Genomic DNA, 72,089 nt, shown 5'->3' on the forward strand with positions numbered 1-72,089 from the left:
TTGCATTGTCATCCAATACACATTCAGGTAACGAGTAATTATTAAGTAATACTATTTTCTAAGGCTCTTAACACATTACCTGATGTTATTTCCCGCCGTGGAAGGCACCAAGTTAATTTATTCATATCTTCTACAATCATCATTATATATTGATATCCCTCTAAGATGTTCCACATTGACTACTACCTCTTATTTAGTAAGCTGTCATAATATTTTTCTTAACTGTACTGCCACAGTCAGGTTTAGTACAAATACCCCTAAATTTAAATTCAAACAACAGTTCTTCTTTTCTAAGTAGGTCCACTTTCAGCGACATCGTTCACTAATCAAAGTTCAGTACTGTTCACAAAAGTCACTTTATATTAAAGTTTATTCCTCACAGAAAGATTTTTTATTAAAACAATTTATTAATTAATTTATCAATTAATTTAATGTCTTCCTTTAAAAGTTCACACAAATACCAATCACTGTTCAAAACTTCTTCACATCAATCGCTCAATTAAACATAGCAGAGTTGCGCAATTATGTAACGTGTCTATAGTAAGGTTATCTTCTATAAACAAATCACAACTATTTTTGTTTTAGTATAAGAGCGATTAATTGTGTTCTGAACTAATAACCCTTTATTTTAAGAATGCACAAGTTCCAATGGAATTCAATAATTAAACTCAGTATAAAATAATAGTAATTTTAATAAAATTTAAAATCAATAATACAGCAACGCCAAGCTATCTTTTTTACTTAGAATTTATTCTCAATTATTTCATGTTTTTAACCCATCAAAAGTTCACAAGTCCAGTCTTAAAAACTAACAATCAATCAATCATTCAATAATTGTGTCCTTCAAGTTCTCAGTGCTAATGTTTCAACACAAACTCAAAATAAAAATCTTCATTAAACTTCAAAATAAAATAATCTTCTTATAATATAAAATACAACAAATAATAAAATACGACTTCTTCTCAAAATAAAAATCAAACAAATTAAGATAATATTAATATTTAATTTATGAACAAAGACAATGTCCAACCAGTTAAAGTCAAAATTGTATCAATTTCAAACTACTTATTTTCTGTAAATTTCCAATTTACAAATTATTGAATTATCTAGAATTATCCGCTTGGCTTTGAATGTTAAATTTAGGAACTTGTTAAAATATATATAGAATCTCAGAAGATTAAATAAATTTTCTTTTGCAGTAGATTATTCCTGATTAAACCAAATTGAACAGGAAAAGATCATCAAGTAATTTTCTATTTCAATATTAAATTCTAACTTTCACAGTACCTCGCACATCTGCTGAAGACTTCTCCAAGTAACTAAAATGACTATTATAGATTAATTAATTCAAACTTGAGACTTTAAATTTTGAAAATAAATTTTAATCTTACAACTCAACAAACTCAACCTTCTTCCCGAAAAATCAAAACGGCAAGAGTAGGCTAAACCTTAATACGTCTACACTCTCTGAGCACACAGCAAAGAATCTCCTGAAAACGTGGTTGAAGCCACCGGAAGGATCTAGAAGTCCCTCCCACCATCTAATCAAGCTAACATTGGCCAATCAAAATTGAGCAACACAATGTCTGAGTTGAATGGTACCTATCCAACCCAGACATGTAACCTGTGCTCAATACCTACATACAAAAGGAAGCTTCTAGCATTCCTTGAACCCGAATTGACAAGAAATTCAGCACTGCTGGAAGGTTCACAATCTTACAATTCAATTACTATATAAGTTTACAATTCTCTTAATTAAAAATAAAAATATTCCTATAAATAATTCAATAATATAGGAAGCATCCTATAAAAACACAAATACAGTTTGATACTATCGGGCAGCGTAAAAACCAGCTTTGGGATAAAAAAGATCAAATCGGCTGACTGCCTCCAAATTTGGTGTTGTGGCTAAGCGGCTCAACTGCACACCACGTCACAGTCTCGTTAAGATTACTTTATACCCCAAACGTATAAATATAGAAGCTGTGACATTTAGAGGAGGAAATTAAGAAACAGTTGTAAAGATTTACTACAACACAAGGAAAAAGATAAAACAATATGGTCTCCTCTGGTTGCAAGCCCCGACGGTCTAGTAGATGATGGAATAATTTAAATAATATCTCTACCGTCCGTCAAAGACAACTTCCTCCTTCAGAGCAAATGCGAAATTGTGCTAGGAAGAAACTGAATATTGCAAATGGAACGCAGCGAATGGAACCCTACAAATTATTGTAGAGTTCAGGGCCAATTGAGTATAAGTGGTAAAAACTGGTGATTTTGTTGTTTTCACGAAAGCAGGTGAACTTTTTATACAAAAAATTGAAAAAGACAAAACTTTGGAAGAGTGCACTTCCAAAGCTAATACAGTTTAATATGAAATGTATGATGCATTAGTGAAATTGTTGACATTGGAGTTGTGCGTTGGTATCTGGTTTCTTCCAAGCACATTTAAGCGTTTTCTGATATCACTAAGGAGGAAGTTAACAATGAAGGATCGTGAAGGTTTTATTTAAATTATTTCATCAGCCACTAAACCATCGGAGCTTGCACCCAGCATGGGATGTTTCTTATCGACGAAGAGACCATATTGTTTTATCTTTTTCCTTGCGTTGCAGTAAACCTTTACAATTGTTTCTTCATTTCTTCTTCTACATGTCACAGCTTCTGTGTTTATACGTTTTTGGTATAAAGTAATGTGAATGGCGTGCAGTTGAGACGCTTAGCCACAAATCCAAATTTAGAGGCATTCAGCCGATTTGATCTTTTTTTTATTCCAAAGCTGGTTTTTACGCTACCCGGTAGTTAAAAACTATATTTGTGTTTTGAAACTGAATATAACGAGTATCTTGAAACAATCCCAAAAGAATAAAAGGTAGAAGTATCTACTATGTTTCGCGGCAGGCTTCGCTGAGTTTTAATTCAAAATCTTGAAGACTATACTTACTTCATTATTGACTGATAGAACGACAGACAATCTTCAGACGATACATTTGTATACCCTCGAAAGACAAAAGACTAATTGCGTCAACCTACTGAGTGATTCGTTTCAAGGACGTTCAGCCAAATTCTATGATTGGCCATGACCCCCCCCCCCTTAGAACTAATTCTTGTCTTGGAGAAATGAATGTTGATGAAGATTTGAAAGGCAACAGATAAAATCTGTCTCCATATATCTTGACACCTGACAGATTAACATTTGTTTAGTTCTTTACGTTAGGTTTTGAAGCGGTTTTTAAATAATCAAAGTCTACACACAAAACCACTAGAAGATAATATATGTGTGTATGTGGGATAGATATCACATGTTCAAATCGGATACTATTCTGCTCAGTCCATTTATAAATATTATTCAATGACTCTGTTTCTTTTTTTCGTTATCTACGCTCAACAAAAATCCATAGAATTGCATCCCTATCATCATACTAAGTGTTACATATACAGGGTGAAACAATCATCAGGGTGATGCATCAGATAACTTCTGAAAAGCTTTGTGCTCAAAATATTCAATGAATGCGGTAAAATGCCCATAAATAACTAAAGCTAAACTTCTTTATAAGGTATATATGATAATTTATTGCTACTTGGTAATTTTGTTTACGACATTTCACAAAGTAATGGCGACGAAGTTCATGATAACGTTAAAATTATTAAATTAAATTTAAAAAATCTGTTAAGAAATAACTATTTTATGGAAGATATCATCGGAAAAAATCATCAATTTTATTTAACTTATTAAATAATTACAAACTAATTATTTTCTAAATTAAATGTTCTATATGTCCCCCATGTCGGAAAAAATATTGCCGTCGTCTTCGTTCTAATGGTTCTCGCTCTTTCTAGGATTCCTGGTATAGTCTTAACGTGTCTGTTACTTTCTTCTTTCCGTTGTAAATCTTCAATTGTATCAATTGGGCGTGTGTATATTAAAGTTTTTAGGTGTCAAAGATGAAAATCAATCCGATTCAAGTATATTGACCTAGGTGGCCAAACTAGAAGTCCAGCACATCCAATCCACGGATTTCCGAATTGTCTGTTCAAAAATGCACGTACATTAACGCTAAAGTACGGAGGAGCTACATCATGCATAAACTATATACGATTTCTTGTGACAACACGCACGTCCTCCAATAATTCAATCAACTCATTCTGGATGATATTTAAATAATTGTAATTATTCAGTTTTTGTGGCAGAAATACAGAAGCAATTTATTTATTTCTAACGTTAAACCATTATAATTATATAACACATTTGACAATTAATTCAACACCAATAAACCCTGCCCATACATTCAACGAGAAGTTTTGCTGATGCCTAGATCGCATTGTTGAATGAACGGTTTCCTCTGTCCATTCGTGTTCATTGTGAAAATTTATTATGATATGAAGAAATGGTCACAAGCACGTTTTTCTAACTTTAGGGTACAAAAATCAAGTCTGATCATGAAGTCTTACATATGTTTTCTTTTGGTACATTTTATTTGTAAAACTGTGCATTCAAAGAGCATCACCAGGGTTGCAATTTGCATAGACATACATCAGATCCATGTCCATCATCTCTTGAAAAGAACATGTTTTCCACAACACTACCAATTATAAATCGATCTTATAAACGTGTTAATTTGGTCATGTTTTCATGCATTACACATTTAAGCTTTAATAGCCATTTCCAGTGTTGCATTATTTTACAGTAACAGTTGATTGACAGCAAATACTGTTACATTATTTACTTCTCATGTGTTCAATTCAATATTTCTATATTGTTATTAATTTAACAATTATACAAGATTGTATGACACGCGTCACTAGTCCTATTTTTTCTGACAATATGCTTCTTCATGTATAAAATTAATTAAAAATTATAAGACAAAAATATAAAAAATATTTAATTAATTTTACATTTATGCATACACACACATTTTTAAATTTTCACATCAACTGAGTCGCACACGCGTTGGTTCCCGCATGTTTTAGATTTTACTTAACGTTTGATGCTGTGTTCCAGAAACTCACTCATGGAATTTTTATTAATTTGTAATGGATTTTATTTTTTCTGGTAATTGATTTATATATCTTACACCCATCTGAGATACAAGATGTTAATTAAGCTGTAGCCTGTGTTAAGCAATATCCGCGCCCTGAAACGAAAGACATTATTGTATCAAGCACATAGTGTAGGCAATGTCAGTAATTTTAGCCCCTTAAAGGATTTTCTACACTACTCTCGGTAAGTTAAATTATTAATTATGAACAGTATTTATTTGTATTATGAATAATAATTGAAAATACGAAGATTATTTTTATGTTTAATACGGAACCCTCCATAACATACTTATTTCTTAAAAAATTTAAAAAATTATTCTTCGAAAGGAAAAATTCTTTAAATGAAATGGTCGCCATTTTGAAAATATTAAAATTGTTCAAAAACATTTCTTTTCTGACATAATACCTTCTGACATGTACCTGTTTTCTAAGTTTTGTAACAATCGTAAAGATGAAGTAATATTTTAGTAAAAACATTGGCTTATAGCTGCTATAAACAAACTATTCTTCATTTTAGCTTAGAATCGCTTACAACATCTGAAAATTTATAGCCAGGCCAACCTTTTTGTTACACTCTGTATTTAATTGAAGCTTAATGAATATTTTAAGTATATAATAAGTTTGTTTCCGAGATATCATGCAAAAAACACATACAGAAATGAAATTTTCTAGCCTCTCAAATGATACAACGGGGTATCAATGAAATCTATGAAATATGATATGATAATTTAATCATGAATGGGCTGTCTGTGAAGTTATTCTATAATTTTCCCATTGTCATAATTTTTACCAATAAACTAATGTAAAAACGTTAGGAAACCATCTGAAGTCTACTTCATGGAAAACCCAAAACTACTTCTTTACACTGTTTTTCATCACATGTTGATTTAGTAGCTTGTATCCCCGGCATTGTTTTGTGATACAGTTTTTCGCTTTTAATAACTCTCTAATTTGGAGGATTCTGAAGGCATCAACTCACAATTTGGAATAATGTAATGGATCTTTTGCTTTTGTAGGTTTTTACTTTCGTTTACTGAAATAAACAAAAAAACGTAAATGTCACCATCTTTTTAGGATGAACCTATTTTGAGGTTTGATTCTATTAGGCTTTGTGTCTTACTAACAAAGCCCTTTAATTTGAAGTACAACTCGCTCTAAGCTGGCATTTGAATTTCCCAAACGTACTCTAAGGGACGTCGCTCTGACGAGACGAAAACCTGAAAGTCACTTGTAAATGGGAATCTATAGCATATTATTCTAAAACTTATATGGTGTACTTCTATAAGTAATTGTTCGAAGCTGGATGCCCGGTTCCAGACTTATGAGTTATATTTAACCTTACCTTTGTAAACTTACTGTAGTACACCATAAAGAATCCAAAAACATTTAGCGGCATTATACTTATTTACATTAAATGAATGCAAATAAAATAGCCTTGGTTCTTTGTCAAGAGTTTGTTATTGGCAAAAGATTATTTGAAAGGTTAATAGGATTTGTAAACATTTGCCATCGTTGTATCTTAGAACATTTGTATAACGATGGAAAATGTTCGACGTCCTATTATCCTATCAAGACCATCCTATTTTACTACAACTATATTTTTAATCCATCCGTTCTGAAATATTCAGCTAAGTCTTTGTTGATAGTACTGATGTTATTCTCTGTATGTATTTTTTCTAAGTGGGAGATAAAAAAGGATTTTGGAAGCTGTGCATTAAACCTATTAAACAGACTGAAAACAAATAGGACATTGTTGTCTAAAACGTACGTAGCACTACGTTGAAACAAATCTTGTTGAGTGCTAGCTGGAAACTAGCTTTTGATATAAAGACGGAATAAGTGCATCTACTGTTCATTCCTTTGTAAAGGAGTTTAAGACCCTTGTATTTTTCCTCTTACAAATGTCCTAGCTCTATTTAAAAGTAGTTCAACTATGAACTTGGTTTCATTGTTTATTTACTTACAGCCTGTTCTCTGTACGCCCATACTAATTCTTTTGTTTAATACATAATAGTGCATTGTGTATGTTTTATTTTGTTAGTATATTACTTAACGAAATTAAACGTTCAATATGTAGGGCAACTGTAATCTTAAATAGATAAAACATGAAACACCCTTTAAATAAGTTTTTCTTTACTTACATATGTTTCATCAGTTACGCTATGATCACGGTTAATGTCAAGTAACTGTAAACAGTTAAATTATTAAAAGAAAGTATTTAATATATATATGATGTAACTTTTTTTTGTGAACCTTAAATTTTGTAACAGAGAGTAAGAGTTAGATTTTATTAACTTTGGCAGACAGGCCTGATCAACCTGGAAACTCCTTATCAGCTGGGTAATAAACAAGCTGCAGCTCCTGCTGGCCAAACAACAATTGACTCCTACTTTCCTGTTGGACTTTGTTACTTACTGACAGGCTTTACGTGGCTTAACCTCTCTCTCTCATGGCGATAGTTTGAAGATTGTTCAGTTGGAAATTGAGTCTCCACGAGGTTATCTATAATGTCTTTACCTACATTGCCCCCTTCCTGGCCCATTACTGGATTGTTGCCAAGGTGAGGTATTTTAATATTCTTTTAAGTCAAATAATGTGTGCTACCAATAAATTATAAATACTTTTGAATCCAGATACTTGTAATTAATTTTTCTTTTCTCAACCAACCAGAGTTGAAGAAATTAGTGAAATTAAGAAGCAGAAATTACTTCAGCCTTTATTAATTTGTAAGTTGTATTCATAAATAGAAATCCTTTCAGATTGTAAATATTAACATAGTGTTTTAATGGTTCATATTTTCTTAGATCCAAACATATGTTGTTACAATGGTTAGAACTTTTATTTTAAATAATGCATTTGAAATTACAACAAAATGTACTTTAGGTAATAAATAGTGTTGTGTGGCCTATAAGTTAAAAATTATCCGTTAGTCTGTTTTATGTTTTTAAATTCAGAATAATAAATTTTGGTAATTTATGCTACGTGCTTTGTCAAAATGTAAGTAAGAAAAGGCATTTGTAGAATAGGAAAAAAAATATATTAAAAGATGTTTTTCAAGTGAATTTTCTTTTAAAGCTTATTTAGTTAATAATTTATTGTTGGAATTTAATTAACTATATCTCATTCTATTGACTACTGTAGATTGAGTAATTGATTAATAGTTAATTGCTGGTTAAATTTACATTACAAACCGATTATATATCTCTAAAAATACTTCATGATAAGATTATTTCACGGAATATTTAGGGTTCATTGTTATTATTGTTAACATAAAATTTTACGTGCTATTCTGAAGCAACTATTATACATCTTTTAGTATCAAATATTTTTGTAGATTCTATTGTCTGAATTGTGCTCAGGGATTTGTTCGGGAGCGGTTTGTTGTGTGCCTCCACATAGGTCTGCGTACCACTACCCACCCAGTGCCCGTGCCGTACCTGCTACTGTGCCTTCCTCCCTGACCGTGAGCCCTTACGGAGGCGAATGGTTGTGATCTACGTACTGATAAGTAGAACTTTTATTGTTATACAGGCCAATTGACGGATTACCTCAAAATAATAAGGATTAAATTGGTACCAGTAATTTATAGGCCTAGGCTAACTAACTTGCCTCCAGTGAAATTGACTTTACCTCGGACTTGCGACATCACTGCGGTTACCTCCAAGAACTTCAGCGCATCGCGTAGTTGAATAATTACTTATAAATATTTTTTTTTATTTGATAAATATTGATGCTTAATGTGCTTTGTGTAAATATATTCTAGTTTATGTAAGTATTGTTTGATTGATATCTATGGGAAAAATACCAGAAGTACTAATGGCCGGCCAAGGTAATGTTGTTTAGTGTTTATTTACTGGTGTTTAGGGTATATTGTGTTGTTAAATCTAAGGGTTACCTGTACCCTCAGACTGTTGAGATCCAAATACAGAAATGGTAATCAAACCTTTTTCCATTATATGAAATGTAAAATTACATAGTTTTAGTAAATATCTCATTTGATAAATGATTCTTGTGCAATAAAAAAGGCTCTTTTCAACTCGTTTGGGTTTTCATTATCAGCCTGTGTAACTTGTCATATCTGGCAGAATGAGTATTAAGTGATTAGATTTAATCCAAACAACAGGCTCTTAGAATTTTTCTAAATTTAATGATTACATTGAATGAGTTTAACTTTCTTACATGTTTTACTCACTTTCTGTGTCGAGCACAGGCAATGTCCTTTGAATAGTGAAAATATTTCATAAATTTCACCAAGTCCGAGGTAAAGTCAATTTCACTGGAGGCAAGTTAGTTAGCCTAGGCCTATAAATTACTGGTACCAATTTAATCTTTATTATTTTGAGGTAATCCGTCAATTGGTCTGTATAACAATAAAAGTTCTACTTATCAGTACGTAGATCACAACCATACATGTCTTACACTTTTCTTAGATTTACCTTGTATTTAACCCACTCTTACTTTGGTTGGTTACAAGGTCATTAATTTTACAACATCATTCAGTAACGGGTCTTTTCCTTGTTCTGACTCCGTTCTCCTACCAAACTACTACTGGAAACAAGATGGCGCCCTCGGATAGTACCGTTAACAGTTAACTCTACTACGCCGTTAACTTGTGAAAACCACACCTACCCTTCCCACCCCCTAGACTGAGCAAACTGGGACCGCTACAATATATATATATATATATATATAAAATCGTCAAATATTTAGGACTTTGCCCGAGAGACATGTACTTAAATACTTTCTTTTAATTATTTAATTTTTTTATATATTATGTATATGTATATAAATTTTAATTTGTTCTTGTACTAGTTTTTGTGTACTCATTTACCATGTAATTAACATATTATTCGAATTTGCTTTGTAATTTAAATACATGTACAATTCTTCTTTAGAACTTCATATTTTACAATTTTCTTACTATCAATAATTTTGAAGTTCTCATATTTGACTAAACTTTTATAATTTTGATTAATTTATCCTCTACTAAATTTGATTTTATTCTTGTTATATTATTCTATTTTATAGCTTTATGTTGTTTAACTTCTTGAATTGGAAATTTCTACTCCTCTGGCCATGTTATTCGTGTCGGCAAATAAAATTATGTTTAAACAGTACTTTGTGTAATTATTTTTAAATTTATATTATTCACATTTAAATTCTATGGGTAAAATATGTACACTAATAATAGAAATGTTCAATCGAAAAGAATAAGTATAATGGTAAAAACCCTATCAAAGGATAGTAAGTATTTAATTTTGTTTTGTCGTTTATAATGGTCTCAATTTAAAGTATGCTCTTGTACTGTAATATCCACAATAAAAATAAAAATCAAATAAATCACGTACTTTTAAAAACTGAATGTACAAAAAAAATATATTACAGCCATAATGATGGTTTAATGATGGCTAAAATATTAATAAGGGCGTTTTACTATCAGAACATAATTATAGGGTGTCATAAATAGTTTATTTACATTTGTTTTAAACATATACTTGCCTGATACTTGTTAGGAATATTTTCTTTCATAGTATATATTACCATTCATTTATATTGAACAATTCCACATGTTTGAAATATTTTATAAGAACTAAAACCACGTAAAAACTGAAGCGGAGAATTAAATTCGTATCTATAACAAGATTCTAATAACACTAGTTGGCAAAACGTATTGCATGTCGTACCATTTCTTAGAATATGTCCATTAAACAAATTGAAAAGCTTAGATGTATTATAATTTGTTACTATATAGAGCATTTCAGAACCTTTTAATATATTTTAATCAATTTTACCAAAATATTAAATAATTGCATACATTTATTATTTTTTTAGTTTAATGACGAATATGATGCAGATGCGAATACTTTTGTTTCAAATTTCTGTTTCTTTCTTCTGTACTGTATATACTCAATTTTTTACAATGTAAATACAACTATGAGTATCTGTATAACTTTAAAGTAAACAGTCGCTCGCACAAAGTAGATAAAAATAGTTCCCGGAACAGTTTCTATGTCTATTTTTACACTTACGCTTATTTCTTCTGCCTGTGATTTAACGCGAGAGTTAATATGTTTGACAAGGGACCTCGAAGTAAATTACTTGACAGATTACCGAGGAAAGCGTTATGATTATTCGCGAAGAGTTATTCTTTAAAATAGCGGTTCTGTTGGTGTAGGATCACTTTATTTTTGAGTATGTTGGCAGATATAGTGTATCATAATGTGTCAACGATGTTGGTATATCATTGCTCCACTCAAACAGATTTGTTGGACACCGAGCCAAGGGTGACTGGGAGAATGGGAACATTGTTAGACTTTGATGTTATATTTAGTAGAGGTCGGCCGAAATTTTAATAGATTCTCTTTCTTTAGTAGTTCACTCTCAACCTTTTCCTACTTGTAGAATCTGTGATAATTTGTATTTTTTCCCACACACATAACTGTAGCACGGTGGGACTAATAATATATATTTATTAGTTATGTACTGTATCCTCTGGTGGAGATACTCCATCACAAATAAATTTATAGTCTTGTCATAATAGTAATTGTTTTTTCATTACTTTAACTTATCTCGTAGTAATCTTCAATTTACAATGTGATTTCTGTACAAACTGAACTCAATTATTAAATGTTACTTTGTAACATTGTAGTAAATGTAGTTTTGGTAAGAGCACATTTCAGAATAAATTTTGAACTCTAAAACCATTTTGCAATTCCTGAATTTAGCTTTAATTGGTGCATTAAAAAAACTTCTTATTAAAATTAACTAAAACTACTTACACCTTTATATTGGGTTTTTTGTACGGTTCACCGAAAATCCTATTAAGAAACAAATTACAAATCGTATTAGATTTTTTAATATAGTTAAAAATGTTATTATTTTGTTACAACAGATTTACTTTTCGTATTAAATCCTATTAAGAAACAAATTACTAATCGCATTATATTTGTTAATATGGTTTAAAATGTTATTATTTTGTTACAACAAATTTACTTCTTAGTTACTAAAAACTTTTAGTGCAGTTTATTGATATTTAAAATTTAACACAGTAATGATATATATGCATTTTTTTTAAGTTTAAACAATTAACCTTAAGTTTAGATTGGTTCAAAGTTCTAATAAAATGTACATAGCCAGAAACTGGGGTCTTCTTTCAATCCGGATCTAACTCTGCGTACAAGGCTAAACTACTCTAGGCAGTAACTAGAACTCTCCAGTAGTTTTGTTGTATCAATACACCACATATTACCAACTAGGTTTCCTATTGGTCAACCAGTTACTTCAGGGATTACTTGTTTTAACATTATGTCAATGTTACATTTCATATTAATTAAACTAAACTTAATATATATATAATAATTTTATGTTAAACTTTCCAAATTTTATAAAACAATGTAATATCGTAACTCTTGTCATATACGGTAAATAACATTGAGTATCTACTGTGATATTACAACAAATTTTGTTTTCAGAGGATCTAAGTAACTGCCTGCTATGCTAAACAAATCGGAACTGATGTGTTTTAACTAAGTATGTATGTGTAGGGTTGTTTCACGCTGGTTTAAAAACTTTTCTTTATTTAAATAATATATAAAACTTATCTTAAATTGTTAAAATTATTATTTTAACGTGATATTATTTCTGGTTAAATTCCAATATCTTGTCCGTAAAACTTTAAAAGATTTTTAAGCTATAATAAATACTGAAATAGAAATTAAAACTAATCAGTCTTTATGATTGTTTGAGCAAGATTCGAATGTTGTTCTAGTTTATGAACAGTTAGTTCTGTTACTGATTACAGTTAATTTTGGAATGAAACTGACAGCAAAAGAACGGAAACACATCCGGCTATCAGTAACATTATCATTATGAATAATAAACTCTACCAGAAAACACATAAGAAAAAGTGATGCCATATAACGGTATATAACATTGTCGTGCTCTATACAGGCTTATAACTTAAAACAAATTACATTAATACAAATTCTTATAGTTTTAGATAGTTTGATTTATAGTGGCAAATAAGTGTGATTCTTTGTTGTAATTGACTGTCACGGAATAAACTAGTTAATATCAAAGTGATAAAAAGTTGCATATTTTGAAAATATGCGCGGGGTTTAAATATTAATTTAGTTCGTGACAGAAGAACATGTAGCAAATTTAGAAGTAAAAATTAAATTGTTCCTTGGATAAAATATTTAAGTCAAAAACTAAATGATGGCTGTAAGAATAACCAATTTGATATTAAATTATTATCAGAGTGGTCAAGGATACTCTTTAGCATAATGAAAATTGATATTATTATAGAAAAAACTGAGCAAATATTGGGGAAAAAATGTAACCTTAGGACTCTGTGGAAATCGGTGAGATAGTTTTATATTCATTACTTTAGACTTGACGCTTCTAACCATCATGTATATAGATTATTTCCAACCCAAAACAACATGTAGATTCTTTTGATTAAGTTTTTAAAGTTAACGAAATGGCTGCGTTTGGTTTCACAAGTAAAGGAGTCTCAATCCATGTGAAACGTTTATAACAACTCTTTTTCTCGTGGTTAAAGGTTCAAGAGGCTAATAAAGGATACTGGGAATCCCAATACTCTAGATACTTCCTGAGGCTGCGAGGTCGGATAGACCAAAGCTTTTAGAGAGTGGAAAGCTTCCAAGGCCAGGAATACTTCTTACATAACCACCACATGATTAAGACTTCCAAGGTCCAGGAACTTCGAAATCCGAGATGTTATAGAAATTGGAATTTTTTGAGATAAAGACCTACTGCAGGTCAAAAGGATGAACCTTCAGCTTGACTTCGAATCATTCCAGAATCGTTCCTAGAGCTACGAACCCCGATAAACGGTATAGAGGAACAAATCTTCAGGTGACAAAGGTTTCCTGAAGGCGGGAATCCCAACGTTAGAAATCTTATTAAGGCTGGGAACTACCATAGCTGTAGACCATAAGATCAGGGACGCAAACAACCGGAGATCTGAGGTAGAGAGCCCTTAAACCGGAAGTAGACATATGTTGAAGATTAAAGAGGCTCAGAGCATCTCTTGACAAATAAACGTTAATTTTAGCATTGAGCTAGCTGCCAATGATGAAAACTCGCATAATAAATTACAACGTTTCAAAAAACGTTTAGAGTCCGGGAGCTTTTAGAGGGCTTGATGGATTTCAATGTCGTATGTATTCCTAGGTTAAAGTCTTACAGGGAGCGAAATATACGTCAAACTCGTCCAGAAGGTAGAAGTTTTTAAAATGTAGGAGTACGATTACGCAGGAAGCTAGATATAGGAATCTCCCTTATAAAGGTCGTGAATTCCCAGAGATTGAGGGTTTTTAATGGAAGAGAGTTGAATTGAATGAAATGAAAAATCAACCCCCTCTAAATTCCTGTATTTTGTAACTCCTGTGTTGGAAATTAGAGAGAGATAATCATACCATGGTCATCCTAATACCCAGTAGGCTGTATAATAAGTCTTGTGTTACCATAGACAACATTGTTCCTGAAATGGACCACTGTATATTCAGAAACCAAATCTTTCATATTTAATTTAAATTATGTTGTTATTGTACGTAAATATATCACGTTTTTCTAGGTGAATTTCAGAAAAAAAGTTCAGACATTTACTAAATAACATTTACACTTGGATATTTTTTTACAATTAATATAGTATTAAACGTAAAAGAGAAAGATTTTCGCTAGTACAAAATTGTTGATCACAACAAAGCAGGTCGGGTTTAACGACAACTAACAAAGCAGTAAAATATGGAAGTAAAGTGGCCTTTTTACAACCGCAGTAAAAATATCGTGGAAAGTAAATTTTAGCGTTTAAATGTAGATAACTCTTCTTTAACTAATATTAGACTAATAAATTGTGCCCCAATCCTAAAACTTGTTTATTTCATTATTGTCTAAATATTGTTCAAACTTAATGCACCATTTCTTCTCATTTTTTATTTCAGTGACAATATGGATATATGTTTTATATATTTTAAAAACAATTACCATTTTAAGACAAAATAAACGTTAATTTTAGCATTGAGCTAGCTGCCAATGATGAAAACTCGCATAATAAATTACAACGCTTTAATATAATGCACGTCGATGTATTATTTCTAACTAAAGACTATACATGCAAATGTTACCTGATACAAACTGTTTATAAATTTGGTAGCATTTTTTAAAATATTGACAGCAAACTGTAACGTGATATAGATGTTTTTTACAAAGTAATCTTACACAGGTTCGTGTTTTGTGTTTAGTTCCTTATTATTTTTGAAATCTGAAAACATGTAATTTTTTGTTACTTTAACATGCAATTTTGAGTTTCTTTAAGGATTGTTGGTCGTAAGCCTTTAGTTTAAAACTGTTCATAGTTTTGTGAAATGTACATATTTAGTGCTTTATTCTCTCATTTTTTGTTTCCACATGCAACTTATTGGTCTGTCCACTTGTAAGTGAGTAAATCACATTTGCTACTTCTTCCCGAATGTTCCGTTCTGTTTTCCTACTTTTTGTAATTTTCATTGGGAAATGCTTACATTACTTTACTCGTTCCTTCCTATTTTTGGTCTCCAATGCTGAAGATGTACCGTATTGGGAAAATGTATTGGTTATATAATTGTGTTGTGATTGTTAGATATGAAAATAGTGGCTTCAACATTTAGCATGATTCTTTCCTATTACATCAACAACAGAAATGTTGTTGACAAATGTACATACTTCTGGCTGTGACATTGGCAGCAGTATTCACCATGAAGCGAAGGTAACCATATTAGTTCCTGGCAATAACTTCTTGGCTACTTGAGTCAAGTTTTGTGCCAAACTCAGCTAACGCATTGCTTGCTTATGCTATTATTCAGTTTGCACGTTCACTTTATATACTGATATGTTTGAAACTACATTTCCCTTGTTTTACCAAATAGTTGTTAATGTAAGTCTTGAGATATATGTTTAGTTCGTCGCTGTTTGTTGTTGTACTGTAACTGATTTAGTATGTTTTTTAAAGTTTAGTTGTTTATGACTTTTTCATGAAGGAGTTTGTTTTAAATATTCTGTTATTCGTTATAACTTTGTTTATATACTGGCATAACTTATTTCTGTCTTGGCACAGAAAAAGTACAACCGTGTAAGTGCAAGCAAGGACCTTTGTCTTTGGTAAAGCTGATGCTCTCTTTGGTAGTATGATACAGTGTATCCTTGAGCCTTACCTTTACTGTAAATAGGTTAAAATAAACTAAACAGCTACGACTTCGAGTTCCAAATGTTACAACGAGATATAAAAGTGTAGTTTGAAATTCTGCAATCAACTCATCAACGGCAGCTGAGGTATCAGGATCATATGTCTGAATTTCCGACATTAAAAATAAACCTGTGACGAAATCTGACAGGATGTATTTTTAGCATTCGATCTAAATGCGAGGCAAGTAGGAACAGAGACTACGGTCAGGTGTATGATTTACAGAAGACAGCTGTGCGGGCGGGCCGGGACCGTCTCCAACTGCGAACCGTTAATTTGTGATATTTTTGAAACTATTGGTACATATTTACTGGACAAAAACTCTAATTTAACGCATATCCAGTAACCCGCTACTTCTTCAGGTGTACGGACTGCAAGAGTCAGAACCAAATTTTAGACCTAAGCATGCATAGGTATTTATTAGGCGAGTATAACGCCGTTAAACTAACCTCATACGGACATCCGAACCGAAAATGGCGGCTGTTCATAGATGGCTGCAATTTTTAGTTAAACTATGTAAATAATAAACTACTTTTGCTTGGATCATTATCATTTTATTCTTAGTTTTTTCCATTGTAACGTTTTGCCTGTATATAAACTAGTTAAATTACCATGACCTTCATTGTGTTTATATAATTGTAATTCAAGCCATATTTGAACTGCTGCCACGTCCGGCTCGGTTATCCGTTTGAGGTTATGTTTGCTACATTGTACTGTAATAATAAATAATTCTAATTTGATGTGATTTTTTAGACACCTTGTTTGTAAAGGATGCTTCAGGTCACCGGTGCAGTAATTATAGCTGAAAAATCGTTTCAAACGCCTTAATTCTTGATGAAAGTCCATCACGTAAGGAAATACCGCTGACGTGTTCTTTCATGAGAATACTATTAATACATTTGCTCACTAGTTGTTACAAATAAAATCGTAGACTGCTTAGCTCGTATATTGATTGCCTAGCAGGTGATCTCTAGAGGTGCCACGAGCGATTAGGTTAAGTTTATCGCAGTTGCCACGTGAGTGCGCTCTTTGACACGTTTGACACCCGCCTGGCAGCCGAGCTAGTGTCTCGTCTCAGTGCCGCGCTGCCGCGAGCGACACTCATCTATCTGACACATTCATCCTTCATATCTCTAGGCCATTTATGTTACTAGACAGTGAGAGATACGATTATAGTTGTACCTGTCTTATCAGAAATGTTTTTAAAGAACGTATATTATTTTAAATATATAATGTTCAGGCAATGTTTTGTTATGTATTATATTTTACTCTGTACATAAATTTTGGAAATAAATAAATAAATAAATCAATCAATCAATTAAATCAATCAAATCAATGATAAAGTGATAACAATAAAAATTAACAAAAGTATTGTGGTTTATTTAATGAAAATAGTTGTACAGATAGGTTGGTCCTGGAATTTTAATTTGAAAGGCATTGCTGCAGTCTAATCGTCTCCTCCGGTCATCACCTCCATGAATTCTGCAACAAAATATGAATGTGTGAAATACGTTTTTCACTCGATAGGATTTGTCCTGTTGTAAGATGAATGTTGTATTCATTGTGTAGAAGTGGGAACTGCAGAGCATGTTTTAGTGGACTGTTAATTAGCTAAACATCAGAGATGCGACTTAATGGAGATCTTTGAAAAAAGGAACTAATATTCCGAGAAAAGGAGTTTAGTACGAACAAAGGAAGTAGTAAAGGAATTTGTCAGTCATGTACGGATGGATAGGAAGTTGAAAGTATTTAAAACTAACAGAAGGTAAAAATATGAAATAATGCTACGCGAAAGAAGATACAATAAGTAAATTGAATATCATTTAAAACAAGTATAAGGCGAGAAGAAGTTGAAACCCAGATCCCTACTGTCAAAACGCAAGTAAGGAGTTAAAAAGTTTTGTTAGGGTAGGTACAGCGTGTACAGGATTGAGTAAACAAGTATGAATACGAAGGAGATGGAAGGAAAGAGGTCTGCTAAATAACGTTAAGGCTTATGCCCGGGATGGAGCTGGGAATAAGGGCTTCTGCCAGACATCTCTGTTGAATAGTACTTCAAACTCGATAACATTTTTTAATGTTTTCTCGTGATATTATTATAATAAGCCTCTTCTTCAATGTGAAACGTAAAATAATACACAAAGAACATAAGTACTTTACCCAATACATTTTTAAATCTCAGGAAATCATCTATTGCCTAGTATTTTGTTCTTCAGAAATACATTTTTTAATTTCTTTTATCTTATATAAAATCTGAACATCGTTTTATTTATTGCGGTACGCCACTCTTTGTTATCATAGACATATTAAAATATTATCAGTATTATAATAAATATTTAATAATATACTAAAAAGTAAAGTAGATTGTAAAAATTATGCTGATAGTTACCATCGAAGTCAACGGTTCCAGAACCGTCGGAGTCGATTTCCTCGATGATGCTGTCCAAGTCTTCAGGTGTCATCTTGTCATCGAGCTCCTTCAGGATCTCTTTCAGAACAGAGGTGGTGATGTAGCCGTTTCCTGCACAGGCCGAACATCTCCTTAGGAACTTTGTAATTGACATTCTGTTCTCAGTTTTAATTTCAATAGTGAACGTTTTATACCAAAATGTAGGCCCTAATACAGTTTTCACCTTATATTTTCGTGTAATGTTTATGGACTGATGTTTTTGCTACATCCAACCTTTGCTTGTAGGTTTAATTTTATCTGATTATTTTCGAATGGTCACCGGATATATTATAAGTTGGCATAGCTGTTGGATATGTTACCATATAAGTATCTACTTTAACGAAAGAGAAGACATATGAAGGCCTAAACGAAATCTGAAAAGTCAAAATGTGTTTTAGATTTATTTTTTTTTTAATTAATATGTTCTTTATGGAAGTTTTATACCATGCTTTTATAAATACCGAATGAAATATATATAATTTTATTATTGTTATTAACATTTACGCTAAAATTCTATTATTATTTTTAAAGAAGTTATTATCGTCTTTGAAATTAAACGATACACTTAGTTTGAATCATCTTCCATTGAGTTCACTTTCTGGTCTAACTTTTGCCATAATTTATCGGTTTATAGTTATATTTAAGTAAGAAGTTTATAGTGTCCTATAACATTTACTCTACTCAGTTAACATACAACATTTAATTACCAACCTTGTTATATACTGTTTGTTATAAGTTTTTGTATAAAGTTTACAACCATGGTATACCGTACTTTATTACAGTTTTACCATAAGCCCTGTACATTGACTTGTGTTACATTCTCAAAAATATCGTACCTTCCTTGTCGTACAACCTGAAGGCTTCCTTAAGTTCCTCCTGCATGGCGGCGGGGTCGACGGTCTCCTCCTCGCCGAGGAACTGGGCGGCCAGCGTAACGAACTCCTCGAACTCCAGCTGTCCGGAGCCTGTGACCATACACAGATTTTTATACAATGTACAAGTACGCCACACCACGTACCGTAACAGGCTTTGCCTATGTTTCATGCAAAATTACAAATCTTTAGCTTATTTCATTCTCAAGATGGGTTATGGACAGATAGACAGACAATTATACAAAAAATATGTTGACACGAAAATGACGCATAAAATTCAAAACTTTCTTGTAAAATTTATAGTCTATATATGAAATATTTTTCGACATACCTTCTATATGATATATTCAGATTTTTGTTCATTACATTGTGTTCCATATCAGTTTTTAAATAATTTAAATGCAGCATCAAATCACATTCAAATTATGTTATATGTGTTGGGATATTGAGGCTACACTTCTTAATGTTGAAACCTGTTATGGGTGTATTGTTTTTGTTTACAAATTTATTTATTCTACTATTTTCCTCGTGGCCATTATGGTTTCTTATAAGGCCTGTTTAAAAATATACGCTAACGCACAGCTGAATCCCATGAAGGGACAGACAATTAAAATTAACTTTTCTAGCCCTACATGTAAGCTTTGTTAAAGCTCAATAATTACATTGCGAAATATTTAGTTCGAAAAACAAAATCTTAGAGGAAAGTAGGATATGGAAAGATCCACGAACAAATGAAAAGTACAATAATGGTCACAAAATTAGGTTATTTTAACTCGTCCATCTCGTTCTCGTGTCAGTTGTAAAGCATGATGGTTACCTTATCAAACCTTCATAATATGCCTATGAAAAATTAGTATTTAAAAAAACAAAAGTTAAGTCCTACAAGTTAGAAACCGAAATCAATTCTTTTATTTTCGACGGAACAAAGCTCCAAATTAAAATATATGGTGCGACGTTAAGTCTGTATAACTTACAACAATGATTTCAACCAGAACTACGAAATCTTTGTAAGCCATCTTTGTGAACTGTAAAGAAGACAATAGAGAAATCTGCTAAATTCACTTTACATACTATCTCTGTTATATTATTAACATTGATACGATTTCCGTCGATAAAATGGGATTGATAAATGTAACAAATTAAATTTTTTTGTGGTTGCACAATTAGGATATGTAAATGTAAGAACGGAGTGTAAGAACCTACTTTTAATTTAAGTAGGTTAAATTAAACTCATGTTATTAATTTATTATAAATGTTACTCATGTTAAGTAAACATTTTTGCGGGGATTTATCATTGCAAAACTTGTATCTTTCCTGGTGTTCGTAAAAGGATAAAATCCAAATGAAATTGTGAATGTTTTCCAACTACACATAACGTAGCTATAAAACGCGGGAAAAGTTAATTCAGTGTAATTGTTGAGGAAGATGAACTGGATTTAAATTCATATTCTCAAAAAGTTTTCGTAAGTTACATTGTGTGCTACATTACAATGAAACCAGATAAATAAGATATATTAGCAAACTTTAACTGTTTGAAGTTTGAAAGTTGTACTATTGCTTAAAATAAAAATACTATTGTATGACGATTGGTATAACACTTTCGTAGCTAAATGTCTGGACAAACGGCGTGAGTGACGATTTCAACACGGCTTTAGTACTTTGTCATATAAATCTCTAAATGGCTCCGAGATTTAATAGACATTCTTGTTACTTCTTAGGTATTCACTGCAAATAGTTTCTAGATCTGTGTCACAGTTCCGTCTACTTAGTCACCCAAGTTTCAATTTAAATACTTGAATTCTCAGAAAAAACTAACACAAAATTTCTGGATATATTTACGTGGACACGGTTGTTGTCTCCCATGTCAGGGTTCACTTTCTCAAGAATGCAGAGCAAACAATGAAATCTACAAAGGATATTTACGTTAACTTAGCTTTTCGCTCGGAAAATGGGCTTTCCACTGCAGATCTTTCAGTAATATATTTTGAAATCTCAGAAACTATGTCAGACACATTCCAAATAATATAGTGTGCTTGTAGTCATTAATTTTACCTCACAATAAAAAACTGTTGTTCCCTGTAAAAGATAAATGTTTGACAATTAGTTAAAATTTATGGGATATCAAAAACATTCAATAAATAGGAGGTAAATCCGAAGAGGGTGTAAATTTTCACTAACCGGATAAGGAGAATCTTAGGATACCTTTTCTGCACAGGTTTCCACTTACAATGTTCTTATATTTTTAGAAAGTGGTGGATAATTTGCGGGTGACAGCTGGAATTCAAATTAGAACATTGTTTCTTATCAGTCATTGTTTCCGAGTAGTATTTTTATTTTGGAATATAAAAACCTAACATCATTGTTAAGTAATGTCCAAAGTCTTGTAAACAAATTGTTACATTTTTAGCACTTACTGAACGCATAAACCTTAATAAGACAATCAGCTTTGAAAAACCAGTTCAATACTGGTATATCTTTCCACAAATTTATATAGAAACCACGAGAAGACAAGGTAATGTACTATAGATAGGTTACATGCTAATTACACATTCTTGACTAATTTGGGGTTAAAACATATCCAGTTGTCAAAAAGGGTATCCTGGGTACATACTAAATGGTACTATAAAATGTCAAAAAATTATCTATTAAGTACCTGATTTTTAGTTAACTGTGTCAGTCATACAAATTACAAAGTGGCATAAGATTATTGCACGTAAATCCAACGTGTGGAATGGTAGAATCCGTGTAAAATGGTAAGCGAAATTAGTGTAATAAAAGTGGAGGAATGTGAAGACATTGAAACGTTGTAAAAACACTACTGTTCCAATTACGCCTCCCGATGAGTCCCGTCTGTGCTATTATCGGAGTTGGCACCTGCCACCGGCGACCTAGCATATCTCCCGGCACCCCGACAGTCCTCCACAATTCTAAACATGCTAACTATTTCCAACCGCAATGGGTAGTACAATGCCCACACTTTTACCATACTTACCATGTTACCGTATGTTTTTATTTGTTATTGCTACTACCAAATTTTTACAATCTCACTGGACACTGGTACAGCATGAGAAATTAATAATTCCAAAGTAATTTGTATTTTAATAGTCTAGGAGCCCAATGCCAATTTGCATTTATAAAACTCAACATGGTTTTATTGAAGCCGCACTAGTTTTGTACGAGGTCGAAATGGCAGGGTATTGAAAGAGTTAAAAATTTCAAAAGCAAAAATTACTCGGTTCAGTTTTTTCTGTCTTGACAGACGTAATAACTCTCGTCAAACACTAAGTACAAGTTATGTAATCTGAAGTCAACGAGGTAAAGAGATTATAATTCCCCCTTTCAGTCAAATAAACTGTCTGGTCTGTATATGGTTATTTTAAATATGTGTGTATATATATATTTTAAGTGTGTGTTGTTCACTTTAAATGTATCAACTTATTAAATATGTGTTATGATAAGAAATTAACGTTTCATATTCTTAACCCTTTTGGTACCTTACCAATTCGACGTTCAAAAAAGATGGCAACGCTTATTTACCTTTGATTTGTGAGTCTCACATTTGTTTTTATGTCCATAAAGTTAATACAAATTGTACACACACACAAAAAAACTTGTCATATTTTTAATCCTTTGATGCCTTTTTAAGTCGACGTTCACAAATCTTGCAACGCAGATATACCATTGATTTTCGAGTGTCATGATTGGTTTTTAAGTGTGCAGAGTTAATAAGCATTTTAACACAATCAACATTTAACGTTTCGTATATTTAACCCTTTTGATACCTTTCCAAGTCAACGTTCATCAGAACTTGCAACGCTGAGTGACTTGCGAGTCTCACAGTTAGCTTTTAAGTGTGAAAAGCAATTAAAAGTGTATGACAAAAAATTTAACGTTTCATATAGTCACCCTTTTGCTAGTGCCTGATGATTGATTTTGTAGCAGAAATTCCTCTATCGGTTTTGAGAAAAACTGTCGTGCGCGTACAGAATAGAAATAGTCTCTTGTTCAACAGTAACTACACTTTCACAAAGTAGACGTTCAACTCAAGTTTTAAATACTTTTAAAGAAAAAACCGCCGTGTCGTATTTTAGAAGACTAATCTAGTTCAAAACCGAACCGGGGAAATCTTTAACACTCCGCCACGTTCGCAGAAGTAATTAAAGTTCGCAATGGCGGAATAATTTTTAATTAAACTTATTTCAACAGGAATCATCCCCGGGTCGGGTTGTTCCCTGTGCTTCAATGCGAGTTGCCTTCAGGCGAACTTCTTTGCACCTGAATTGTTGCCATTCATTAAGTTTCCGCTGTTGAGTCATCGCCTGCGGTACAAGATTTAGTCAATATTGGCTTCCTTTGTATTTCTTCTGTGGATTGGAAAGTTGGCAAAAAAAAACTTTTTCACAGAGACATAAAGCTATTTCACAACGTGTTCAACAATTTACGTCTGAATGTAATTCGGTCGAATATCAAGTTCTTGTGGACGAAACATGACTGTGAATGGTCGCCTACATACGAGCACCTGGGGACGTACGTCCCGTTGTCAGGTAGGAGCCATAACATTGCAGTATTGCTGCCTGGGGACGTTCGAGGGATAAAACCACCAGGGCTGTGAAATATACATAAATATACGTGCTCGTCTTCACTGCAGAGGTGTTTATAATGCACATAACACAACAAATAACATTTTGAAATATGAGGACATTTCCAAACATGAGTATAGTATGATCCTTTTATTCTACAACTGGACTTTTACATACGAGTGTTTTATTTTATAGACATTTTCGGGGGCTTAAAACAGATTATCGTTGAATCCACGTAATCAATGATAACGAAGTTATGTTTCCTCTCAAGTACAGACGAAACTGTAAATCGTGATTAGTTAATTAATTGTATGGACTGTAGGAAATGTTTCTTTCACGTCCTGTAGATTTACCTGTCGATTGCAGCTAAGAGAACTAGCAAGAGATACTGATTGCATCTAAAGGATCAATAGTATGCCCTATCTCACTGTACTCAGTTTTATGTTTGTACGTTTACTAGTACAGAAGATGTTAGACCGTTTCAAACACCCCTGTATAATTTGTAATTGTTCTTGTAGAGTAAGTGTTTTGTTTTTGGCTACGAATATATGGCTGGTTTAAAATTAAACAATTACTCAAATCCCCCATCGTGAATAGGTAATCTTAAATCAACAGTAACTGTATGGTACAAATTGAATTATTGCGCTCTATTGTAATCTGTTATACCACATATTAATTTTTATAGTTTTTAGCGTAGCAAGCTTGTCCGATCTACGTTTTATATTTACAATAAACTATAATTTTTATTAGCTCTAAAATTGAAGTGAATAGAGAAACATTTTGTGTTTAAGAATATAAATATGTTGTATCGGATGAGCGAAATGCGATAAGTTACGATAAGTTTTCAACGATTTTGAAAGCTTTAAATTGTAGCATAGTGTCTTGTAATTTGAGTTTTGTCTGTCTCCTTACCTTCACCTATTTACAAACGTTTATACTTTTAAATTGTTTATTTATATATTTGGTATTTTACTGTGGTAGCCTAGGCGATTATCTAACGGTGACGATTTGCATTACAAGTATTATTGCCTAGGTGCGTTGTACTTGTAATGATTGATAAGGGTTCTTTAAAGGCGATACGTTATAATAAATTACTCACCGAATGTAAAAACATTTTACAAATATTGGTAGTCTTATTTACTTGAATTTAAAAATAACCCTACAAATGTTCTTGGAGTTTACTGTAATAGCAGTGCTGATAACTTTTTATTCTTTGAGTCCTTTCGATTGCAAGAATATCTTATTCAGACATATCACCAAAGTAAATACTGATGTGTCTGCCAATACTGAAAAGTGAATACAAGCTGTATTTCAAACATTTCAACAGATTTCACCTATGTTTATAAATGTAAGACCTCACCGTTCATATTATATACAAAAAAGGTTTATATTGTTATTATAAAATGTTTAATTTAAAGAATAAAGTCACCTTCGAGAGTGTAGAGAAGAAAATAAGAGTTGAGAGAAAGAGCTTTCGCCTCAAACGGAGATTTAAGTACGCTTTCATCGTCTAAATTAAGAATTCTTAAATGTGATTCGTTCAAAAAAGTTAATTTATAAAAATAGAAGGCTCTGCTTTAGGAGGCAGATTGTTTCCGTCTTTGCAAAAAACAAAATCTTAATAATCCTTTCGCAATTAAAAAGCATTCATCTGTGTTTAAATGTTATTTAAAATTTCATATAAAATTAATGCAAAAAAGATATTAGAAAAATGTAATTCAAAATAAGTTCAGATTACAAATTCCCAAAATATTGATTTGTTTGTCTTATTAGTACTGGAATGGGAATAGTACTTTAGAATGATACAATTGTATTAATATGTAATTGGATTTCTATTGAGATGATGAAATAGATGGTGTACATCGATGAAAAGTAATATAACGCGTTGAAGTATAAGAACTTACCATCAGCGTCGACCTCATCGATGATGGTCTTCAGCTGCTTCTCAGAGACATCGTGACCCAACATGGAGAGGATGGTCCCCACCATAGGGGCCTCGATGTAGCCCTTTCCAGCAGCGAACGCATCGAACGCCCTCTTCAGGACTGTAACAAAACCGAAAAACAGATGAAACTATTTGTTTACACACAGTCTGGTAGTTACAAATTTCAAATAAGATAGTCTTAGTTCTTCTGCTCATACGGATGGTCACATAACTGTTCTTGGTAATTAGATTATTACCACTTCGAAACATTTTCGAAACATTGCTAATATTGTGGTAAAATTAAATCGAAATGGGGTGTTCTAAATATTTGTTTGGATTAATGTAAATTTATAACAGTAAGCGTTTTTTAAGTATCTTTTGCTCTGTTCTAAAAAACACACCACTCTATTTTATGGGACGTTTTATCATTTAATTGATGGAGGGTATAAAACAAATAGCCCTAAGGTAGACAATTTTTAATTAGTAAAGTTAGCCAGAATGTTACTAAACACCAAAATACTAGTAGACTATTACAACGTGGTTATGAACAGGAAAACTTAGATGTTAGTTCCAAAATAAGATAGTTTTGTGAAGATAAATGACAATCAATAAAACAAAGCTCGGACTTCCATAAAAAACATCTTATAAAGGCTTAATAAGATGCATCTTATAAATTACAGACGCGTCTGTATATATACAATGTTGCACCTTATAATATCGTTTTTTTTTTTTATTAAACACACATGACGTGTATAGTTATTTTCAGACCTAAACCACAGTCTGAATTGGCTAAGCGAATTGAAATAGAATGTATCATTGAACTGTAACTCAATACTTTTAACGCCATATAAGTCAGGGAAATCGTTTCAAAGTCAGTTGCGTGGTCCAAAATAATTTTTTTGGGTTGTTGGCGTTTGGTTTTGGAGAATTTTTAAATGTAAACATAGTTTGTGTTATATCAATTAAATGTTAAAAAAACACCGATTATTTATTTACAGTAAACCGTAACAAAAAAATTGTACCAAAGTAAAAAGATGTCTTTATTTTTTTTCTTACTAGGTACCTAGTACATTTCCTAAGGAGAAAAATAATTTCCTTGGGTCGAAAATGTGGCATTGTTGTCAAAAGAGAGATTCTCTTTAAATTGTTTTAGCCAATTAAGTAAATGCCTAGGTGGCATGATATACCTGTATAGCAGTCCTGTAAGTAGTCCAATTGACTGAAAATATACAAGATACTTCGAAAACAACACTTATCTTTACATGACATTTATAATTTTTAAGAGCGATTATAACTTTGAGATTTATTTCAAGCTTTGTATATTTTCCTTAAATATTATACGAGAATAAAGATTTCCTACCTTGAAAAATAAACAGGTAAAACAAGATAATAATTCTTCTCAATATTAGCAATTGTAAAATCGTACAAAAACTTTAAATTCACGAAATTGATGTAATAAACTAAATCTAATACGGGTATAAGATGTAAGGTTGTTTTATCTATTATTGAAATAAAACAAAAATACTCTACATAATATTCTGATCTTTATTCAATACGTTTTTAGTTACTCATAAAGTATGTTTATTCCTAATACACAGTTATTTCTGTTATAATGAAAATAAATTAAAATTTTTTATTAAATACTAGATATATAGTTTAAACTAATGCTGCTAATCAAACGAGAACTGTAACTGTAATGTCCCTTTTGAAATAGATTATGGATCGCCCAAAGGATTATAGTTATACTACATGTTTCGAAAAACACTTTACGTTAATAACAATTAACGAAAGGTTTTGCATGGAGTCATAATTACAAGTTGTGTAGTATTTGTCATAAAACTACTCCTAACATACATTACTTTTTATTAAATTACTAGCCTTTTCGGAAAACATTTTCATCCAATGAATATTAAAATGCATTAATACGAACTTTAACGCTCTTTTATTACATTTATTTGCTTCTATAACTACACAAAGATTTTGTATTATTGTTCAATTTTTATCAATTGCTTACAGTCCCAAATCCCTAAATTATAAGGCCAAACTCTTTCGAATGTATTTATTATTGATAAATGGTGAAACGATTATTACTCTATGCTTACCGTTCAATTGTTCCTTGTCAAGATCCTCCTGAAACACAACAACAGAAATCGTTATTATTTGCATGTAAATTACAAATCAAACAAGGATCTCAATATCTTGAGAGTATATCAAGTGAGATGAAAAAATCATTAACTTTCTATTTCACTTATGGGTTATGGCAAATTTTCTTCCCTCATTAGTAATTCTTATTTATATTAACCACAGGTGCAAGACGTTTGTCATACCTCTTTACACAATACAGACTTTGTCAATTCTAATTAATTTGTTATGAACGTATTTGATCATATTCTTAGAACTTATAATACTTGCAGTCTTTGTACACACATTTACAGTTAATAAAGTCAGATAATAAATAATGTTTCATTTTAATCCTTTTTGTATCCTGGGTTGTGGATAATTATAGCGAGGTTAGATTCGTACCTAATTAGAATGGAAAGGGATTATGTTGGGGCCGGAGGTACTCAAGTTTTCAAAGGAGTCTCAAGTAAAGCTAATGTTGGCTCACCTTGGGGTTTTTAGTGTGAGAAAATACATTATCTAAATTTTTGCGTAAATTAATTTTTTAATCGAGTGAGTGATATGTTTTATTGGTACTCCTTATCCTGTTTATTATTTAATTAATTTTATATAAATTGTTTTGTTTAACATTTTAAAATATTTTTTCAGGTAAGTGGCTCGACAGGACCGTATATGTGCATTTTCCCAAGATACTGGTAAGTATTGTATAAACTCAATTTACTTATAAATTTATAGTTTGTTTTACTATTTCTTAAATTTTTCATCTTAACAAGTTCATTTTCAGTTTGATTGTGTTAACGGAATACGTTTATACATCCTTACGCATGAAGCCCATACGCATTTTAGGAATCCTTTATTATTGTGGTAGAATATATATGTGTACGTCTTCAGCGCTCAAATTCCAAAACGACGATTGATCCGAAATGTGCCACGGATGAGTTTATTTTACTTTTATTTCTTACAATATGAAAAAATATGAACAAATATTTTAAACTGTATTAATAGTCTTAAACGTACGTATGATACAATGTAATTTTAAGTGTCCATTTATGACATGTGAAAATGTTAAATAAAACCCAATGTTTTTATTGAAAATAAAACAATGATTTAGCCTTAACTATTTTGGATAACTGTTTATACTAAGTCTGTTCAAGAAACTGTTAACTTCTATTTATACAGTTTTACAATGTGTTTCAAATAATTATGTTGTTATTTATTTTTTTTAACTAGGTTAACAAAAAAAACAATGTTCTCAGGATATATTGTGATAACAATGCATGCACCAATCTATAAAACGCTCCATCATTTGCAATTATGTGATAGACGAATGGTAGAAAAACATCCAAGCTCTCCACTAATAAAGTGTACCCAATTTGAGCAAATTGAATTAAGTAAAAATGTTAAGTAATAAAATATGTTTAATATAAATTTATATTTGGTTGACGTGTTTCTAAAATTTAATCATATACTAAAACTGTATTAAATAGTTGGAATTTTTTAACAATACCGCTAGTACTTAGTATATACCTTAATTATTTTTAATCACTAGAAATGACAAATGTTTTGAAAATATTACCAAATATAGTTTATGTTTCCACAACTTGTCGTAGGTTTTAATACATAGTTTAAGAACTATCTATTTAGACCTCTTTATCAAGTGAAGAGTTGAAATTAGTTGGAAGAAATATTTTTGTACAACCCATACTAGTAAATGGTATTAAATTATCTTCTTTGTTTTTATGTTGGTGGAAAAGAATCAATTCCTTAACAACTTCAGTCTTTGCATTTTCGACTTCGTATAATTAAATTAATTTTATTATTATAAGAGTTCGTTAAACATGGTACAATTAAGTTACTGGTATTGTGTCTTGCAGTTTTTCAAGGAGTGCTATTCCTTTGTTATTTCTGTCTTAATGCTAATGGCAGGTATGTTGCAGTGAGCATTTTTGTAATTAATCAATTTGCAGTGATTTAGTTCTAGTAATGCTTAATCAGTGGTAGTTGTACAAGAAAACTGTTTTTACACAGATTTATCCATTTACAACACATTGTTTATGCTTTATTACAATTACAGTGTAATAATTACCACTACCTATTTAGGTAATTGTAATTTAGGATATTGAGTGATGTTCTACTTAAACACATCCTTGTTAATGCAATGTTCTCTGTGTTAATGGTTAATGCAGATACAATGCGGCGTGTATTAGCTTTAGCACTCACTAGGGACCTGTATAGTACAGCACCATATACACTGACCTTAATGTTAGAGCGTTTGTAAACCTTTTTGTAAATTAACCCATCTGATACTGTATAATAAAGCTACTATTTTGTACGTCATGGATTCTGAAGCTTAAACGCTAAATAGCACCGTAATTTCACTTTTGCTACGACGAAAGTACGGAAATATTACAGAATATTTTCATTTCAATGGTATCATTTCAAAATTTTCACATATTTTTAAGCAATAGCCTTATATTATTATTCCTCCCTCATTGTTATGTTTGTCCATCATCAAGTGTAACAGGTTACGCTTCGACTTGTGTATAAGGTAAGTACCTATCCCATTTATAATGACGATTGCATAGTTACTAAGTGACTAAAAAGATTCAAGAGACATATTTTATTGCGGACTTTCTTTATCTAAAGTGTTAAATTTCAGTTGAAACGGGTTTTTTTCAATGTATACATTTTTGTAATTCACCGAAGTTATAGTTACAAAAAACTCTTTCGTTGTTCAACTCGGAATTTGTTCCGGATCTGTTTATCGAGTGTGTTTCCAAAGTAGCACCGAAATGTCACTGTCCATACTGCGTGAATTTCGAAAATGTAACAAAATATATAATCTTCCATTTGATAAACACCTTGTACCACCATATAAGAAAATGTTTAAAGTTAACGTCCGAAGTCCAAAACATTTTCTGATAATTGTTGTGATTTCCATTATACTGTTATAAATCATGTGTAACAGTTTATAATGATTCATTCACACATCGAATTTATTAAGTAACTTGTGTATGAGACAAGTTTATGTGTCCCATAAATATTAGATTAACTGTTGGGCAAAAATCTTTATTTATGATTTATTTTACGTTGAATTTGCTCACATAAAGATAAAGAAAATGCAGTAAATAATCAAATAATGGATATATTTTTATGGCAAACTAATGAATGAATAATATACTAATATATATTTAAAACATTATTCATTTTGTCTTGCTTAAAAAAATTGTTTTCTTAAAAAATTTATTGTTTTAAAGTTTTTTAACTGTTTACTATAATTATTAATTTTTTAAATATAATAAATACAGGGAAAAAGATATTTGGAAAGTTAGTATATGGTTTAGTAAACTTTATTAGTTAGTTCTGTACAAGTTGTATACGATTTTGTTTTTGCTGCAAAATGATACAGTACAGAAACAAAGAGATTTAGTGTGACGTGTAAACACGAAAACGAAAAGCCTAGATACTGAGCCTAGATACTGACCGTGGCGACCATGTTGTTGTTGCTGAGACTCTATGGGGACTGAGGGTGGACCGTCAGTAAAATCTAAATTCCTCGTAGGCTCTAAATTTATCCGCTAGAGTCTAGCTATTTTCCGTGCGATTGTTGTGGTCCCTCCTCCCGCCAGAAAACAGTTATACGCGCTCACTTTGTTCTCCATTGGGGCAGAAATAGTTGGGCTGTCCTAACCAGCATCATATTGCCTTGGCCCAACCTGACTTTCATTTTGTTCTTACTGCTAGTTTCTCGTAGCAAATAAAGGACTAGATTCAGTTACAAAACCCTCGATTAATCATTTACTCAAAGAATAAGAATAAAACAAAGTTTAACTTAGATTAGCATATAAATACGTACTATTCACAATATATTGTTGTATTTTTTAACTAAATTAAAACGTATAGAATGTTTTAATTACTTTACCATACGCCGTTTAAATGTTTTTATAATACTAACCTAAATAAATAATTGAGATTTACTAATTAAATTTTCAAATTTATAATTATTTAAAATACTTCCAAAGTAATGTAAGTAAACTTTATACTAAGAGACATTTAACACAATATGTTCTATGTTAAACAAACACTTATAGGAAACTATTGTGAATTACATTAATTATTACTTAGCTAAATAATTGTATACATTGTTAATTTTTTGTAACTAGAAATAGATTTCCTTTTAAAATAGAACTACTTAATTTTAATGGGGGTAAATTATTTTTCGGGCACAGGCTTTGTATCACTTTAAGATAACAGAAAATATTCGAAAAAGTTCTGTTATCTTTTTTATCCTCTCACTTTGTCAAAAGCGAAATTTTGTCGTGATGTTTTTTAAATAACAGAGTTGCTGTTAAGTTAGAATTTGATAGTAAAATACCATACCGAATATGTACTCGATTATAGTTCTCAACTTTTTATGAAGCTAACTTTATATATATTTACTTTGTTGTTATTGTAAATTTAGATAATATATGAAGGTTTCTTGTATTTGAACATATAATTGTAATTGGCAATTTCTTGTTTAATGTTTATTTTTGACGACGGAAGGATTGTGAAGAAAACAGGATTCCTTCGTACATATGCCATCCTTTAGTTATACATAAATTAGTAACACTACGTTTCGTTATAGGCAGTCTAACACCTTCCTCTGGTGAATACCTAACCTAACACATAACTGTAATATAGAACCTAAGGAAGGGATCAGCTTGCAAATCTCGAAACGCGTAGGGTTTACTGTTTCATTCTCAATCTATTCCCACTTGTTAAATTATTAAGTCTCAAGACATATATACCAATGATTTTTTATTTAGTCATATAAAGTTTTAACATGATTACTAAGTACTCTTTTCAACAAACTTCGAGTCTCGTAGAAAACTAATTATCGTTAACTGTAATTTGGTAATCAGGAGACGAGTACTCATCGCATTCAAGGCACGGTCTCAAGTTCCACAACAGTGATATTGGGAGTCGTGTAGAGAACCAATCCCTTCTCTTTTAGCGTCTTAGTAAAATTTTCATTGCCAAGTGTGATAGATACTACACAATAGTAAACTACCTGAATTTTAATGTTTTATATATATATATATATATATATATATATATTACATTAAAATTCAGGTAGTATATATATATATATATATAAAACTATGGAAAATGTCTGAAATCCTTATGCTTTGAAATGTTCCATCGTCAATAACACACATAGTCAATCGTCAATAAACGAAGAAGTAATGGAGAACCTTACGAGTGCAATATGGATCGGTTTTATTATACAGTTCCCAGCAGGATGAAAAGACATAGTACAGATGTTATGAAGAAATCATATTCCAATTGTATTTATTGGACGAAACCTTGTTACAACTATCCTTTAGGAATGAAAGTTAGTACACGATGATGAGTATTTTTCCTACCAACCGACACCTAAAAATAAAATTTCAATTATTGTAGTTTAAAACTGTTAGTTTGTTACCTTTTTTCATACGTATTTTAATATACTCGTACGTATGTAATATGGTAAGAAAAATCTACGGAGGACCTCTGCGATCCCACATATTTACAACAAAATAGTATATTAATAAAATATAAGTAAATACGAATTTTAACTATTTTAAATTCCGTATAATTTGTGTAAATAATTATATTTTCACAGACTACATGCGGATTTTTCCTTATCGGGTTGTCCGGACTGCGAGCTTAAATCTTTTAATCGTCAGTATTTGTTTTCCTCAATATTTGTCCGTCCGTCCACTTTTTAAAAGGGTGTGGCAGACTGCATAATTTAAAGAGTTAAAAGATATCTAAATGTACAAGGAAGGGTTCCTCTTCTAGAAGAGGATACTACTCTGTGATCAAAAAGTGCAGATATCCGAGTTTGAACTTTAACCACAAACTAACTTGTACAGCTATTATTGAGTCACATACTCATAATCATATAGAAACAAATGCAATTATACACAATTGCAACAAACTTGACAAACTGTCACGATGTTTTTCATGTTAAAATGCTATATACTTCTCGCTAAGTATGAAAAATGTTAATTTAGCTCAATTGAAAAGTCGGAAGCACAAATAAAACCAATAACATGAAAATACGCGTTCTCTCTTTTATTTGAAGATTAAACAATGAAGAAACTTCGTGGTTACTAGTGTGTTACTGTGTAAAACATAATAGTGGTGTAAGTTTTTATAACATTTAGTTCTCAAGCTTCCATTGTTCGTTATCAGATCCCCTCGAAATTTCGTGATTTACTGATAGGTACTATTTGTATGGATGTTTTTTCAGTCGCCACATCTCATGCTGCCACAATGCTACGCTGTTAGCTGGAGGCATTATCATCAGCCTGTTCAACTACACAAGGGAAACGTGTTTAGAAAGTGAAAAGGCAGAGAAAGAACACTAAACAATTAAGTTTTGGAAAATTTTAAAAATATAATAATTTTCGAAGAAGGAGCTATTAGTTAAATTAACTTCCGAATACCCCCAAATGGCCGGACAGACGGACCGGACCGTTCACAAAAAAACAGGATCGTTTAGTGGTCACCCATCCAAGCAGCGGTCACGCTTGATGTTGCTTGATTCGGCTATCTTGTACCACCGTACCCGCTACACTGCGCCACTGTAAAACTCCGTTGTCATGCCAGATACTTGTACAAAAAGGCTAATCATGCGATTTATATATACAGACAAAGATAATTCACATCAGAGATCTAGGGAAACTGTTTGCTGTCGGCAAACGTTGACCTAGAGTTAAGTTAAGGATCTTCCGTTATGTAAAAATATCTCGAATTTCCGACATTTTATTTATGCGGCCTCATCTGTAAAAACTCATTGTTAGTAACATAGCAAAAAAAAACTGTAAGTGGCAAATAAATTGTACTGTATACAATTATCGAAACAAAGTTCTCGACATTCTTGCATTTTGACTCTGATATAATTTTACAAAATTTATGCAATTAGCAAAGTTTGTAAATTTTATTGTTGAAGATTTGGCAAATATTTAATTGTTTCCAGTCATTTAAAAACCTAGCACTTTTGTTCCTTTAATATGGATAAGCATGCTTAAATCGGTTTATGAAGAAAAACTGTCTACTTAGATACGTTTCGTAAAGCAGATAACGCCTTCAACTTCCAGTGGAGTTCATACAATCTAGTGAGCCTTTTATAGATGGTAACCTATATTAAGGTTTCTAGATATAACAGCAAGGTTTTTAGATGTTCTAGAATTGTAAAATATATTATACAAGCTCAATATGAACATTACAAGTAGTATTGCTTGTTAGTAAAATTCATTTTTTTAACTTAGTGTTAAAAAATTTATATTATTATTATAAATTGCTCACATGAGAATGTTGAAACAGTTAAGTTATAAGAAGTATATATTTTAACATTATTAAAAAGATGTATCCATGTTATATTTTAAGTTTGCATACTATATGATATAGTTTTAGGTTTACGAGGATGTATTTTAAACTTCAACTGGCTTAAACATTTCATGTTGAACTAGAGCCAAATCCCTTTCCATTGCTTGTATTATAACACATCGTGGTTATAAATTCCAATAGGGGATTTTGGCCTAGCTTATTCAATAAATTTGTCACTAATTATTTATTCTTGTTAATTTTACTTACAGACATGATTTCTTCAAACTAATGTTTACAACAACTTTACGAAATGTGTGTAAACCACAAGTTAATTAATTCGGATCAAATATCGTTGCTCTACCTCAAAGTGGGGTACGTTACCATTCACGAGGCTCCACACTAACAATGATGGCAGTTTGCCTGAAGCGACAATCTAACTTGAGCCGTTCTCTTGCGCTACTCAAGATAACACTAAGAATATTTCCTGTTTCCAAACTTTTCCATTCAAGAAGGTGGAACAGAAGCAAATAAGATCTATTAATAATAGTTCTGTTTAGGGAGTAAATTTTCTAGAGCACTAGAAAATTCACGTCGTTTATAATTTTTCTCCATATAATGTTTATTGCGATATATAGGTACAAGGCTATTCCAATAAAATTAAAATAAACTATCAGATGTATTTAAAATTTAAAACTTCAAATTATGACCAACTTAAATAGTGTTTTGCTTCATTTAACTGCAACGGAAGAGTACGCCACCACGTGTTGCTTAACAGTCTGAGCATTCATACAAAATGTTAAGTCTGTAATTAATTCATATCGTTAGGCTAAATGTGTTAGTACTCTGTATTTAACGTGTTACAATAACATATGATTGTGCTCGGATTGTTTACTAATTTATTTACTGTGTGATAACATCGTTGCCAAAATTTTTACCCATATCACCAATGTAAAAATGTCCTCTAACGCTCAACCAAATCATATTGAGTAACATGAACCATCAACATACTTGGTATTGCTTATGTAGAAATGAAGTTTCGTGCAAAATGTCTAGCCTAAAGATCATTTTGTTTTCGAATTATGGTGCGAACACAGACATGCCGACATGCAACTAGTGATATGCCTCGTTAACGCTGAGCTAATGAAAAATAGATTTAAAACTCTCATTTTAGAACAATTATATTACATTTTGTTTTACCCCGAATAAATGCGCCATGGATTTTTTTTTAAACTAAATCATTAGAGCTAATTTTAGTATTTTTGTAATGATGAGCTTTTTTATAGAACTTGCTACTGTGAAACTAAGTCTGAGTAACTTTTAATGTTGTCGTAAATATGAATTTCTTTTTGAAAAGTGAAAATTAAATACCAAAATTTTCTGTAATATTATTTAAATTGAGATACGCAACGATATATCGTTGTGAGTGAATTTACCGAAAAGTGATACACAACGATATATCGTTGTTGATGTTTCGGGCGAAAATTGATATGCAACGATATATCGTTTGTTGCATCATAAATTTTATTATAGTAAGTTTATAACTTATTATTAATAACTATACTTAAACTATAAACTAACAATAACTTATTATTATAATATTTATAATAATAAGTTAAATACAACACAAGGCCAACTGAAGAGGGCTGAGTTCATGAAAGAAGTGATAGGAGATCTTTCTTCGGAATGGCTTGCAAGTAAGCAAATTCCGCAAAATATCCGGGCTGGTGGTGATGGTCCATCAGTTGGTTTCGGACTCAGGAAATTACCTGAGAAGAAGGAAAAACTGTGCCGAACCTGTTCAGGTGACAATCATCCTGAAGGAAAGACGCGGAGGTCTCGGACAGTGTCTGTAAGGTGTGGTCTTGGTGTACATGCTGAATGCCTCGGCAAGCATGTTTGCCACTGAAATTATAAAAAACTAAAAAACTGTAAATATTGTAAATAATATCTTTTTTTATTAGTGTTGTGTTTTGATAATAAAGTGTATTTTTTAAGACAGGATTCACAAACAAATTTAATTAATATAGAACATTCAATGTGTTTGACTCCAGATTTCCAAACAGATTGCCTCAAATTCACGTAAGTAAATTTTTATTATTTTACCAATAAGTCATGCATTTTTTTAACTTATATGCTTCAAATTTTCTGAAATTGGTGACAATAATACGCACTTTTAGAATAAATTACTGTCAATAAGAAATTTCAATAAATTATTTTAGTTTTACTACTCACAAAGTAAGAAAAATTTTTTTTATAAATAAAAACAAACAAAAATAAAAAAATATTTTTAAGTAATTTTTTTGGCTTTTTTATATGTTTTCCTAATAGGACATTTTAAATGTCTAAAGAACAAAACTACTTTCAAGTTTCTATTATGTTACATAATAAAGCTACAAATTTTCTAGTAAAACACTACAAAAAAGCCTATCAATTAAGGGGATAACTCTGTTAAAAATCATATCAATTTTGGAAAAAAAAATTAAAAAATTGTTGATCAGTCAAAGGGTAAAGAAATATTTCAAGGTGTAATTTCGAATGTAAGCCATTCCATTTATACCAGATTACGTAGGGGTTTCCAGTGCAAACACAATAACATACGCAAGCAAACACGTTCTAAACACTTTGTACTTTAGCTTAGGCTAGCGTATCCAGGCTATTGTTCATACTTCTAATGGATACAAACTATACTCAGGTATTTATAATATGTTTACTAGTATGGAAGTGTATGTAAGCACTATTTCCCACATGTCGAGATATTTTGTAAATAAAATTATTTGAAATTAGAAGGATAATGCTTAAACTTAAATTAACAATTGTTAATTTAAGTTAATACTTTTTAATTAATTTGTTAAATTAACAAAACTTTTTCCAACAAATACTATTTGGACCTTTAATTTTGTAAAATTTGTTGTCACCTCAGTTCGGGATCTTAAATCATCTGTATAAGATCATAAATACAATACAAAGGAGCTATTATTGCTGGTAAAGTTACTGAGGTTTATAAAATATTGTAGTTGCAGACTTATTACTCTAAGACGACACTGTCCAATTACAAAGAAACCCCGGTGTATTCCAGATTATTGGCATTTTATAATAAACTTGATACGTATCCCAAACCTTTGGTGTGCTTTAAAACGAGTTGAAATATATTACTTACTACTTCAGACCCAAAACTTAATTTTTACTTGTGTAATTGTGAATACTAAATGTGTGTGTGTGTGTGTGTGCGTGTGTGTGTGTGTGTGTGTGCGTGTGTGTGTGTGTGTGCGCGTGCGTGCGCGTGTGTGTGTGTGTGTGTGTAAATCACCTCTTTGAGTTTCTAAACCCAGGTTGATCTTCACAAAACAACACACAAGTTTTATTTATCCTTAGGTTCAAACAGAAGAACTAATGAAAACTCTGTAGTCAATACAGAGTTATTTCAGTTCTTAAAAATAAACATTCATGTAAGAATGTTTTATTTCATGTTTATGTTATTATATGTATAATTTATTCTAGTAAAAAACACGATATTGTCTTTACAGACAATTTGGTTAGAGCAATAAGCAGGTAGTTTTGTTTTATTCACCGGATTTTTAGTTCACTCAACTTTCAAACGTAGGAAGATCTCATTGAATTACCAAGCGAATCTCTTTTTTAATGCTCAAAAGAACTGGGGAGGAAAGAATGCTTGTAATCCAGAAGCTTTCTGGATTCCTTTGATTTGTAATAATATATAACTATATAATTTCCCATCTTATAGAGCATATTTTAGTATTTTTTTTTATTTGGCGCCCTTGACTGAAAGACACCTCGTGCTGGGGCACGGGCTGTCCCTGTGGCTAGACTGTCCTTGGTTCCAGTATCTTTCTTGCATTTCTTCAGCAACTACATAGATTAAATTTCAAATTTTGAGTCGCTTTTCTGAGCAACAGGTAGAATTTAAAAAATACTAGGAGCGAGGTATGCTGGACATTCGATCTTAGGGATAAAAAAAGCAAATGAGTGAATATGCCTGAAATAAAACAGAAAGCAAGACAGACAACAGAGTAGGTCACCCGACCTGAGAAGGCATTTTAAACCAAATCTAGTCATAGCTGGTGTAGGAATGACAATGGGTAGCATTGTTTGACATCTTTACGCAAAACATTTTAATTTTAAATTTTTTAATCATCATTTATAGAATGTTAATATACGATTTATCTACTGTACTATTTATTACTGTAAACATTGAAATCGTTCTTTCTTTATTCAATATTTCTTTAAGAAATTAAAAAATTGATATCTCAAACGCGTACGTTAAAATTAATCACATGTTACCCATATAACGCAATATGACCTCACCATTCAACCTTAAGATATCAAGGATTTTATTTATTGTGCTGCTACTGCGATATTAGGTAACTTTAAGAAGTTGTTGGAAACAATTTAAAATTCAAAACACTATTTTTCCTTTTTTTTTAGTTATTCTATTTGAACATTAAAGCAATTGCCGTATTCCATTCTCCAGAGCCCATGCTATGTGTGTCTTAATTTTGTTCCTTTATTACCTTAAACCAATGAAGAATGGTTTATTAGTGGATTTTTGGTAATCGTAACATGCAATGTTTTAATTATGGGATACCATAATGAATTCTAGTTTCATTACAATTTGATTCAAAGACTCCTCTCCTTCATCACTGCACTTTGTAAGTAATGCCAGATCACTTCAGTCATTTTTTGTGTTTTTAGTTTGCTTGTGTACAGTGGTCCTTTGAACTGAATTCGTCCTAGAGGTGCATATCTGGAAAGTAAGTACTGCTTTGAATGAAATTTAATTATATTTTGACTTTAAAAGATTCTACCTTTTATTGGAAATATTTTCCACCATTGTTCCGTTGCTAATCTTATTTGGTAATCAGCTTATCTAAACCTTCTGTTACGAAACGTCCTGCCTGTGGAGACCGCGATATCTGTACTTTGTTTTGCTTGCGTGTCGTAATCAGCTGTAAACAGTTCATCGCCAGTTTTGCGTTTATGTGTAGGAACGAGGATATTCAGAGTGTGCCAGGTCTGGGCTGGACTGTATGGCTATGAATGAACCTAACCAAATTGTCTAATTATCTTCTTACTGTCACTAAGGGCATAAGACCGAGCTGTAATTAGAAGAATGGGATAATTCAGTAAAAGGACTTCTCTGCGAGTTCCGGTGAGCTCAAATTTAGTTCAGGAGCCGAAAGCTAATTTGTAATTAGAGCTCAGAGTAATAATTACTAAGAAATCGATTGTTATTATTAAATTCTTTTTCTTCAGCTATGGAAGTCATTTACACCGAAAAATCCTTAGTCAAAGTATTTTGTTTTGGATTGGTTGATGATGTAGTGTAAATAAACTAGTTACAAGTAATTATTAAGTTCTTTACAGTTTTTATTATTCAAGAGCTGTTAGTAGTTAAATCACATTGTAATAATTATTCCAATAAATTTTTATTTTTCTATTGTAAATCACATGCTTATGTTATCATTACTAGGTTTACAAACCAGTCAGCAGACTTTATAAAGTATTATTGGAATAAAAGTTTAATGATAATAATTTTTCACCATGTTTTAGATTAAGAAAACTAGAATTTCACGTTTCCAGTGAGCAAGAAAAGGGTACCACAATCTAAGAGCGTGTGATAATTTGGGACCTAATTTTAACATAGACTTTCCTCTCTATGATATCTGCCTGCTTTGCAAGCCGATCTTCATTCATTATTTGTACACTTGGCTGGTAAAGAAGACTTGAACCCTCTTTCAACCTGGTTTAATGCAATAGGTCTTGCTTTCTGATCTCTGCGGTTATATCCTATATTTTGTCTCTATATTTGGGAACTATATTAAGAACTAAAATCTCTCGAGTGCATTATTATTTAAACCTTGTGTAATAAACTGATGTTTTTTGTTCTCTCAGGCTAATGCCTTAGAAAGATAAGGTTGTGGAGTCATGTTAGTTCATGTCATAGTTCAATGCCAGGGAGGTAGCTTTTATGCACACATTCATAGTTTTGTTGGATTTTAATAGCTGCGTTTAGTTATATCTCTACTAAATGAATTGGTCTGAATTTATCAATGGCAACATCTATAATATAAAATTTATATATACTTTTTAATTGCATTTTTCAGTACAATACTGATCAAGAACTGTAAGTTCTAATATAGTGCTTGTCACTCAACGAGGTATAACTGATCGTTAGTGGATATGTTTACATTTGTGTTATGGGTAAACATGTTGCAACGAGAAAATCTCAGGTCAAATAAAATTGGGAACAATCTAAATATAATCTTATAACATTTTAACATGTGAAATGCTGACATATGTAACCTAATAAAACCAGGTGCATCAGGCATGCATTCTAGGCGAAGGCTTTTGACACGTAGTGTAGCATATTCCTGCCGTGTAGATAAATAAAGTTATTAAATACTATTTTCTACATTAGTTGATCGCTAAATAATGTTTTATATTTTATTTAAAACTAATAATACTAATGTTAAAATATTTACTAATCGTAATGGCGACGTGAAAATGCTGGAATAAATCAATTTTTAAACAAACTAAGTACTACCGAAAGATGTAGAAACATGTGACACATTACCACACATAGCTTAATTATTCCAAAGCATTCATCATTTTAGTAACTTTTTGCATGTGACTTTCACTATCCAAACAATAAATTAATGATATGGAACTCAATATAATGGACAAAAATCTGAATCAATCTAGTGACAAGATATGTCGAGGAAAATGTCATACTTTAAATCGTGCATGAAATTTTCATTTCCAGAAAAATAAGATGCGTAATATTTTGTCACCTTCTTTTTTATCATTTTATTTTTGTATATCTGTCCGCAGTACATATCGAAAATCTGATATTTTGCACGCAACCTTATTTAAACTAGGTGTGGCCGACTTCTATCTTTTCAAATAAAAGTAGAAATGTGCGAAAAATAAATTTCATTAACCGATGTAAAAATATGATGAATTCACTATGTTTTAGTATCGTGACATTCTAAAATTGTAAAACGTGTGTGGTATGTAACGTATAGTTTTAATCATTTACAAATTTAAAAGTATAACGACGGTACCAAATCCTTTTAAGTTGTAAAGGTAACAAAATCACATTGTTTGTAAACTTTACGTTGAGTGTGTAAAATATTTGGAAACCGCTTATATTTTCAAACCATAAAAACTATAAAATGTACAAACGTTGCATAATTTTATATGGCTGTCGTACTAGTTTTTATGCAGTATACCACACGCTTATACTGGATGGAAGACGGTCCCTCGGGAGGTTGGCTTGAAAATCTAATGCAAGCAAACGATATTTCAATGTAAATATCGTTTAAAAGACTATTTTAATAAAACATAATACAGCCAACCACACTTCATAACATTTATTAATTTCAAAATTGTGGTTGTTGAAACAAGATTAAAACCCTTAAACAGCCGGTCCGTTATAAAGTATACTTGTTTTATGGATCTAAGAGAGTTATTGCAATTTTTGTATTTTTTAAAAGTATTGAAACTTTGCTGATTAGGCCTATATCTTAGTTGTTAAAAGAAATATATGCATGTTATTATCCTCTTAATAATCCAAATTAAATATTCAATACTTTTAAAGTACATTTAATTTTTTCTTCGTTATACTTAAATAGATGAGGTGAGTCTTGTCCGCATTTACATATGTAATCATTGATATCATTTTTTATACTATCACATGTTTGTTTTATTTTTATAATTCTCGTTTTAAATAGTAACCATTTCAAAAGTCTAAGGTAAACCAAATTGTGCTAAAGCTTTAGATCCATTTATATCCTAGCCAACTGTATTTGTAACCAGAACTGTTTGTAGGAAAGAGGGCCGAGTCGAGCAATAAACAAACAATATTTGTTAGGTAGTGTGAGTCTGTTTTGTGTTGTTTACTGTCTGAGTTGTTTGTTTGTTTGTTCTGATCTCTGAATTAAAACTAAGTGACGCTAATGTTAAATATAATAACATAAATGCAGAATAAAGTATTTTTGAATAACATAACTTAGTTCTACTTCCAAGATTAATTCATTGACTAGCGGTAACCCGCATCCTCGCACGCAATTTTGTAGACTTTGTACATGTATGAGCTCTTCTAGTTCGAATAAATTATGTTTCCGACACCAATGTAAAAACCTGTCAAAAAGTGTGTATTTAGAACAAATTTAATTTATTCCAGTCTTTGGATCTACGAGAGTTATTGTAAACGAAAATGAATAAAGTATTTGACAAATTTAGTTAAGACCTCCATTTAGTTCCGAAGCAAGAAATAATATCCTGAAGTTTATGGAGAGAGTTTAGTTACCCACTTTATAGTTTCATAATATAAGCGGTCAGAGTAGTTAGTAAATAAACAGAAAACATCTCAGCATTTAAGATTTCGCCTCCTAATCGCTGTAACCGACCAGTTTAAGGGGAGTCGGTTGACAAAAAATCTAAAAAAAAAAAAAAAAAACAAAAAAGTTTTATTTGCTTTTATTAATCTTTAGACTCTCCTGTTTAATTTGGTGCAATTTTTATTCACATCGGCCAACAATATCACACTCAAATATAATATTATGTAAATGGCTTCAGCATATTTTGGCTCTTAAAATACATGTACTCTGCATCATTGTCACACATAATCCTTATTGAAGTGCATATTTATTATTAGGCTTATGTTGGCCAACCTGCTTTATGCTGCTTTGAATATACAAGGTTGTCAACCCATCTGTTTACAGTCAGTTGAGATTTGACATAACCCTAATTGTTGTTTGTTTATTATTGTCACATACATTGTGTTTCTTGCTTTCATTCAGTCCAAGTTATAATATTTAGTTATACTGTGTAGTTTATTGTTTGTGAAAATGCCTAGAGCACATAAAACCTTCAAAAACAAAGCAAAGTGCTTTACAGGGACAAGAAATCCAGGTGGTAAAAAAGTAATTGTGCCTAGTGAATGTCAAGAACCAGAACCAAGTACTAGCCTGATATAAGTACTAGCCAAGATACCTGGTGTAAGTACCAACTAGCTAAAATAAATAATGAAACTTATGATCACAACAATCACAATCACATTGTTCCTGTTGTCATGAAAGAGGTGAAACAAATATTTAGAGATTTATCAGCTCCATCATTGGTATCAAAATGTTTGCACGGTGGTACTCAAAACCCCAGGCACTGAACAATATAATTTGGTCGCGAGTTCCAAAATCAACCTTCGTGATGAAGGAAACATTAGAACTAGGTGTATTTGATGCTGTGGCAAGTTTCAACAAAGGGAACATAATAAAATGTGAAGTGTTGAGCAAACTAGGGATCACACCTGCATGCTATTGTTGTGAAACAATGAAAAAAATTTATGTCACCCGAATCAACAAAGCGCAGAAAGCTGTGGAAGATATCGAGAAAAAGTGTCGCCAGAAAGTAACTGCAGCTAAAAGGCATTTAGAAGACTTATATGAACAAGAGGAGGATCGTGACAACCCTAGTTATGGTGCTGGAATGCATTAAATGTTGTTATGTTTCTGATTAATGTATATGCAATCTTTAAAAGAGTTTTCTGAAAATTCTTGTTTTTCATTGTTTAGGAACACGTTTCTCTAGAACCACTCAATATATTTTGATGATTGTTTTAAAATTTTGTTCCTTGTATATAGAGCAATGTTTATAGCACAGAAAATTGTTGTATGTAGTCTAATAATAATTTAAAAAAAAAAGTTATTTATTAAAAAAAATTGATAAAAAATGACTTTTATAAAAAAAATATTTTTAATATTTAAATTTATGCTATGGAAATTTGCTGTGCTGTAAATGTAGGTAATAAATAGCAGATTCAAATAAAACAAACCTTATCTTGATATGTTTATTGGTTATTGAGAAACACGTTCCTAATCTTAATCTAATTTAACATGTGCGCTATATAGTCAACCGACTCCCCTTAAGTAATAAACTTTGTAAGCAAACAGGCCATAGTGTGTCTCGAAGATACTTTCTTTATTGTAGACTGAAGTGCGGGACATAGATTTAAATGATATTGCATTTGAGTGAGGTGGAGTAGGCAAAAGCACTGTTTGTACATTCTCCATCGATACATCTTTTTCTTTATTTGAAGTTAAGTCTTCGTCTATATCCATATCCATGTGGGCTGAAGTTGGACTGCTCTCGACCTCGGAGACTGAAGTATCCTTGAACCCATGCCACTAGGAACATCTCTATCTTCTATAACCGGAAATCCCAGTACAACCTGTATTCGCAGTGCAAAATCCTCTTCTGTGAACTTTTTTTGATAAAGAGGAAATATTCCAGCCGACGCGAATCCACTTACACCATTTGCTATATTGGCAACCTTAACATATGCATTATTGAAAATAGCAGATATAGCATAAGGGGTTATATTATAATTATAGGGTGAGCTGGATTCCAACAGGTACGTAATTTTAAATTGTCACAATACACACGAATGTTCAGAGGAAATCCTTCATTCAACATTGCAGGATTTCCTTCTGATCCTAGGCATCAGAAAACTCGTTGAATGCATGGGCAGGTGTTATTGGTCCTGCACTTCTGCCACAAAAACTGAATGGTGACACTTTATTAAATTTCATTTAGAGTGATTTATTGGAATTTTTGAGCACTTGCATGTTGCCACAAGACATGGTATGTGGTTCATTAATTGTGGAGCTCCTCCGTACTTTTACATTAATATATGTGCATTTTTGAACAGACAGTTCGGAAATCAATGGATTGGATGTAGTGGAACAGTAGCTTGACCACCTAGGTCAATATACTTGAATCTGTGGTGGCTACTTCTACCTTTTATTCTTTTGGGATTGTTTCAAGATACTCGTTATATTCAGTTTCAAAACACAAATACCGTTTTTTTTACTAAAGGCCGGCGTAAAAACCAGCTGTGGGATAAAAAAGATCAAATCGGCTGACTGCCTTCAAATTTGGTATTGTGGCTAAGCGGCTCAACTGCACACCACGTCACAGTCTCGTTAAGATTACTTTATACCCCAAACGTATAAATATACAAGCTGTGACATTTAGAGGAGGAAATTAAGAAACAGTTGTAAAGATTTACTACAACACAAGGAAAAAGATAAAACAATATGGTCTCCTCTGGTTGCAAGCCCCGACGGTTTAGTAGATGATGGAATAATTTAAATAATATCTCTACCGTCCGTCAAAGACAACTTCCTCCTTCAGAGCAAATGCGAAATTGTGCTAGGAAGAAACTGAATATTGCAAATGGAACGCAGCGAATGGAACCCTACAAATTATTGTAGAGTTCAGGGCCAATTGAGTATAAGTGGTAAAAACTGGTGATTTTGTTGTTTTCACGAAAGCAGGTGAACGTTTTTATACAAAAAATTGAAAAAGACAAAACTTTGGAAGAGTGCACTTCCAAAGCTAATACAGTTTAATATGAAATGCATTATGCATGAGTGAAATTGTTGACATTGGAGTTGTGCGTTGGTTTCTGGTTTCTTCCAAGCACATTTAAGCGTTTTCTGATATCACTAAGGAGGAAGTTAACAATGAAGGATCGTGAAGGTTTTATTTAAATTATTTCATCATCCACTAAACCATCGGAGCTTGCACCCAGAATGGGATGTTTCTTATCGACGAAGAGACCATATTGTTTTATCTTTTTCCTTGCGTTTCATTAAACCTTTACAACTGTTTCTTCATTTCCTCTTCTACATGTCACAGCTTCTGTGTTTATACGTTTTTGGTATAAAGTAATTTGAATGGCGTGCAGTTGAGACGCTTAGCCACAAAACCAAATTTAGAGGCATTCAGCCGATTTGATCTTTTTTTATTCCAAAGCTGGTTTTTACGCTACCCGGTAGTTAAAAACTATATTTGTGTTTTGAAACTGAATATAACTAGTATCTTGAAACAATCCCAAAAGAATAAAAGGTAGAAGTATCTACTATGTGTCGCGGCAGGCTTCGCTGAGTTTTAATTCAAAATCTTGAAGACTATACTTACTTCATTATTGACTGATAGAACGACAGACAATCTTCAGACGATACATTTGTATACCCTCGAAAGACAAAAGACATATTGTGTCAACCTACTGAGTGATTCACTTCAAGGACGTTCAGCCAAATTCTATGATTGGCCATGACCCCCCCCCCCCTTAGAACTAATTCTTGTCTTGGAGAAATGAATGTTGATGAAGATTTGAAAGGCAACAGATAAAATCTGTCTCCATATATCTTGACACCTGACAGATTAACATTTGTTTAGTTCTTTACGTTAGGTTTTGAAGCGGTTTTTAAATAATCAAAGTCTACACACAAAACCACTAGAAGATAATATATGTGTGTATGTGGGATAGATATCACATGTTCAAATCGGATTCTATTCTGCTCAGTCCATTTATAAATTATTATTCAATGACTCTGTTTCTTTTTTTCGTTATCTACGCTCAACAAAAATCCATAGAATTGCATCACTATAATCATACTAAGTGTTACATATACAGGGTGAAACAACCATCAGGGTGATGCATCAGATAACTTCTGAAAAGCTTTGTGCTCAAAATATTCAATGAATGCGGTAAAATGCCCATAAATAACTAAAGCGAAACTTCTTTATAAGATATTATGATAATTTATTGCTACTTGGTAATTTTGTTTACGACATTTCACAAAGTAATGGCGACGAAGTTCATAACAACGTTAAAATTATTAAATTAAATTTAAAAAATCTGTTAAGAAATAACTATTTTATGGAAGATATCATCGGAAAAAATCATCAATTTTATTTAACTTATTAAATAATTACAAACTAATTATTTTCTAAATTAAATGTTCTATATGTCCCCCATGTCGGAAAAAATATTGCCGTCGTCTTCGTTCTAATGGTTCTCGCTCGTTCGTTTCCTGGTATAGTCTTAACGTGTCTGTCACTTTCTTCTATCCGTTGTAAATCTTCAATTGTATCAATTGGGCGTGTGTATATTAAAGTTTTTAGGTGTCAAAGATGAAAATCAATCCGATTCAAGTATATTGACCTAGGTGGCCAAACTAGAAGTCCAGCACATCCAATCCACGGATTTCCGAATTGTCTGTTCAAAAATGCACGTACATTAACGCTAAAGTACGGAGGAGCTACATCATGCATAAACTATATACGATTTCTTGTGACAACACGCACGACCTCCAATAATTCAAACAAATCATTCTGGATGATATTCAAATAATTGTCATTATTCAGTTTTTGTGGCAGAAAAACAGAAGCAATTTATTTATTTCTAACGTTAAACCATTATAATTATATAACACGTTTGACAATTAATTCAACACCAATAAACCCCGCCCATACATTCAACGAGAAGTTTTGCTGATGCCTAGATCGCATTGTTGAATGAACGGTTTCCTCTGTCCATTCGTGTTCATTGTGAAAATGTATTATGATATGAAGAAATGGCCACAAGCACGTTTTTCTAACGTTAGGGTACAAAAATCAAGTCTGATCATGAAGTCTTACATATGTTTTCTTTTGGTACATTTTATTTGGAAAACTTTGTACATTCAAAGAGCATCACCAGGGTTGCAATTTGCACAGACATTCATCAGATCCATGTCCATCATCTCTTGAAAAGAACATGTTTTCCACAACACTACCAATTATAAACTGATCTTATAAACGTGTTAATTTGGTCATGTTTACATGCATTACATATTTAAGCTTTAAGGGGGGTAGTACACCTTTCCGCTTGCGTTTACAAATTTATTTCTTGTGCAACTACTGATATACCTACACATATTAAATTTTGTGGGTAAGTTAGATATATACTTCAGTTTATTTTAGAATTATTTTTAATAAAATATTTTATTCTATTACCGAGTTATAAATTTTTTTGTTTTTTTTACGTAGCTTACTTGTTAACATAATTGTAACGCTCAAATTAAAGTTTCACACATAAATTTGGTATCATTCTGTTTGTTAGACCTAGGGCTATGGCATGAACTAAGGATATTGGTCTAATGTTAAAATAAATAATAAAAAAAATATAAATTACAAAATAAACATAATTTATTTTAAAAAACATTTATTTACCTTAATAAATTGAGTTATATAGATTCAGTTTTGAAAATCCTAGTTCATGCTATAGCTAATGATGTTATAAACATCCCCTGAAAATTTGGAAAGGATATCTTGAATACTTTTTTGAGAAATCACGTAAATAGTAGGCAAAAAAGTAACTTTCGGAAAACCACCGTTAAAGTTAAACTATTAACAATGATGTTTTATCTTACATTAAAAAGACCCTGCTTCATATGTTACACCTTTCTACTTCTTAAAATCTCCTTTGCTGTTCTAGTCTCAATCTCCTTCTGGCTCTTCTGGCTTCCAAACTTTGATTTTAAACTTTCTTTAGCAATGCGAGCACACGGATCTCATCAAATTTTCTCAACAATTCTTCACAGAAAGTCCCCGGAGTCATGGATAAATGAGTAAGAACCTTTAACCTACCTAAATGCCTTCATTATGAATCAAAGATGCTTCATGTGCTGCAATATTTAAAACTGTTCTTCCAGCAAAACCTTTTTTTAGGGCAGATGTTCCAAAGCACATTGTTCTATGACTCGTTAGCGTTTGGGTCTTTCCTTTTAAACATCTTCTTAAAAGTTCAGGCTTTGTCAGATCTACGAATATTGGTTTAATGGAATCCATTACAGGGTATGGTATTGTATTTTTATGTTTAAAAGTTGTTATTGAGTCATGAGATATAGCCTGCTGGTACTTACACCAAGATTCTGGGCCAGTCGGACAAAAATGGTGAAGTGGTTTCTCATCCGAACTAGCCTTGTGGTTCCATACTGCCCAAGCAGCCTTTCTCATTGATACCAAGTCATTGGGATTGGCTCTAATAGCATTACCAAAGTACACACCTAGTTGGTCAATCACAGAGTCTGTCAATCTATTTTCGATTACTTGATACTGAAAACGTAAATGTTGACACTAATCTTTACTCAAGTAATGTAAACAAACAATACATTGAACCAAAGCCATAGGCCTGTAAAATACAAATAAGAAAACAAATCACAGATTGTAAAGCAAAACACTACCTACTATCAATGAATACTGTATGAAAACGAAATCTAAAAACAAGAGGAGTGTACAAGATTTGGATTTTGTACAAAAAGCGTCATGTATTGATTTCTTTTTTTGTCATAATTCAACTAAAAATCAAGATATCATCATAATTTTTTTACTGTATTGATCAGAACAAACGAGGAAACAATTATAATGAAAAAAATAAATAATGAAATTTTTGACATTTAACGGTGTACTACCCCCCTTAATAGCCATTTCCAGTGTTGCATTATTTTACAGTAACAGTTGATTGACAGCAAATACTGTTAAATTATTTACTTCTCATGTGTTCAATTCAATATTTCTATATTGTTATTAATTTAACAATTATACACGATTGTATGACACGCGTCACTAGTCCTATTTTTCTGACAATATGCTTCTTCATGTATAAAATTAATTAAAAATTATAAGACAAAAATATAAAAAATATTTAATTAATTTTACATTTATGCATACACACACATTTTTAAATTTTCACATCAACTGAGTCGCACACGCGTTGGTTCCCGCATGTTTTAGATTTTACTTAACGTTTGATTCTGTGTTCCAGAAACTCACTCATGGAATTTTTATTAATTTGTAATGGATTTAATTTATTCTGGTATTTGATTTATATATCTTACACCCATCTGAGATACAAGATGTTAATTAAGCTGTAGCCTGTGTTAAGCAACATCCGCGCCCTGAAACGAAAGTCATTATTGTCCCAAGCACATAGTGTAGGCAATGTCAGTAATTTTAGCCCCTTAAAGGATTTTCTACACTACTCTCGGTAAGTTAAATTATTAATTATGAACAGTATTTATTTGTATTATGAATAATAATTGAAAATACGAAGATTATTTTCATTATTTTTATGTTTAATACGGAACCCTCCATGAAATAGTTATTTCTTAAAAAATTTAAAAAATTATTCTTCGAAAGGAAAAATTCTTTAAATGAAATGGTCGCCATTTTGAAAATATTAAAATTGTTTAAAAACATTTCTTTTCTGACATAATACCTTCTGACATGTACCTGTTTTCTAAGTTTTGTAACAATCGTAAAGATGAAGTAATATTTTAGTAAAAACATTGGCTTATAGCTGCTAAAAACAAACTATTCTTCATTTTAGCTTAGAACCGCTTACAACATCTGAAAATTCATAGCCAGGCCAACCTTTTTGTTGCACTCTGTATTTAATTGAAGCTTAATGAATATTTTAAGTATATAATAAGTTTGTTTCCGAGATATCATGCAAAAACACATACAGAAATGAAATTTTCTAGCCTCTCAAATGATACAACGGAGTATCAATGAAATCTATGAAATATGATATGATAATTTAATCATGAATGGGCTGTCTGTGAAATTATTCTATAATTTTCCCATTGTCATAATTTTTACCAATAAACTAATGTAAAAACGTTAGGAAACCATCTGAAGTCTACTTTATGGAAAACCCAAAACTACTTTTTTACACTGTTTTTCATCACATGTTGATTTAGTAGCTTGTATCCCCGGCATTGTTTTGTGATACAGTTTTTCGCTTTTAATAACTCTCTAATTTGGAGGATTCTGAAGGCATCAACTCACAATTTGGAATAATGTAATGGATCTTTTGCTTTTGTAGGTTTTTACTTTCGTTTACTGAAATAAACAAAAAAACGTAAATGTCACCATCTTTTTAGGATGAACCTATTTTGAGGTTTGATTCTATTAGGCTTTGTGTCTTACTAACAAAGCCCTTTAATTTGAAGTACAACTCGCTCTAAGCTGGCATTTGAAGTTTCCAAAACGTACTCTAAGGGACGTCGCTCTGACGAGACGAAAACCTGAAAGTCACTTGTAAATGGGAATCTATAGCATATTATTCTAAAACTTATATGGTGTACTTCTATAAGTAATTGTTCGAAGCTGGATGCCCGGTTCCAGACTTATGAGTTATATTTAAGCTTACCTTTGTAAACTTACTGTAGTACACCATAAAGAATCCAAAAACATTTAGCGGCATTATACTTATTTACATTAAATGAATGCAAATAAAATAGCCTTGGTTCTTTGTCAAGAGTTTGTTATTGGCAAAAGATTATTTGAAAGGTTAATAGGATTTGTAACATTTGCCATCGTTGTATCTTAGAACATTTGTATAACTATGGAAAATGTTCGACATCCTATTATCCTGTCAAGACCATCCTATTTTACTACAACTATCTTTTTAATCCATCCGTTCTGAAATATTCAGCTAAGTCTTTTTTGATAATACTGATGTTATTTTACTACAACTATATTTTTAATCCATCCTTTCTGAAATATTCAGCTAAGTCTTTGTTGATAGTACTGATGTTATTCTCTGTATGTATTTTTTCTAAGTGGGAGATAAAAAAAGGATTTAGGAAGCTGTGCATTAAACCTATTAAACAGACTGAAAACAAATAGGACATTGTTGTCTAAAACGTACAGCATTACGTTGAAACAAATCTTGTTGAGTGCTAGCTGGAAACTAGCTTTTGATGTAAAGAGGGAATAAGTGCATCTACTGTTCATTCCTTTGTAAAGGAGTTTAAGACCCCTTGTATTTTTCCTCTTACAAATGTCCTAGCTCCATTTAGAAGTAGTTCAACTATGAACTTGATTTCATTGTTTATTTACTTACAGCCTGTTCTCTGTACGCCCATATTAATTCTTTTGTTTAATACATAATAGTGCATTGTATATGTTTTATTTTGTTAGTATATTACTTAACGAAATTGAACGTTCAATATGTAGGGCAACTGTAATCTTAAATTGATAAAACATGAAACACCCTTTAAATAAGTTTTTCTTTACTTACATATGTTTCATCAATTACGCTATGATCACAGTTAATGTCAAGTAACTGTAAACAGTTAAATTATTAAAAGAAAGTAATTTAATATATATAATATATATATTCTTTTTTATATATATATATATATAAATATATATATGGTTGGTAAAACAATTTTTTTTGTGAACCTTAAATTTTGTAACAGAGAGTAAGAGTTAGATTTTTATTAACTGTTGGCAGACAGGCCTAGATCAAACACTGGAAACTCTTAATCAGCTGGCTATTAAACAAGCTGCAGCTCCTGCTGGCCAAACAACAATTGACTCCTACTTTCCTGTTTTTTGGACTTTTGTTACTTACTGACAGGCACTCACGAGGCTTAACCTCTCTCTCTCATGGCGATAGTTTGAAGATTGTTCAGTTGGAATTGAGTCTCCACGAGGTTATCTATAATGTCTTTACCTATCATTGCTCCCTTCCTGGCCAATTACAGGATTGTTGCCAAGGTGAGGTATTTTAATATTCTTTTAAGTCCAAAATAATGTGTGCTACCAATAAATTATAAAATACTTTTGAATCCAGATACTTGGGAATTAATTTTTCTTTTCTCAACCAACCAGAGTTGAAGTAATTAGTGAAATTAAGAAGCGAGAAATTACTTTGAGCCTTTATATTACATTTGTAAGTTGTATTTCATAAATAGAAATCCTATATTTTTTTTTTTCAGATTGTAAATATTAACAATAGTGTTTTAATGGTTCATATTTTCTTAGATCCAAACATATGTTGTTACAATGGTTAGAACTTTTATTTTAAATAATGCATTTGAAATTACAACAAAATGTACTGTTAGGTAATAAATAGTGTTGTGTGGCCTATAAGTTAAAAATTATCCTTTAGTCTGTTTTATGTTTTTAAATTCAGGATAATAAAATTTTGGTAATTTATGCTTACGTGCTTTGTCAAAATGTAAGTAAGAAAAAGGCTTTGTAGAATAGGAATAAAAATATATTAAAAGATACTGTTTTTCAAGTGAATTTTCTTTTAAAGCTTATTTAGTTAATAATTTATTGTTGGAATTTAATTAAACTATATCTCATTCTAATTGACTACTGTAGATTGAGTAATATTGATATATGAAGTGTTAATTGCTGGTTAAATTTACATTTACAAACCGATTATATATCTCTAAAAAAATACTTCATGATAAGATTTTTCACGGATCAGTTATTTAGGGTTTCATTGTTATTTATTGTTAAACATAAAATTTTACGTGCTAAACTGAAGCAACTATGTTACTACATCTTTTAGTGTCCAAATATTTTTGTAGATTCTATTGTCTGAATTGTGCTCCCCCCCCCAGGGATTTGTTCGGGGAGCGGTTTGTTGTGTGCCCTCCACACCTCCAATAGGTCTGCGTACACTACCCACCCAGTGCCCGTGCCATACCTGCTACTGTGCCTTCCTCCCCTGACCGTGAGCCCTTACGGAGGCGTATGGTTGTGATATCTACGTACTGATAAGTAGAACTTTTATTGTTATAAAACAGACCAATGACGGAATACCTCAAAATAAATAAGGATTAAATTGGTACCAGTAATTTAATAGGCCTAGGCTAACTAACTTGCCTCCAGTGAAAAATTGACTTTACCTCGGACTTGCGACATCACTGCGGTTACCTCCAAGAACTTCAGCGCATCGCGTAGTTGAATAATTACTTTATAAATATTTTTTTTTTAATTTGATAAATTTTATTGATGCTTAATGTGCTTTGTGGTAAATATATTCTAGTTTTATGTAAATATTGTTTGATTGATATCTATGGGAAAATACCAGAAGTACTAATGGCCGGCCAAGGTAATGTTGTTTAGTTGTTTAATTTTACTGGTGTTTAGGGTATTATTGTGTTATATTTGTTGTTAAATCTACGTGTTACTGTACCCCTCAGACTGTTGAGATCCAAATACAGAAAATGGTAATCCAAACCTATTTTCCATTATATGAAATGTAACAATTACATAGTTTTTAGTAAATAAATCCTCATTTGATAAATGTTTCTTGTGCAATAAAAAAGGCTCTTTTCAACTCGTTTGGGTTTTCATTATCAGCCTGTGTAAACTTGTCATATCTGGCAGAATGAGTATTTAAGTGATTAGATTTAATCCAAACAACAGGCTGCTTAGAATTTTTCTAAATTTAATGATTACATTGAATGAGTTTAACTTTCTTACATGTTTTATCACTTTCTGTGTCGAGCACAGGCAATGTCCCTTTGAATAGTGAAAATATTTCATAAATTTTCACCAAGTCCGAGGTAAAGTCAATTTCACTGGAGGCAAGTTAGTTAGCCTAGGCCTATAAATTACTGGTACCAATTTAATCTTTATTATTTTGAGGTAAATCCGTCAATTGTCTTGTATAACAATAAAAGTTTCTTACTTATCAGTACGTAGATCACAACCATACATGTCTTACACCTTTTCTTAGATTTACCTTGTATTTAACCCACTCTTACTTTTGTTGGTTACAAGGTCATTAATTTTACAACATCATTCAGTAACGGGTCTTTTCCTTGTTCTGACTCCGTTCTTCGCTACCAAACTACTACTGGAAACAAGATGGCGCCCTCGGATAGTACCGTTAACAGTTAACTCTACTACGCCGTTAACTTGTGAAAACCACACCTACCCTTCCCACCCCCTAGACTGAGCAAACTGGGACCGCTACAATTGGCGCTGTCAACGTAGGGCCTGGCTTGTGTGGGGACTGTATATATTTGTGAATTTATTTATTTATTTATTTTTTGAACTCGTAATTATTAGTGGTTTTGATTACTGACTGTTACACCTCTATTATCTTTTACTTAAATTGTATGAGTGTTCGTTTTTCACTTTGGAATTTGGTTTCTGCTGCCACCATGAATGCGCAAATTATTTACGTCGTCATGAAGATGAATATGAGTTGAAACTTAGAGGTTTAGCTACTACAGGAAATGCAAATGAATTGAGATCCAGGCTCTCTCAAGCTTTTCTTGATAATGTTGAGATTAAGGAAGATGTTATTAGTAATCTAAATGCTGAAACCGAACTTGAAGAATGTGAGGAAAAATTCAATGACCTGTCAAAGCTAGTTGAAGATTATGAAGGAAATACGAGTACAAAAGACAATGAATATCGAAGACTTTCTACCCGCCTTTGGCATCTTTACTTGCGAGTGGAGCGTATACCTGTGGATCTGGACTGGGATAAAGACACAGCGGAGAAGAAAGACGACTTATTACAGAGATCAAAACACATGCTGGATACCTTCCTTTCCCTCTCATCTAAGGTAGCGGAGAAGCTGGACGGTGCTGAAGAGCGTGCGAAAAAACTGGACGGAGCTGAAGAAAAGAAGGCGAGTGAGGATACGTCAGTGAATACTGCGGAAGAAGGTGGCACTTCCCAAGATGCCAATACAGAAACTCCACCCTCTCAAACAAATGTAAATAGGAAGAATATCGCACAAGAAAAGCACCTTCCCTCTCTTGGACATGCTGGACAAAGGAAAATCTACTATGGTTGGAAATAGGAAACTGAAACCTGATGAGTCATGTATAGAGGCAGAAACTGCAAAGCCTATACCAGTCTTCAAATGGGGTTTACAGTTTAGTAATGGTCCTGGCCAGAGCATTGGTGCATTTTTGCAGCGGGTTGAGGAACTTCGTCATGCTCGCGGAGTTTCTGAAGCTCAACTTTTTACGTCAGCAGTTGATTTATTTACCGGCAAATGCTTTAATTTGGTATCGGTCGACCGTGGGCAGAGTCAATTCCTGGGAGCAATTGTGTATGGAGATGAGACTTGTTTTTCAGACGCCGGATTATGACGATTGTTGCTGCAGGAGATTATGAACAGAACTCAAGGCGATCAAGAGCATATTGATCTTTCATTGCTTCTATGGAGGGTCTTTATGGTCGTTTGTCAAATCCAATTCCGGAACCCATCAGGCTTCGTCAGATTCTTAAGAATCTAAATCATTATTTGCAGGACAAACTCTGTATGTTTGTGATCTCTTCTATTGATGAACTCCGACAAATGGGACGTAAGGCTGAGCTGGAAAGATTGAGAACTACAAATAGCAGGCCTCCTCCTAGTCCAGGCACCGTCTTAGAACCTGATCTAGCTTACTCTCGCACTGATAATCGCAAGAATTCCTCAAATCATCAAGTTCATGCACTTAATAAACCTACGGGTTTTGCCCCAAGGAAGTCTAAATGTTGGAATTGTGGTGAGGAAGGCCACATGTACAGTAATTGTCCTAAAGAGAGGAAACTTTTCTGCTATGGCTGTGGGCATGCTGGTTATCGCAAAACAACCTGTCCTAAGTGTAGTTCAAAAAACGGGGTACAAAGGGAGCCTCCTCGGGCATCTTAGGATTACCTCCCTTATCTTATTTACCGTCAACCAATAAGTTGTCCAATTGTGATTTGGCTTCATTGCCTAAAGGTATAAATTTTCTGATTGAAACTTCCGCTAATGATCCTCGACCTTATCTACCAATTCGAATTTTTGGATTTAGTCGCAAAGCATTGTTAGATTCTGGAGCTTCAAATACAGTGATCGGAAGAGACCTGATGTGGATTTTTGATAAGTTCCCGGCAAAAATTCGGCCATTGTCCAACCAATTTGTAGAAACTGCTGACCACCAGAAACATAAGATTATTGGAAGAGCCAACATTCCTATTACTCTCGCTCATAAAACAAAACATTTATCTGTCGTTGTTGTACCTTCTCTATCTCAAACAATTATTTTGGGGATAGATTTTTGGAATGCTATGCATATTGTTATGGACGCCTATGAGAAGTCCTGGGAATTTTCTGAGAACCCACCAACACGAGGCCAGATATGTGCAATTGGTCTGCAAGACTCTACCGTATTGACTACGTCACAAAGGGAAGACTTAAATAATCTTTTGGAGAAGTACTTTTGCAATCAAGGAGAGAAATTAGGAAGAACCCATTTAGTGCAGCATAAAATTGACACTGGAGATGCTTCTCCCATCAAGCAACGCTACTATCCCATGTCTCCCGCTAGATTGCAGCTTGTGTACGCCGAACTTGATAAAATGATTGAACAGGGCGTTGTAGAACCTTCAAGAAGTGCTTGGTCCTCCCCAATCATACTGGTGGACAAGCCTGATGGTGGCCAAAGGTTTTGCGTCGATTTCCGGAAAGTCAACTCAGTCACTTGCAGAGATGCTTACCCCTTACCTCATATCACTTCGATTTTTGATCGCTTAAGGGATGCCCAATACTTGTCTACGTTGGATATCAAAAGCGCTTACTGGCAGATTCCCCTTGAAGTTTCAAGTAAAGAGAAAACTGCCTTTACAATCCAAGGAAGAGGTCTTTTCCACTTTAATGTTCTCCTATTTGGACTCCACAATGCACCAGCCACCTGGCAACGGTTTGTTGATAATATATTAGGGATGGACTTGGAACCTTTTGTCTTTATCTACCTTGATGACGTAATAATAGTCACACAGACCTTTGAGAAACATCTTGAAATTCTGGAAGAAGTCTTCAAGCGGCTAGCAGCAGGTAATATAACCTTAAATCAAGACAAGTGCCGATTTTGCCAACCCGAACTTCGTTATTTGGGCTATATTGTCGATGCTAATGGCCTGAGAGTTGACCCTGAAAAGGTGAAAGCCATTTTGGAAATTCCTACCCTTCGCTCAGTGAAGGAAGTTCGTGCATTCTGCGGTACTGCAAGTTGGTATCGGAGGTTTATCCCAAATTTTGCCTCTCGTCTTTATCCTCTTACTTCAATGCTGAGGAAACATAACAACTTTAAGTGGACCATTGAAGCTCAGGATGCTTTTGAAGATATAAAGGGTAACCTTGTAAAATCTCCAATCCTTTCTTGCCCAGACTTTGGGAAGGAATTTACCATTTCTTGTGACGCTTTGGCTGTTGGTGTTGGAGCGGTACTCTCCCAAATGTCAGAGGAAGGAGAAAATGTGATTGCCTATGCAAGTCGGACGTTGAGCAAAACTGAGCAAAAGTTTTCTGTTACAGAGCGGGAGTGTTTGGCCGTCATTTGGTCAATTGAAAAGTTCCGCCCTTATATAGAAGGAGTTCACTTTGTTGTTGTAACTGACCATCACAGTTTGTTATGGCTTCATAATTTAAAAGATCCTCAAGGAAGATTGGCACGGTGGGCATTACGTCTTCAACCTTTTAACTTCACTTTGCTGCATCGCAAAGGTAAAGAACACGTTGTTCCGGATCTTTTATCTAGGAACCCATTACAATCTGTACCTGCAGAATTTATCGTTGATTCCTTCACTAACTGTTTTCCGATTGGGGACAAGTGGTATCTGAAGATGATCGACTCAGTAAAAGAAAAGCCTGACCTTTACTCTTCATGGAAAGTTGTCGATAATCAGCTCTGGAAGTGTGTCCCTTCATCTACTTCGGTTGGTGATGAGCAAGAAGATTGGAAGCTAGTTGTACCCAAGGATCAGCGTGGGAAACTCTTCAAACAATTTCATGACGCCCCTACATCTGGACACTTGGGCACGTATAAAACCTACCACAGACTTTTACAAAAGTACTATTGGCATAAGATGAGGAAGGACACCGCAACATATGTCTCTCGCTGTAGGGTGTGTCAGCAAGCTAAGTCTGCTACCTTAAAGCCAGCAGGCCTTATGGGGTCTCAGAGAGTAGTGGACCGACCGTGGCAGACAATAAGTCTGGATCTGATGGGACCTTTTGTAAGATCATCAAGAGGTTACAAGTACCTGATGGTAGTGGTGGATTACTTCAGCAGGTATACCCTTCTGTTTCCATTAAGAGCGGCAACTGCAAGAATTGTTGCTAAACATTTGGAGGAAGATGTATTCTTGGTATATGGGGTTCCTAACATTGTGATTTGCGACAATGGATCTGAATTCATTGGTCAACCATTTCGAGATTTACTGAAGGAGTATAAAGTAAAGACCGTCTATACCCCCAGTCGACACCCTCAGGCTAATCCTACTGAGAGAGTAAACCGAACCATAGGAAATATGCTACGGTCCTATGTTGGAGATAATCACCGCAAGTGGGATAGTAAGCTCCCTCAGATTGAGTGTGCCCTACGAACGGTAGTACATGAGACCACTGGTCATTCTCCAGCCTTTCTTGTATTCGGACATGAGATCAACTTATCGGGTGAGGGATCTGGGAATCTTGGTAAAGAAGATTTGCCTCAGCTCTCCGATGCAGGTGATCACCTCCAGAAACTGACGCGCTTGAATGAAGTTTTTAATGAGATCAAAGAAAGGATGAAGAAGGCACATGAGATTAATGCTCAACGATACAACCTGCGGAGGAGAGAGCAGCAGTTTAAAGAAGGTCAACTTGTATGGAAGAGGAACTTCACCCAAGCGGATGCAGTCAACTACAAGTCATCCAAACTCTTTCCAAAATTTGTTGGGCATTACCGAATTAAGAAGAAAATATCTCCAGTGACCTATCAGCTCCAATCAGAAGATGGGAAATCCAAGGGCACCTGGCATACCTCGGACTTAAAATCTTATCTTCAGTAACGGATGAAAATTTGGGAAATTTTCTCATGAGAGAGGGGTGGTGTAACATTTTCTTTTGTGAACCTTAAATTTTGTAACAGAGAGTAAGAGTTAGATTTTATTAACTTTGGCAGACAGGCCTGATCAACCTGGAAACTCCTTATCAGCTGGCTATTAAACAAGCTGCAGCTCCTGCTGGCCAAACAACAATTGACTCCTACTTTCCTGTTGGACTTTGATACTTACTGACAGGCTTCACGAGGCTTAACCTCTCTCTCTCTCTCATGGCGATAGTTTGAAGATTGTTCAGTTGGAAATTGAGTCTCCACGAGGTTATCTATAATGTCTTTACCTACATTGCTCCCTTCCTGGCCCATTACTGGATTGTTGCCAAGGTGAGGTATTTTAATATTCTTTTAAGTCAAATAATGTGTGCTACCAATAAATTATAAATACTTATGAATCCAGATACTTGGAATTAATTTTTCTTTTCTCAACCAACCAGAGTTGAAGTAATTAGTGAAATTAAGAAGCAGAAATTACTTGAGCCTTTATTAATTTGTAAGTTGTATTCATAAATATAAATCCTTTCAGATTGTAAATATTAACATAGTGTTTTAATGGTTCATATTTTCTTAGATCCAAACATATGTTGTTACAATGGTTAGAACTTTTATTTTAAATAATGCATTTGAAATTACAACAAAATGTACTTTAGGTAATAAATAGTGTTGTGTGGCCTATAAGTTAAAAATTATCCGTTAGTCTGTTTTATGTTTTTAAATTCAGGATAATAAATTTTGGTAATTTATGCTACGTGCTTTGTCAAAATGTAAGTAAGAAAAGGCATTTGTAGAATAGGAAAAAAATATATTAAAAGATGTTTTTCAAGTGAATTTTCTTTTAAAGCTTATTTAGTTAATAATTTATTGTTGGAATTTAATTAACTATATCTCATTCTATTGACTACTGTAGATTGAGTAATTGATTAATAGTTAATTGCTGGTTAAATTTACATTACAAACCGATTATATATCTCTAAAAATACTTCATGATAAGATTATTTCACGGAATATTTAGGTTTCATTGTTATTATTGTTAACATAAAATTTTACGTGCTATTCTGAAGCAACTATTATACATCTTTTAGTATCAAATATTTTTGTAGATTCTATTGTCTGAATTGTGCTCAGGGATTTGTTCGTGAGCGGTTTGTTGTGTGCCTCCACATAGGTCTGCGTACCACTACCCACCCAGTGCCCGTGCCGTACCTGCTACTGTGCCTTCCTCCCTGACCGTGAGCCCTTACGGAGGCGTATGGTTGTGATCTACGTACTGATAAGTAGAACTTTTATTGTTATACAGGCCAATTGACGGATTACCTCAAAATAATAAGGATTAAATTGGTACCAGTAATTTATAGGCCTAGGCTAACTAACTTGCCTCCAGTGAAATTGACTTTACCTCGGACTTGGTGAAATGTACGAAATATTTTCACTATTCAAAGGACATTGCCTTTGCTCGACATCACTGCGGTTACCTCCAAGAACTTCAGCGCATCGCGTAGTTGAATAATTACTTATAAATATTTTTTTTTATTTGATAAATATTGATGCTTAATGTGCTTTGTGTAAATATATTCTAGTTTATGTAAGTATTGTTTGATTGATATCTATGGGAAAAATACCAGAAGTACTAATGGCCGGCCAAGGTAATGTTGTTTAGTGTTTATTTACTGGTGTTTAGGGTATATTGTGTTGTTAAATCTAAGGGTTACCTGTACCCTCAGACTGTTGAGATCCAAATACAGAAATGGTAATCAAACCTTTTTCCATTATATGAAATGTAAAATTACATAGTTTTAGTAAATATCTCATTTGATAAATGTTTCTTGTGCAATAAAAAAGGCTCTTTTCAACTCGTTTGGGTTTTCATTATCAGCCTGTGTAACTTGTCATATCTGGCAGAATGAGTATTAAGTGATTAGATTTAATCCAAACAACAGGCTCTTAGAATTTTTCTAAATTTAATGATTACATTGAATGAGTTTAACTTTCTTACATGTTTTACTCACTTTCTGTGTCGAGCACAGGCAATGTCCTTTGAATAGTGAAAATATTTCATAAATTTCACCAAGTCCGAGGTAAAGTCAATTTCACTGGAGGCAAGTTAGTTAGCCTAGGCCTATAAATTACTGGTACCAATTTAATCTTTATTATTTTGAGGTAATCCGTCAATTGGTCTGTATAACAATAAAAGTTCTACTTATCAGTACGTAGATCACAACCATACATGTCTTACACTTTTCTTAGATTTACCTTGTATTTAACCCACTCTTACTTTGGTTGGTTACAAGGTCATTAATTTTACAACATCATTCAGTAACGGGTCTTTTCCTTGTTCTGACTCCGTTCTCCTACCAAACTACTACTGGAAACAAGATGGCGCCCTCGGATAGTACCGTTAACAGTTAACTCTACTACGCCGTTAACTTGTGAAAACCACACCTACCCTTCCCACCCCCTAGACTGAGCAAACTGGGACCGCTACAATATATATATATATATATATATATATATATATATATATATATATATATATATATATAATCGTCAAATATTTAGGACTTTGCCCGAGAGACATGTACTTAAATACTTTCTTTTAATTATTTAATTTTTTTATATATTATGTATATGTATATAAATTTTAATTTGTTCTTGTACTAGTTTTTGTGTACTCATTTACCATGTAATTAACATATTATTCGAATTTGCTTTGTAATTTAAATACATGTACAATTCTTCTTTAGAACTTCATATTTTACAATTTTCTTACTATCAATAATTTTGAAGTTCTCATATTTGACTAAACTTTTATAATTTTGATTAATTTATCCTCTACTAAATTTGATTTTATTCTTGTTATATTATTCTATTTTATAGCTTTATGTTGTTTAACTTCTTGAATTGGAAATTTCTACTCCTCTGGCCATGTTATTCGTGTCGGCAAATAAAATTATGTTTAAACAGTACTTTGTTTAATTATTTTTAAATTTATATTATTCATATTTAAATTCTATGGGTAAAATATGTACACTAATAATAGAAATGTTCAATCGAAAAGAATAAGTATAATGGTAAAAACCCTATCAAAGGATAGTAAGTATTTAATTTTGTTTTGTCGTTTATAATGGTCTCAATTTAAAGTATGCTCTTGTACTGTAATATCCACAATAAAAATAAAAATCAAATAAATCACGTACTTTTAAAAACTGTGAATGTACACAAAAAATATATTACAGCCATAATGATGGTTTAATGATGGCTAAAATATTAATAAGGGCGTTGTACTATCAGAACATAATTATAGGGTGTCATAAATATTTTATTTACATTTGTTTTAAACATATACTTGCCTGATACTTGTTAGGAATATTTTCTTTCATAGTATATATTATTACCATTCATTTATATTGAACAATTCCACATGTTTGAAATATTTTATAAGAACTAAAACCACGTAAAACTGAAGCGGAGAATTAAATTCGTATCTATAACAAGATTCTAATAACACTAGTTGGCAAAACGTATTGGATGTCGTAATATTTCTTAGAATATGTCCATTAAACAAATTGAGAAGTTTAGATTTATTATAATTTGTTACTATATAGAGCATTTCAGAATCCTTTAATATATTTGAAATCAATTTTACCAAAACATTAAATAATTGCATACATCGAGGGGTTCCTGGTAAAATCTGGGTGATTTTAAATTTCCTAGTTTTTAAAATTTTCAGTAGAGCGAAAACAAACATTAGAATTTCCCTGTAAAATCACTGTTGATGTTTAATAAGAAAAGGAACAAAGCAACTAGTAGTCAAACTAAAACTACCTTAAGTAATTTAGTTTTTAACTAAAATATTATTTTGTTTACCTGCTTTAAAAAAATTAGAAAAATTGTTTACGTGACTTGGGTTGTTTTACCACTACAAAAATGGGGTTTTAAGCACATTACTCAAGAATGACAACGGAGCTGATTAAGTTAAACTTTTATTTTAGACAAAATAAAAACACCTAGTTGTATAAATAAAATTTTACTATTTGCTGACAATTAACAGGTATGGCGTAGTAGGTAGACTATATACATCTTAGGCGTAAGAATTTTCTTGATCTTCCTCAAAAAAGTACTCCTCGGTGGTTGGCTCTGGAGTTTTGTCCACAGTATTCTTGGGTCCAGATGTCTTTAACTTTTGTATCCAAGAATGGTGCTCTGTAGGAAAGACATTTGACTTGCATAACTTCAGCAAGTCCTTCTTCTTTGCTTCTGAGATAGAAAGCTGTCCAGAATAGAGATTCTTAAGATCGCACTGCTTTACTGGTCGTCCTGGTTTGTTTTCCACCACGCGTAGTTCTTGATAACTGTCCCCCTTACAGTTGTAACTGAATAGCACAGTTCCAGGTTTTGCTTTTTCATACCGTTAAGGTTTTATTTTCAGCCAGTTTACAGTTTTTCCATTTGAGTCGGTAGTTCTATTTTCAATAGTGTTTTTTGCTAGATCTTTTAAATCAATAAAGTCGCTAAACCGAAGTTCTTTTGTTAAATACCCGTCTTTTGATGGCTTCTTCCTTTTGTGAGTAGCCTATGCCTGTTAGATCTGGCCATAGCAAAAACTGTTAACCAATCTCTCATACACATTATAGAAACATTTTGTTGTGCATGCTCTATTGCACTGTTCATTGAGTCCACTTCCATTTTCGTATGCCCCTTCTCTAAAAACTTGTGCTCAATAACATCAAATTGGAAATATTTTACTACGTACAAAAATAGAGCTTCTACAAACTGATTCCTATTTTGACCTCCACATGTATCAGAATACAAAGAAACTTCCTTAACACGTGCAGGTAATGTTTTGAACCACTGTAGAAGACAAGTTCCGATCTCACAACTCTTACCGTTATTTTCACTCCAACAAAAACCATAGGCTTTGTTAGGTGGTACTGTTTCATACACTGTTAGGTTGTATTCACACAGTTTTCTACTATAGTATACAGGACCAGCATTTGAAACAGGAATTTGTAGAACCTTTTGCAAGTCAAAACTCGCAGTAACGAAAGCTGGATCTTCAGTTGCTCTTTTTTGTCATAATCTTTGCTGTCGTTCGCTTCGTTTTTTCCTGATAATGTGTTCGTCATACGAAGCTTGGAGCAGTTTCTTTTCATCGTCAGTAGCACTCTCATAGTTCAGACATATGAGACACCTGTCTTTAGAACAATGAAAAAAACTTAAGGTTGTACTCTGTACAAAACACTTTTCTGTACACATTCTCTTTTGGCACGTTTTCTTCATCTTTGTACCGTTCACTGAAAAGTTCATACATCTTACTTATGGAAAGCAATGAATCAAGGTACTTTTTCTCGGTGTCTTTGCGACAATAATGGCTCTCCATTGTAGTGAAAGTTTCAATATGAGCTTTGATTTTATTAATCCAATCTTGAGAAGTCTTGTTCGGAGGTTCTTTACGACCTCTGTTATCAGAGCCTTTAAAATTATCAGTTAATTCAGATTGCATAGAAAATGCTGTTTTCAGAGGAGCGTTACTAATTTAAAGGGTTTTTCAAAATAAACTGTTTACATACCCTAACTTTTTCACCCTCTTTCACAAAGAAATAGAAATAGCTGAACATTTTGCCAGGATTTTTAGAGTAATCATCTCGTTTTCTTTTTCTTTCAACTACAGATTTTGTAACAAGGGACAAAATTAAATTTTTTTGTTGCTCGAATGAACTCGATGTAAATTCTGCACAAAATTTCCTTACGGATATTTTCGCTGAACTTGGACGTACATTGGAAAACACACTGTGAGCAATCAACGGGCTTAGGGATTTTAGGTGGAAAAATTTTTTTCCTTTTTTGGCTTTGTACGGTAGGCATAGTTTTCTATTGGATTTATTTACGTTGACTTTCCAGGTTTCTGGGTGAGGTTTGCTCCATCTTTTTCTTGGTTTCTTTTTTAATGGTTCAGTTTCAGGAGTATCAGCGATAGTAATGATATTTATTTCAGGATCAGCCACATCACCATTTGCTTCATGTAATGTAACCTCAGGGCAAGATAAAGCATTTGGTAAAGCAATATCATTTTCAATTTGGGTCGGCCTAATAACAATATTGCCAGTAGTCATAGGCGTAGGCCTAGATTCATCGTCAAACTTTCTTTTTAGTACAGGTCTGGTACTCTGTAGTTTTAAATATTTTCTCAGTCCTTTATCAATAGGATCCGTTGTTTTAGGTAAGTATTCTGGATCTGCATCTGAGTCGTATACTAAGTCAGAATCAGATTCTGAGGAACTAGAAGATTGGTTCAGGTCCTTAGGCCTACATTGTAAACTACAATAATTATTACCTGGAATTGAACAAGATGAACTTAACCTAGTTGTTTCACCACTGTTTATAAACAACTGATTGGTTAGATTTGTATCATGTTTGGTTAGGTTCCTTTCACTTAGTTCATTATGATTGTTAATTTCCAACACTTCATTTCGTTCAGCTAGTTCACAAATCAATTTAGAACGTTTCATTTTCACAATTAATTAAAGCACTTTATTAATTATTCAATATCCTTACTAGTGCACTTTACTAAAGTCACAATCACAATGTATACACAAGAGGTAAAAACCACTCACATGCCTTATAGGTTAAAAACACAGCTGGCTCATCTAGCCACAGCAAAAGTGATAGAGGTAAAATCACCCAAAGTAACTTGGGTGGTTTTACTTCTACTGAATAGAAGTAAAAACCATTTGGGTAAAACTTATTTTGCCCATCATTCGTTTACTATTGTTAACAATGACATGGGTGGTTTTACCTCTTGTAGATCTTGAATTCCACCATCTATAGGTTACAAAATCATGATTTCAGAAAAAAAAAGTTGGGTGATTTTACCAGGAACCCCTCGATATTTATTATTTTTTTAGTTTAATTACGGATATGATACAGATGCGAATACTTTTGTTTCGAATTTCTGTTTCTTTCTTCTGTACTGTATATACTCCATTTTGTACAATGTAAATACAACTATGAGTATCTGTATAACTGTAAACGTCGTCTTGCACATAGTAGATAAAAATAGTTCCCGGAACAGTTTCTATGTCTATTTTTACACTTACGCTTATTTCTTCTGCCTGTGATTTAACGCGAGCGTTAATATGTTTGACAAGGGACCTCGAAGTAAATTACTTGACAGATTACCGAGGAAAGCGTTATGATTATTCGCGAAGAGTTATTCTTTAAAATAGCGGTTCTGTTGGACTAGGATCACTTTATTTTTGAGTATGTTGGCAGATATAGTGTATCATAATGTGTCAACGATGTTGGTATATCATTGCCCCACTCAAACAGATTTGTTGGACACCGAGCCAAGGGTGACTGGGAGAATGGGAACATTGTTAGACTTTGATGTTATATTTAGTAGAGGTCGGCCGAAATTTTAATAGATTCTCTTTCTTTAGTAGTTCACTCTCAACCTTTTTTTACTACTAGAATCTGTGATAATTTTTATTTTTTCCCACACACATAGCCATGCAACTGTAGCACGGTTGGTTATTAGTTATGTACTGTATCCTCTGGTGGAGATACTCCATCACAAATAAATTATGTCTTTATGTTAGTAATTTTTTTTTATTACTTTTATTTATCTCTTCTATTTACAAATCTTCAATGTACAATTGGATTTCTGTAACGTTAATAATGTTCTCAATTATTAAATTTTACTTTTATATAAATGTAGTTTTGGTAAGAGAACAATTCAGAATACTTTTTAAACTCTAAAGTCATTTTTTGCAATTCCTGAATTTAGCTTGAATTGGTACATCCTAACAATAAAATGAATTACTTCTTCTTATTAAAATTAACTAAAACAACTTACACCTTTATATTGGTTTTTTTTTGTGCGGTTCACAGAAAATCCTATTAAGAAACAAATTACAAATCGTATTAGATTTTTTAATATAGTTAAAAATGTTATTATTTTGTTACAACAGATTTACTTTTCGTATTAAATCCTATTAAGAAAGAAATTACTAATCGCATTATATTTGTTAATATGGTTTAAAATGTTATTATTTTGTTATAACAAATTTACTTTTTATTTACTAAAAACTTTTATTGCAGTTTTTTTATATTTAAAATTTAACATAGTAAAGTATATGTATGAATTTTTGTTTAAGTTAAAACAATTAGTTGATTGGGTCTAATAAAATGTACATACCCAGCACGGGCCTCTTTCAATCCGGATCTAACTCTGCTTACAAGGCTAAACTATTCTAGACAGTAACTAGAGCTCTCCAGTCGTTTTGTTGTAGCAATACATCACATATAACCAACACAATTTTCCATTAGTCAGCCAGTTTCAGACCTTTGGACCAATACAAAAATTGGTTATTAACAATGAAATACCATTTTTTATTTGCAGAATTCAATTTGTCTAATTCAAGTTACTTCAAAAATTATTTGTTTTAACATTATGTCAATCTTACATTTTATATTTATTAAATTAAACTTATTACATATAATAATTTTTTGTTAGATTTTCCATTTTTTATAAGACTATGTATCAATGTAACTATTGGCTTTATACATTACATTACATTAAGAATCTAACTGGGACATTAGAACAAAATTTGTTTTCAGATGATCTAAGCAACTGCCTGCTGTGCTATGCAAATCGAAACTTACGTGTTATAACTAAGAATGTATGTATAGGGTTGTGTCTTGCCGATATAAAAACTTTTCTTTATTTAAATATTATAGAAAACTTATCTTAAATAGTTACAATTACTATTTTAACATGACATTATTTCTGGTTAAATTCCAGTATCTTGTCCGTAAAACTTTAAAAGTTTTTTTAAGCTATACTAAATACTGAAATAGAAATTAAAACTAATAAGTCTTATGATTTTTTGAGCAAGATTCGAATGTTTTTCTAGTTTATGAACGGTTATTTCTGTTACTTATCACAGTTCATTTTAGGATGAAACTGACGGCAAAAGAACGGAAACACATCCTTTGATATAGCGGCTATCAGTAACATTATCATGTTGAATAATAAACTCTGAATAGTAAACACTTAAGAAAATAATGAAACACTCTGTAGCATAATGAAAATTGACCTTATTAAAGAAAAATGGAGCAAATATGGGGAAAATGTAACCTTAGGACTATTTGTAAATCAGTGCTATAGAGTTTTAGTGTTATTACTTTAGACGACTCTTATAAGCATCATGTATCAATGAAATCAACAAGTAGATTCTTTTGATTAAGTTTTAAGTGTTAACGAAATGGCTGCGTTTGGTTTCACAACTAAAGGAGTCTCAACGTTTATAACAATTTTTTTTTCTCGTGGTTTATGGTTCCAGAGGCCAATAAAGAATACTGGGAATCCCAATACTCTAGATACTTCCTGAGGCTGCGAGGTCGGATAGACCAAAGCTTTTACAGAGTTGAAAGCTTCCAAGGCCAGGAATACTTCTTACATAACCACCACAGGATCCATAACTTCGAAGGTCCAGGAACTTCGAAATCCGAGATGTTATAGAAATTGGAATCTTTTTAGACTAAGACCTACTACAGGTCAAAAGGATGAACCTTCAGCTTGACTTCGAATCATTCCAGAATCGTTCCTAGAGCTACGAACCCCGATAAACGGTAGAGGAACAAATCTTCAGGTGACAAAAGTTTCCTGAAGGCGGGAATCCCAACGTTAGAAATCTTATTAAGGCTGGGAACTATCATAGCTGTAGACCATAAGATCAGGGACGCAAACAACCGGAGATCTGAGGTAGAGAGCCCTTAAACCGGAAGTAGACATATGTTGAAGATTAAAGAGGCTCAGAGCTTCTCTTGATTTGAAACGTTTAGAGTCCGGGAGCTTTTAGAGGGCTTGATGGATTTCAATGTCGTATGTATTCCTAGGTTAAAGTCTTACAGGGAGCGAAATATACGTCAAACTCGTCCAGAAGGTAGAAGTTTTTAAAATGTAGGAGTACGATTACGCAGGAAGCTAGATATAGGAATCTCCCTTATAAAGGTCGTGAATTCCCAGAGATTGAGGGTTTTTAATGGATGAGAGTTGAATTGAATGAAATGAATATCAACCCCCTCTAAATTCCTGTATTTTGTAACTCCTGTGTTGGAAATTAGAGAGAGATAATCATACCATGGTTATCCTAATAACCAGTAGGCTGTATAATAAGTCGTGTGTTACCATAGCATACATTGTTCCTGAAATGGACCACTGTATATTCAGAAACCAAATCTTTCATATTTAATTTAAATTATGTTGTTATTTTACGTTACTATGTCACGTTTTTCTAGGTGAATTTCAGAAAAAAAGTTCAGACATTTACTAAATAACATTTACTAAATAACATTTACACTTGGATATTTGTTTACAATTAATATAGTATTAAACGTAAAAGAGAAAGATTTTCGCTAGTACAAAATTGGTGATCACAATAAAGCAGGTCGGGTTTAACGACAACTAACAAAGCAGTAAAATATGGAAGTAAAGTGGCCTTTTTACAACCGCAGTAAAATATCGTGGAAAGTAAATTTTAGCGTTTAAATGTAGATAAACTCTTCTTTAACTAATATTAGACTAATAAATTGTGTTCCAAAACTAAAGGTTGTTTATTTCATTATTGTCTAAATATTGTTCAAACTTAATGCACCATTTCTTCTCATTTTTTATTTCAGTGACAATATGGATATATGTTTTATATATTTCAAAAACAATTACCATTTTAAGACAAGTAAACGCTAATTTTAGCATTGAGCTAGCTGCCAATGATGAAAACTCGCATAATAAATTACAACGGTTTAATATAATGCATGTCGATGTATTATTTCTAACTAAAGACTATACATGCAAATGTTACCTGATACAAACTGTTTATAAATTTGATAGCATGTTTTTAAATATTGACAGCAAACTGTAACGTGATATAGATGTTTTTTTACAATGTAATCTTACACAGGTT

At 32.4% G+C, this 72,089-nt stretch overlaps 1 protein-coding gene across 1 annotated transcript; it reads right to left on the reverse strand.

Annotated features, from left to right (window-relative positions):
- Positions 1–17,644: 17,644 nt before the first annotated feature.
- LOC124371070 (troponin C, isoallergen Bla g 6.0101-like) lies at positions 17,645–31,851 on the reverse strand. Its single transcript, XM_046829381.1, has 6 exons — positions 31,716–31,851; positions 28,213–28,240; positions 26,091–26,231; positions 19,571–19,699; positions 18,675–18,806; positions 17,645–17,767 (listed from the first exon to the last, which is right to left on the reverse strand). Exons 1-6 carry the CDS (start codon positions 31,725–31,727, stop codon positions 17,733–17,735), a joined length of 477 nt encoding a protein of 158 aa, XP_046685337.1. The 5' UTR covers positions 31,728–31,851; the 3' UTR covers positions 17,645–17,732.
- Between the last annotated feature and the right edge of the window lie 40,238 nt (positions 31,852–72,089).

This window comes from Homalodisca vitripennis, unplaced genomic scaffold, assembly GCF_021130785.1.
Source record: "Homalodisca vitripennis isolate AUS2020 unplaced genomic scaffold, UT_GWSS_2.1 ScUCBcl_899;HRSCAF=3819, whole genome shotgun sequence".
In the NCBI taxonomy this organism is placed as follows: domain Eukaryota; kingdom Metazoa; phylum Arthropoda; class Insecta; order Hemiptera; family Cicadellidae; genus Homalodisca; species Homalodisca vitripennis.

Excerpts from the sequence above, each read along its gene's own strand:
- LOC124371070 (XM_046829381.1), bottom strand. Across the intron at positions 26,232-28,212 it reads TGACAAGGAACAATTGAACG|TCCTGAAGAGGGCGTTCGAT; the intron begins GTAAGCATAGAG and ends GTTTTGTTACAG. Across the intron at positions 19,700-26,090 it reads CGATGAGGTCGACGCTGATG|GCTCCGGACAGCTGGAGTTC; the intron begins GTAAGTTCTTAT and ends GTATGGTCACAG.